This window comes from Strongylocentrotus purpuratus, unplaced genomic scaffold, assembly GCF_000002235.5.
Source record: "Strongylocentrotus purpuratus isolate Spur 01 unplaced genomic scaffold, Spur_5.0 spur5_scaffold_13, whole genome shotgun sequence".
In the NCBI taxonomy this organism is placed as follows: domain Eukaryota; kingdom Metazoa; phylum Echinodermata; class Echinoidea; order Camarodonta; family Strongylocentrotidae; genus Strongylocentrotus; species Strongylocentrotus purpuratus.
In genome coordinates, this window is record NW_022145598.1 from 34,159,443 (window position 1) to 34,227,636 (window position 68,194).

The 68,194-nt window shown below is 38.1% G+C and overlaps 3 protein-coding genes and 1 long non-coding RNA gene across 4 annotated transcripts; 1 reads left to right on the top strand and 3 right to left on the bottom strand.

Annotated features, from left to right (window-relative positions):
* The first annotated feature begins 1,859 nt into the window (after window positions 1–1,859).
* On the top strand, window positions 1,860–4,574 carry LOC115923289. Its single transcript, XM_030983722.1, has one exon. The coding sequence runs from the start codon at window positions 1,860–1,862 to the stop codon at window positions 4,572–4,574; it is 2,715 nt and encodes a 904-aa protein (XP_030839582.1).
* Window positions 4,575–7,497: 2,923 nt separating this feature from the next.
* LOC105443522 lies at window positions 7,498–15,562 on the bottom strand. The gene is made up of 7 exons (XM_030983724.1): window positions 15,070–15,562; window positions 12,571–12,906; window positions 11,476–11,715; window positions 10,710–10,787; window positions 9,284–9,505; window positions 8,483–8,686; window positions 7,498–7,523 (listed from the first exon to the last, which is right to left on the bottom strand). Exons 1-7 carry the CDS (start codon window positions 15,533–15,535, stop codon window positions 7,498–7,500), a joined length of 1,572 nt encoding a protein of 523 aa, XP_030839584.1. The 5' UTR covers window positions 15,536–15,562.
* Window positions 15,563–28,792: 13,230 nt separating this feature from the next.
* Window positions 28,793–51,838, bottom strand: LOC105443521. Its single transcript, XM_030983418.1, has 11 exons — window positions 51,643–51,838; window positions 49,429–49,560; window positions 43,515–43,646; window positions 41,878–42,009; window positions 39,793–39,924; window positions 38,801–39,142; window positions 37,677–38,012; window positions 36,726–36,929; window positions 35,378–35,481; window positions 30,189–30,251; window positions 28,793–28,826 (listed from the first exon to the last, which is right to left on the bottom strand). The coding sequence occupies exons 1-10, from the start codon at window positions 51,722–51,724 to the stop codon at window positions 30,237–30,239; spliced, it is 1,611 nt and encodes a 536-aa protein (XP_030839278.1). The 5' UTR covers window positions 51,725–51,838; the 3' UTR covers window positions 28,793–28,826; window positions 30,189–30,236.
* Window positions 46,231–48,955, bottom strand: LOC115923145. The gene is made up of 2 exons (XR_004063814.1): window positions 48,724–48,955; window positions 46,231–47,836 (listed from the first exon to the last, which is right to left on the bottom strand). It is a non-coding gene; the product is annotated as an uncharacterized LOC115923145 (long non-coding RNA).
* Window positions 51,839–68,194: the final 16,356 nt, after the last annotated feature.

The window sequence follows — 68,194 nt, forward strand, 5'->3', positions numbered from 1 at the left end:
TTGGAGATATGGAAATGAAATGAAACGTAAGACGTGGAAATGCCCGGGTGCATTATAATACCACATATATCCCTCCATTATATATCATACAATCAATTCAGTTACCGACATCTTTTTTTCTCCATATGACATGATTTCAAACAAATTTCATATCAAGTTCAAGTTCACCTTATTTCACATCCGATAAAAAATGTACAACAATATAACATTAAAATACAATAATATAAAATGCAATATATATAACATATGAAATGAGATAATAAGAAATACAAAACAACATAACACTAAAAATAATTAGTAGGGATGCGAGGGACCAGAAAAGGCTATTGACCTATCTAAGCTGGTCCCCCTTTTTTACAAACCCGTTAAGTAAAATCTTCAGTATAATCTTCATAATAAGAATAATGGAATATGTGTGATAAGCCAATTCATAATTAATACTTTGGTTTCACTTCATGTCATGTACTAGAGGTGTACTAGTATAGCAAACAATTAATTTTCGTATGATGCCACCATATAAAGCTTTAGAAAGTTGATTCAAGAATCATCTCCACCCTAACTGTAACGAAATATACCGTCTAAGTTTGAGCACTTATTATTTCACAGGAGTAAGGAGGATATACACAAACAAAAACAAAAATGTTGGGATCATGTACTGAACTGTATTCGGATGGTTGTACGATGAAAACTGTTATAGGCTGTATAAAAGAAAGGAATTAACTTTATCTGAAAATACCTACTCTCAAAGTGTTATGAACATGTCAAAGAATCTCAAGAAAAATTATTGAAGAAATGGTTCCAGTTCAGGAAATGTTTAGTGTTTAGGTAGTGTTAGCAGCCGGCAACACGAAAATATCACATATTTACCATGTATTGCTTACATCGCATGTATTAAAAATGCCATTTTCATTTTTTGTTTTTCTCTGCTCTACAGTTTGGCCCGTGATTGGCCGGAGTTTATTCGTATTTCTAATCCCAATTGTGGGTGATTATGGCAGATTTTTTTAACTCTTTATATGCCACCTAAGCACTCTGTCCTCCATTGTACGTGTGTATGTATCATTGGGTCGGTGAATGGCTTTTAGATGCGCAACTTCGGTTAGCTTGCTTTGCTATCATTTCACCCTTCCATGTCTCCCCTGCATGCCCTTACCTTCCTTCTGCATGTAAGCTATCATCTTTCCTCTTCTATATCCTACCTTTCATTCTACCTCTCTGCTGCCGTTTGTACTCTGGCAACTAACATCTAAGCCCATGAGTCCATAATCGCCTCTCTACTAGCAACTCAAACTCCCACCTCCACGCTGGTGCCGGCTGGATAACTCGGGTCCGCTTTGTGGCCTGGGGAAACCGACGGGGGATGAGTCTGGGAAGGAAAACCCTAGCGTGAAACCAGTAAGAGTTCTCCTCTTGCTTTATCAGTGAATTCATTCACAATGTCAATAGAGAAGGAAAACTCATGACAGCTTTTAGAACTAAACCATACTGTAGGAGTTGCAACCACAGATATTATAAGCAAATGAAAAACTATGATGGCACAACCTAACAACACTAGGGTTAAAGTCCCTAACACAACATGTCCTGGATCAGGCATCGATTCCTTAGAATCTCATGACGGCTTGCCCTCAAAGCCTTATGGAAGGGGTAAATCTGATGATGGTGTCTGTAAAGGACGACCATTTTTAAGATGTAGAAAGACAGTAATTGTATCAACTATGAATGTGAGAACTATTAGGGAGCAAAGAAATAGAGAAGAGCTATCAACCAATTTAACAGCGCAGAACATTGATATTTTGGGAGTACAAGAACATCGAATAGTACATAATGAGCCTATCAGATATGAGAAAGTTCTAAACAACATGCTTATAACATCATCTGCAAACAGAAGTTCAGCCGGAGCTGCAATAGGAGGTGTGGGATTACTACTAAGTCCCAGTGCATATGACTCCCTAGCTAGCATGAGATCACATTCTGACCGAATACTCGTCGCAAACTTTCAAGGAAACCCTGCAACTACAGTCATTACAACTTATTGCCCAACCAACGTAGTGAACGAGGATATCATTGAAGGACACTACAACAATTTAAGAAGAGCAATTGACTCCATACCAGCACACAATGTTCTTCTTGTGGTTGGAGACTTCAATGCCAGAATTGGACCTGAGGATGCTAAATATACTTACCATGAAACAACCAACAGAAATGGAAAGTACTTAGTGGACATGGCAGTTGAAAAGAACCTAGTTATAGCAAGTGGTCAGTACTGTAAGAAGAAAGGGAAATTGTGGACCTATATTAGCCCAGGTGGAAGTAAATGCCAACTGGATTATATACTAATAAGGAAAAAGTGGAGGAACAGCTTGAATAATGTTGAGGCGTATAGTATTTTTGCCAGTGTAGGATCCGACCATAGAATAGTATCTGCAAGAGTCCGTCTGAGCCTTCGAAAGAGCAAAACCTTGGCAAAAGGAAAACAGCACGATTGGAAACTTCTCAGCACTGACAACCACCTTCAGAAGCTATACAGCATTGAAGTCCGCAACAGGTTCCAGCCCCTAGAGAAGGAGGAAGAATCAGCTACCGAGAGGTATGAGCGATTCATAACAGCACATAAGGAGGCTACTGAGAAAGTTATCCCAGTGAAAAAGAAGACAAGAAAGTTGCATTTTCCCAACGATACACGTGTAATCAGTGCTAGAAATAAGATCAATAAAGCCTACATGGAGTACCAGAAAGATACAAGTGATGAAAATCGGCAGATCTACAAGCAAGCCAAGCACAACCTTGAGGAAGCATACAGTGTAGTTATAGAAGAAGATCTTGATAGTAAACTAAAAGATGTGGAGAGAGCGCATGCCAACAGTAAACATGGGCAGAGCTGGAGACTCATAAATGACATAACCGGAAGGAAAGCATCCCCGAAAGGGCAGTTAAAAGGAGACACACAGAAAGACAGGGTCATAAACTGGTTCAACCAATTCAAGAATCTTCTTGGAAGCCCTCCAGATATAGATGATGAGGATGAAGAAATTCTGCCTATACTAGAGAGTCTGAACATCAAGACAGGGCCATTTGATCTTAAAGAATATTCAAAGGCAATAAAGTCACTAGTAGAAGGGAAGAGCTTTGGGGAAGATGGCATACCACCAGAGGTTCTAAAAAGATGTGACCTGGATGAAATCATTCTGAGTTTCTGCAACAACGCTCTGATCAATGAAGAAAAGCCCCACCAATGGTCCATACTGAATATTGTACCAATACCAAAGTCTGGAGACCTGAGCCAAGGAGGAAACTATCGAGGAATCAGTCTAAGCTCCATCGTGGCCAAAACTTTCAATAGATTGATTTTGAACAGGATCAGACCTGTACTTGATAGTCACCTGAGAACCAACCAAAATGGATTCAGAGTTGGAAGGACCACAGTGGGACATATTTTGGCACTTCGCAGGCTTATAGAAGGAGTAAAAGAAAATCAGCTCCCGGCTATTATCACATTTATTGACTTTCGCAAAGCCTTCGATACCATCCACAGAGGCAAGATGTTGAAGATCCTTACTGCATATGGCATACCGGAACAACTGGTGAATGCTATTGGCAAGATGTATGAAGACACCAAAGCAAAAGTAATATCACCTGATGGAGAGACTGACCTCTTTGAAATCATGGCTGGTGTGCTTCAAGGTGACACGCTTGCACCTTACCTATTTGTAATAGTCCTCGATTATGCCTTGCGAGCAGCTATAGACGGCCATGAAGAAGAACTTGGATTCCAACTAGAAAGAAGGAGAAGTAGGAGAGTTGGTCCGGAAATCATAACAGACCTAGATTTCGCCGATGACATAGCCCTGCTATCTGAGGAATTAGAGCAAGCCCAAAAACTCCTGAGCAGGGTGGAGACATCGGTAGGCAAGGTCGGGCTCCGGATGAATTCAGGCAAAACCAAGTTCATGTCATTCAATCACAGGGGGATCATCACTATAAAAACAAACGATGAAACTCAGTTGGAGAATGTACCTGATTTCAAGTACCTGGGAGCACTGATGGTGAGCACAGAAAAAGATGTGAAAGCTCGTAAGTCAGCAGCATGGAGAGCGTGTAGCAAGCTTGGAAGAATCTGGAAATCTTCTCTTCCTAGGCAGTTCAAACAACGTTTGTTTGTTGCTACAGTTGAATCTGTGCTTCTATACGGCTGCGAAGCATGGGCAGTTACAACAAAGCTGGCAAAAGAATTAGATGGTTGCTACACCAGACTTCTTAGGACAGCATTTAACGTGCACTGGAGCCAGCATATAACCAATAAGGAGCTGTACGGGAATCTACCAAAAGTATCAGAAAAGATCAGGGAAAGAAGACTACGTTTTGCAGGCCACAGCTGTAGGAACATCAATGAACCAATATCTCAGCTTTTACTCTGGAAGCCTAAACACGGGAAGAAGAAACCTGGAAGACCTCATCTTACTTATACAGACCTACTCAAGAAGGATACGGGACTTGAACTGTCAGAGATAAAAGCAGCCATGCTGGACAGGAATGTGTGGATGGCCATCACAGCTCGGGCAGTTGACCCGACTTAAGCAAGTAAGCAAGCATGTATCATTGGAAAGATATACCAAAGGCTTGAAGATGACTAACTGTTTCCAGTGGAACATTAATCTATGTCGGTGTTAAAAGGCTTGTGTAATGAAGACCGGAATATGTTACACAAAGTAATCCACCCTAGCCTTCAGTTGGTGCTTAATTGTTTTGTGCAAAACTGCACTTGCGGCAAACGCATAATCGTGTAGAGAAGAGAAGAAAACAATCGTATTGATGGGGAAAAGTGTTGCATTTTTTTTAATTAAAAAAAAAAAAAAATATATATATATATATATATATATTTTTTTTTTTTTTTTTTTTTTTGGGGGGGGGGGGGGAGGGGGCATGGATTCTTGTACCTGTGAGTCGGGTTTCTTTGAAGAGAGGTGCCGTCTGACTTGAGTTGTGATCCAGTATATTAATATGATGAGAATGATAGCTGCCAGTCCATACGTAGATCCCATGAGCACGGACTTCAAGATGGTAGATTTCATGCTGGCTTCACACTCTTTATGATTTCAAAGATATAAAAAACCAGAAAATATAGATATATATTGATCCGTTCTATTATTCATTAATTGTTTTTCTAAAGGACTTTCATAATTTCTGTCAAGTACACGTCCAGACCAACTAAACTCTAAACTGACATATTATTGGCCATGTTGTGTAATGTATGTTTTAATTCGGTCTGTTAATGGTCTGGTTTCGGTTATGTCGGTTTGAATGGGATACTAAGGTGTCGCATGTCTGGATTATTGATCAATGTTATATAGATATTATGGACACATGAATCAATATATTGTCCCTTCTCTTGCTAAAAATTAATCATTTTGATAGAGCAGATATGATAGGCCTACAACAAAAGTCTTTTGTCAATTTCACAATAAGTCTTAATTAAAAAAAATTAAAATTCAGGTTGAGTATTAACTATCGGAAATGAATATCGAAGTTTTCCCCAACGCCCACTTTCTGAAATTAATTACCACAATGCGAGGAAAAAATAAGTTTTTTCTTCATGCAATTATATTTCGGTTTCATAGTTTAAGAAGATGATGTCAAGATATAAATTGCACTAACCTTGAAATGTTGAATGATTGGCTTCATTAAAGGAGAAATTTATGTCTACAAGTAGTGTATGAAAGAATGCATAACAAAAAAAATATTACAGTTTTAACCCCAATCGCTCCTTTCCAGTACGATATATTGAAGAAAATTATCAAGTAGCATTATCATATAATACTTAATTTGATATTTCAATATAAAATTCCCATACCCTACATTAAAATAACCTTTTCTGCAAAAAACCGCATGCGCTCATAATAATAAGATAGAAATGAGGCAGAGTTTAAAGCAGTTCATCATAAGTATTGAAGACGGTATGCATAATGAACAAGTTTTAATAATACAGGGCACGTACATTACCGTCTTATTGTATAATATTTAGTTGAAGAAGAATAAAATGTAGATTTAAATATATATCCGAATGTATTTTGATATTGCTTTAGGGGTATAGCTTTGAAACTAGAAACATACATAAATAGTATATTTCGCGTCCTTGGTGGTTTACAATCACTCAAATTTTGAAAAGGATATATAGAGTAACTGGGAAATACATTTCACTTCGAAGTTTCACAATCGAGTCTTGATTATGAGAAAGATAAGGTTCCGAAGTTGCGCAACTTAAGTGCAATTTATAAGGGGCAACCTTGTCTGTCTATTTAATGATACATAATCAAAACTTTCATTATCGTTTGATGAGCTTTGAAAAGTGAATGAGTAACACAGATGGCAAACTCTTTTACTGTTTCTCCAGTATATTTTGTTTAAACTATGCTTTAGGAATTCAGAACGTATTTTTATGTATCTATTTACGTATTAAGTTATTCATTACTTCAGGTTTATTTCTCATTTTTTATTCCTCTTTCTTTGGGGATATAGGGAACAGTAAATGAGAGAACATTGAAATATATCAATTAAATATCAATTACATTCCACTCAATCAGCGTCGAACCTTTTTCCCCACATTATCCTGAGCTTCAATGTTTTGGGTGTCCATGATAACGAAATGTAAGCATGATAAATATAAAATAATTTTACCTGATAGTGCCGTTGTATATAGGCCTTGTGTTGTCACTGAATGGCAAAGAAAGATTTTTTAAAAGAGTGATCTTTTTGCGCCCAAATTTGAAAAAGTCGTCATATCAAATTATTGAGATAAAGTATAATTATAATAATATCTTACTAATGCCTTCACTGTTGAGTATTATTTTGCATACCTTTTGGGTCTTCCATTTTTTTTTTTTTTCTCCCGATTCTCATTCTTTTTCTTTCTTATTTTGATCCCTTTTCTTTGACGTTTTTTTTTTAAGGGGGGACTTTCTAGCGCTGACTGGAGCACGTGCCCCTCATACATGATTCCTCTCTACGTAGACTCGTACTTTTCTTTTCGGGGATTCCTGAACTAATATCAAACATACTGTATCCATCATCACACGTGAAAAGAACAACCGAACACAATGTGATCCATTTATGTTGGATCATGTGAATGACGTAGCCGATATCATGTCAATCTCAGTCCCATTGAATTAATCAAAGGAATAATCAACTAGGAATTTTAGAATTTATTAAAAAATCTGGTTGAGAAAATCACACCAAAATTGGGCAAGTGATATAAAAGTTTTAATTTCTTGAAAGTTGAGGTCATTAATACTGATGTATAATATGTGGATTTCCTATTGACACATAGGTATACGTGCAAATGTATAGTAAAAACAGTGCGTCCAAGAAAAATGAAACCCTAACAGAAATGGATATTGTGAGCATACTATGATGACAATTGAAAATGGCATGTCAATATCCATTTGCGCCTGATTTAAGTGAAACAGTGAACATGGTCATGATGATCGAAAACGTTTAATAGTATTACACGCGGTCATGACCGAACATGACTGGAAGGAAACCAAAACATAAAAACCGATTTAGAAGATTGTTTTCATGTGCTTCTTTCTATAATGAGGATAAGATTATTGCCATCATCATAAAATAAAGGAGAGTGGATATTTTGTCGATGGCGAAAGTAAAAACGTCATATGTCGAGATTCAAATTTATTTTCAAATTTCTCATATCACATACACATATATAATAAAATATAAACAAAACAAAGCAGTGCATTACCCAAATCGGTCCAATAATAATGATGCAATTTTCAAATGATGTACATACTTCTTTAATGAACATACTAAACATTGCATCATTATAAAAGAATTGTAAACAATAATCGTTCTTCATCACATCACTATGATTTGAGAAAAAGTGAAGGAACTATATAAAAAAGCTGAGCTTTTAAAGCTATATGTCCCCTGTTTAGGAGAAAGTCAAACTTGTGATTAAAAGTGAAAGAAAAAAAAATGAAAAAAGTGGGAAAATAATAAGCTTGGTGCTAGGGCAGAGAGGGTAAAGTGAAGGGAGTAGAGTAGACAAGAACGTAGGGAGTAGGAGAAAAAGAGAAAAAGTGAAAGAACAGAAAGAAGGAGACGGGATAGACAGCTTGATAGAGGGGAACTCGGAGAGAATAGGATTTACAAGGAAGAAGAAGGGAGAACAAAATGGAAAAAAAAACAGGAGGGGGGGGGGGACAGAAAGTACATTTTAACAAAAGGATAGTACGCAGCCTATTGAAATTTGAAGTTTACAAATTTGACATTAACATTTACTAACTTGATATATTGTACTAAATTGATCTGCAATTCGTATGAATAGTGAGCTAAGCATTTTTTTGAGCAACTTTTCCAAAGAGCAGATATTTTGGCCGTTGACTTCTGGTATGACAGTTAAGTCAACTTGCTTGAGAATTTGCATTTTGTTTTCCCATTCAATTTTTTCCCTATATAGGTTTTAGCTACTTACTTTTAATCATTTCACATGTTGGAATCGTACCGTTCCAGACATGAATGTATGAAGACACCCCTGTTACACACTGCAGTGTTCCATTTCCATTCAGACTGTATCCATCATTACACGTGAGATGAACAATGGAGCCAAACCACGTGATGCTTGAATCCCAAGATCCATTCATGACGTCATCCGTCTGATTACAGAAGCCAAAAGAAGCTAAAAAGAAGTAGTAAAATGAAGAATATTTCAGACATGATGTAAATGTGTACCTCATGCCGTCGTGCCAGGTATTTTTTATTATCTTAATCTTATTTTTCTTGCACAATAATTCTAATCCCATTTATACATTCAATACGAAGGTCCCTGGTCCGGTACTTTGGACCTAAGAGTTTGGTCCCATTCTTTTGAAATCTCCAGCGTTGGGATTCAATATCTTAGGTTAAGAAGAGTGGTAAAACAATACAAATAGACAAGGGATAATTGCCATAAAGAAGGGAGAGCAGTCGATTTAAAACTAATTGAAGGCTGATTATCACGTGAACAATGTATATATTTTCTCGTAAAATGTTTTATTAACAATCGACCTAAGATTGTACAGGTGGGTTGTGAAACTAAATTCTCTGGCGCGAATTCACAAAGGAGGTTTGTCGACAAACCTTGGTTTTCGTGCGTCATATGACGCGTTTCGACGCGTTTTTACAAACCAGGTTTGTAAAAAAAAACGCGTCATATGACGTACATAAACCTCGGTTTGTCGACAAACTTCCTTTGTGAATTCGGGCCCCAGTGTATGACCAAGCCTACTTTGTTTACCATTATAAACTAATTGATGTAGAGCACATGACTGGTCTTTTATGGGGTAGAGAAGTACGATGTCATCGGTTGTGGAGCAAAAGCATTCACTTCCATTGATAATGGCTATAGCCTGGGATGTGTCCGCTCTGCACGTTGTGATACACTCGGAGGTTGACTCGAATGAGAATCCGTTCTGGAGTCGAGTGTTTCCTAAGTTAGAACAACCTTTAAATCCAGGCTCTGTCGATGAATATAGATTTATAGAAGACAAGTCACTTCAAAGAACAAAACTGCCACTTTTCAATATTCTACTCTTAGCTCTAACAAGTATTCTACAATACAAATACGTACAAGCACATTTGTTTCTCTGCACATTCAACGACATATTAAGATACGTGTAGTTTGAATTATGTATGACAAGGGAAGTTGGGTCATAACCTATCCCGGTGATTCTTAATTTTGGCAGATTCCGATTCCGATAATTTTTTTCGAATTGAAAAACATTAATGTATATCGATCGGATTATTATTCTTTTTTTAAAATAAATTTCTCAGGTTTTCTTACATTAAGATATTTTTGTTTTGCTTCACAGTCCTATTTAAGGTCATACATAATGAGCAGTATACATTTTCACCAGTATATATTCCTGGCTAATTTCTATGGGTAATGACCATAGTATATGACATTCTGACCTTCAGTACATTTTTAAAACAGATGTAAGAGACATTTATAAACACAAACAAACTTGTTCTTTCCTAATAGTCTTTGACAAGTTGTTCCAGGCCAACCCCAATTGACTATTGAAACAGCTCCCCCTCTCCTACAAAATGTCCCACGTATATGTTCTAAGAGTCTAATGCCCCTCTGACACTTGGACGATTTTGGTTCGCGCATGGTTTGCGCATTGCTTCGTGCCACGATCTTGCCACAGCGGGAAGCGTTCGCGGAACATGCGGGAGGATGAGGGCCAATGCGGGACAAGGCTTGAATTCGTGGCAGAATTTTCAAAATGTTCAAAATTCTGGCACGACAAATTTGGTGGACGGTTTTCGTGAACAATTCCCATGCCCGAGTGGCACGCATGTTTACGATCAGCCAACGACGGTTTTACGAATAAATTGATCACAATTTGCGCATCAGCTACGCTTACTTCCCGCATCAGCTGAGCATACTTCCCGCTTCCGCATGGTCTACGCATGCGCAATACGTGATACGAGTATGTCGTGACAATGCGTGAATAATAGCGTGAACAATACGTAATTATGGCGTAAGGTATGGCGTTAGTATGTCGTAAACGTGACGGGACTTTGCATGTCGTGTTGTTACGCATTGCACGAACGATACACGGTCTTCGTGCAACTAAATGTCACGCACTGGCACGCCTCGATGCGGGGCAATGCGGGAACACAAATTCGTGCAAGTGTCAAAGGGGGATAAGACTCACCAAAGCACTTGACTTTGACCGCCAGCGACGATGCACATTTTTCAGATGATGCAGAGCAATCCTGTGAAAGGTATGCGTCTGTCAAGATATATCATAAAGGAGAAATAATTGCCTAACATTCTGTACACATTGATTTTACACTACGTACGTTAAGCAAAATGTGTACTGACTCTGTGTAATATGCCCCTACTCTGTTTTACAAATCGATTTGTTTTGTTCACATTAGGGTATGAAAATCCCGTGCCGCTCTAATGGGTAATTCTTTCACAAAAAGCCCTAAAAATGGGTCCCATTTTAAACAAATTCTCCCTAAACATGGGTCCGTTTTTTCAAAATGTCCAGAATTTACATCGCAAACATCCGAAAAATGGGTTTTACTTCGAGAAAAATCCCCCAAAACGACCCCTTAGATGAATTGGGGGTTTCGAGGCTCCAGCGGCACACCCCGTCAAAATCAAATCTGAATACCCCCTCCCCCGGGCAAAATACAAACAGTGCAATAATATCGAGTCCAATTGGTGTACATTCTATTGAATAAAAGTTAAATACAACCACTAATTTCGAAGGAATTGCGGCATGCACGAAATCTCTATTCTGTGGGGTAAAAAAAAAGAGGCATATTGAAGTACACACACACACACACGCACGCACACACACACGCAAAGACACACAAAGACAGTCGTATTAAAAAAACGTTCTGTAAAAAATGTTACCAAGAAAACCTTCTCCCCCAAAACACCAACTACTTGCAAGCCTAGTTACTCACTTTTCCCACAACTAGGGGCCCGAATACAGTCCGGGTCAGCTCCTTCTAAGGAACATCCTCCTTGCTTATAGGCCATTTCTTTAACGCCAGGGAAACCAAGTTCCCCACAGACAACCTCCGCTACCCGTTCAGCTGAATGTTCTGCACACACTCTCATCCATTCACCTCCTGACTCGGCTTGTAGTTCAAGGAAGCCCTCTGCTGGTGTATTGCCCCCCTCGAGGCGCCCCACTCGTGTTCCTTAGAATTATTTTAACGACACAGATGGCAATAAGTGTAAATTTGCAAAAAAGGGAGCAATTTTCGGGGATGTTTGCGGATTAAACAGGTTATACAATTTTAATGGGAAACTGCGACTCAAAAGAAAAGTAGGCAAATTTTGCGTTGGCCGAGTTCATCGATATAATTTATTTACTTTCCTTTAGGGGGGATGTTGAATTCTGGGAAAGGTCATGAAATTGTTCAATTTATATTTCAACCATTTGTAATTGCCCAAAGATTAATCAATTTGAAAATTTGACATTTTTTTTCGTTGGTGGGGGGGGGGGGGGTAAGGTCACTTTACGTTAGCCGTGGGCATAATTTTTTGTTTTGTTTTAATAAAAAAACAAAAACAAACAAACAAACAAACAAAGGGGGGGTTTTAGTTTTTTTTAGGGGGGTTTACACACATAAAAATACCAAAGGGGGGGTTTGAACCCCCAACCCCCCCCCCCCCCCCCCCCCCCTGCGTATGCCCCTGTATGTAACTATGTATGAAAGTAAGTGCACTTTCGTACCCATGAGGGTAAAAATGCATGTTTCCCCGATGGAACACTCGAGGTAACCAAAGCATTTAGAATATTGAAAAAAGCAACTAATAAAGATAGACATTGGAATTTAATCTTTGTTGAAGTAAAATGTTTCCAGAAACAAAAATTATTCCTATTTTCATTAGCTGTTTTACTCAATATTTTTTTCATATATATTCAAAATTTGTGCCCGCTTATCTTTTAACACATCTTCCGTTGAGCGTTCGTGAAAGTGTATTGCTAGTCCTTTTATGCTTACAAGATGTAGCTAGTTATTCGATAAGTATTGTTCTAGAATCCATACCTGACAATTCGAAGCATGAGGCAGAAATGTTGAATCCATACCCTGTGGGGTTTCCATTTGATGTAAATCTCAAAAGTAAGCTGTTTCTCTTGGACAAAAATGGAGGGATAGTGCTTTGCTCTCCATTGTAGCGCTGCCTTTTTCGATCGTTAACGATGTCTATGACCACGACGTCATCTGAAGACCCTAGACTGAAGTTAGTAAAGGTCAGAAGGATCATTCTTCCTTTGGGTGCTGTGAGAAACCAATCCATTAACTTAAATTGCGGGTATGTAGATGGATAATTTGGAGATGTAATCACGGCTACACTCGTGCAACGGACAGGTACTTGAACATCTAGAAATAAAGATAAAACAAATGTCTTTAGCTTAATCTGACGATGTTATTTTTAAGGGAAGGACAATGGTGGGATAATAATAATAATATTAAATTATATTTCTATAACGCATTATACAAGTCATTTTGCGCTTTACATTTAGATGCAACGAAACATAAACGTGTGTAAACCAAACTGCAAACAAATTAAGCTACAGTCCCAAATACGACCAAGAGAATATTCAACGAGTGGACAATTGCAGGCAAGTCCGGTAATTCAAACAGAGACTCCGAAAATAGCACTTCTAACCCTACCACCTGTAAATTTGTCAAAAACAAGGTACTACAGACACGCCCTCCATCGAGTACAGACTAAACACCAAGCCAGTCGAAGCAACAAAAAATGTAGAAACCTCCCAGGAAACCTCAAAGGTGACCGTTGTTAACTGTAGGAGCATCAAAGGCAAAGCCGCTATGATTACAACGTTCATCAACATCGAATTTTGATTGGTACCGAATCTTGGCTATAGAAAGACACCGTCACATCAAAAATTATTCCTGACCACCTCAAGTATTCAGGGAAGGATAGCAATACCCATGGAGGAGGTGTATTTATTGTCAAAAACAAAACCATCCCATATTTCTTGATTAGAAAGACCCAGGGATCATCGTATCAAGCGGAAACCTCCAGTACTTGCTTTCCAGGTTATTAATGACAACCACCTTACGCAAACTGAGACTTCAAAAACCAGAAGAGACCTAAGTGGAACACAAAATACACTAGACCTGCTCTTAACTACGCACCCATCAATTTGACCAACGTTAGACCTAGTGCAGGAATTAGTGATCACTGCATCATCTTAGCTGATATGTCCAACAAAGTAAGAGTTTCTTCGAAACCAACTCGTAATGTACCACTCTGGCGGAAAATTGACAGCGAAAAATTGAATAAAAGACTGCTGGCATGAAAGACAACTTCTTTACTGAAAAATCTGATGAGAATAGTGTGGAAGAAAATAGGTCATGCTTTAGAGATGCAATAAATAAATTTGTTGCTGATAATGTAAACCATAAGCACCTGAAAGGATGTTCAGCTACTCCTTGGTTTACCCAAAAGCTAAAACGACTCTGCAGCAAGAAGAAAAAACTGTACATTCGAGCCAAAATAAGAGGCAGGAAAGACGAGTGGAAGATGTTTGTCAGTGTAAGGGAACAAATTGACAAGACACTGCGCAAGTAAACCGTTCAGAACCAGTATGTTGAATCCATTGTTAACTTGTAACAACCAAAATATTTCTGGCGCTAAGTTAGATCTAGACGAAATCTAGGGAAAACATTGATCCTGCGTCAATGCCAACTCTGCCACCAAGTGAAGTTCCCAGCATGCCTGACTTTAACATCTCCACTGAAGGTATTGAGAAGCTTCTGTTAAACATCAACACACCCAAAGTTCAGACCAAACACTAAACCAAATATTGCCATCTTTGCAAGAAAGGCGCAAAGAACATCGTCACTGCTGTCTCCACAAAAAGACCAACAGACAGCTGGACATAGATTATCAAGACTATACTCAACCTAAACCGACAAGAGCTAAAAGAGGACCTAACAGCCAATTTCAACAAACTCACTGAAGAACAGAGACATTTGCGAACTCCTTCTTTATGAGAACAGTGCGTGATTGCACCAAGTTTAAACTGGAGACTGTTACCCACACGTATCGACCCTGTCAAATAAAAAAAAAAATCTATCTACAAATTAGTCCGTCCTATCCGCACCTCCAGCTAAAACTCAGACGATTTTTTTGGAGGACCAACCGAGGTAATCGGAAACGTGTTATCACCATAATTTATGATGGTAACATATTTTCAAAGTAAATGAATAATAAATAAATTTTCTTTTAATTTCATCGTCCTATCTCCTATCGGCAAATCAGAAAAGGGTTTGTCCTACATCTCAGGTTAAAAGTGTCCCATCGATGTTTCCAGGTTTGAATATCTATTTCATTTCAGTTCCGAAGAAAAACAACATGGGAAAAAGGCTTACAAAATTATCCCCCAGGTAATCACACGTATGAATATCAAGAAAGATACATTAAACATACATTTACATTTATTGATAAAGCGCTGCTTTAATTTTCACATAACCTTTTTAGACTGTTTACAAATTTCAATTTTAAAAGTTTACTTGCACAGGTTGCCCGGGTCAGGAAAACCATGAAAATAAAAACATGACGATATTTCAGAACGATTTTCATTAACATCGAAATTTGGAGAATGAGTGCCTTGAGACCCTTCTGGAGGACATGATTGATTCCTCGTCTTTCCTCAAAGGGGTGATGGGTCGAGTCACTGAAACTATGAGAGTAGAGCTCGTCTGGTGTCTGCAGATTCTCAGAATTGAAAGTCTTGGGTCTCTTTGAATCTTCGTTCTGCAAAGTCTTTGATCTGTGCAGACATTTCGTCATGTAGCAGTGGGAATTGTCTGAGTTCGGCTGACCCGTAGAGTTTAAAGTCTTTGATCTGTGCAGAGCTTCGGACTGGTAGGAGTGTGATTTCTCAGATGTATGACCCGCAGAGTGTACAATCTCCGATTTCTGCAGACCTTCGATGTGGAAATCCCTGTCCTTTGTGATGTAGAAGAGGATTTCCATGGTTTCCAACTTATAGTAATCTGGTGTATACACTGAAATTAACAATATTTGTTCAAAGATAAATGCTAATATGAAAAAAAGGGGAAAAAGGTTTCTAAAAATGGTAGTTGGACCGCCAATGCGCAATATAGTATTGTGTTTTTAAAAGATATTGAGATGACCAAACACAACTTCCTTATACATCGGTTGTGTGCGTTTATGTGTATGCGTATATGTGGTTCCCTACTTCAGAACCACACACACACACGCACACTTACACACAAACAATACTGGTTAATCACCTAAATCAGGTTTCATGAAACCAGCTAATTATGATGCGATACACATAATATTATCATGGACACTGACTATGTGGCTTTAAGCTACCAGTGTAAAATGTATCCAAAAACAGTAGGTTCCTGTTTCATTTCAAAAATTTGAACTTACTTTGTAAACTATGTTCTTTATTGTGCAAACAATTGTTATCTTAAATGAAATAAAATCGATCAATCAATCAATTTGCACACGATGGTGGAATATATATAATTATGTATTATCATAATGAATTCCCGTTCATACAAACTCATTCTGCTTTTGTTTACTTTTAGTCTTTATAATCCTTTTAAAATGCTACTGTTCTGTCCATTTGGGGCCATATAATATAGACTCATATCGAAATTCAAGTTGCATTTAATTCGGAAAGATGGATACAGAAACATGATACATCATCTTTATCTTATTTATGTTCATTTATCGTTTGTATTGTTTATTTGAATTGTACTTAACGTATTTACATGCACTATGCATCATAAAACATACATAAAACCTTTCAAATTCAATAAAATCATGCATGACAATATCATATTTGGTTTCATATGAAATCATATGAGACAGAACGAAATAAAATTAGTCATGGATAACAAGAATCTGGCAGGGCATAAAATCATTTCTCTTTTTAACGGATGTACTCACCATGGTTTTATATTGTTTAAACTATATCAAAAGAGTTCTTTGAGCCATACACGTGTGGATATCCAGATTGGAATGTTTCATATTGAAAGAAATGATGAAATACTTTTATGACGCGGTTATAGCTTTTGGTTACTCCGTTTACCCGCTGAACTTTCAATGTATTTCATGATGACAGTGAAAGACAAAACGATGGATTGAATAGTTAAAAGGAATTGCATATTTGTAAATATATGAAGTTAGTCATTTCGATCCAGAGTATTAACTTTATTTGTCTTAGAATCCTGACGAAGATCATGAAAGTCTGGCAAATAAAAAGAAGAACCAAAAGCAACGACATTGTCATATCTTGTCATTTCTTTAAATGTCATTCATATTTTATTGCGTGTAAGAAATTACCATTAAACAATCGAATTTATGTTAAATACTGCTCATTTTTACACTGGTATTGTTTGAAATATTGTTATTTAATTATTTAGAAGGAGGTGCCAAACATATATCTATGCCGATTTAAAGGGAGACTGTTACTGCTAGTTTCCTCTGTCGAGATAAGTGCGTGGCAGGAAGTCGAAATCAAGCCAATCATCAGAAATTGTACGTGTGCATGCTCAACCAACTTCATGTTTAATTCTCTCTCAATTAAGTCGTTCTTCAACGAAGTTCCTCTACAACATCAAACATCGGCCTCGTCACGCACCTTAATTTCATTAAAGAACATACTTCGGAGTTTAACGACAAAGTATATACAACCCTACATGTACAGGAATGTCTAGGTTTAAACACTACGTACACAACCAATACATCTCTTTGTTTATCAAATACAGCCGTTAATAGGAATATAATGTACAAAACATACTACAAAACAACATTGAAACAACTGAACAGTGACAACATTTTATACTGAAGAGTATCGGCTTCTCACCAAGGCTCATTATACATGCAGAAATTGTGTGTCAAACCTGGTTTAACAATTTTCCTGTATTTACACTAATAATGCAATAACATGCACATTTGCTAGAAGATATTGTTATTATCATTTTTTATTATTATTACTGAAACCGCGCTTTTCCCATACTGACTCCCTGACAGCTCTAGAGAAAAGCAACATAAGAACGTATTCGTTTCATGCTTGATAGCAATGTCTTCAGTATATTCTTGAGGGTTTGATGACATCTCTGTAGTACCTTGAGTGAGAATCAGGGTGATACGCGCCAGAAGTCACGTGCTTAACTCACTAACAGTGCAAACACCTATCCGAACACCCTAAATTGACATCAAGTTTGATCCCTGATCAGATTGTACAGTCTTCGGTAGTCATACAGTTGTGAACAAATTCACTAATGCCTTTGTCACATTTTTTTTTGTGTGTGTATTAAATAAAAGATAGAAATAATTTTTCGCACGGGAGAAATTTCAAGAAAATTGCTTAAAAGGTCACTTACCCTTAATGACGGCCTATAGCGATGAAATCTCATAAGTTTATCAACACGATCAAGGAAATGATCTATGTGTGAGTGAACATGCAACCTCCAGATGTGATTCGTCTTGCTTTCATCTCTCCGCCTACTGTACATATTTGTAAACTTGCATGTATATATATACATGTATATACAACTAATTGATTCACTGTAATGACTATGAATATCATATCGAAAGCAAAACCAGATTTCCATGCTTGAGTCGTATAATAGCGAGTGGAGTGGGAATATTACAATGTTATTTTAAAGAGGAAGAGGATGATGAGAGATAATCGTAATAGAAATTTTCCCTAACTTTATATACTTAGGGTAGGTGTAGGGAATTGGAGACTGTAGGGAATTGGAGACCACCAAGCTTGAACCCATCACTGTCTGTCCGTGTTGACTCCAATATTGCTATAGCGCCATGTGTGGCCTTTAACATCGAAGACTACAATGCGCTCTTTCTCCGAGAAAATTGGCCAAATTGACCAAGGTAACCAATTTTGATCCTAAAATTTGGCTCTGATATAGAAACTCAATTTTCACTGAATGTTGTGGCATATGCAGATATTTAGGGGTGGCTCTTAAAAAGTAGTTTTAAAATGAAGTTTATGAAGTGTGCGAACCATCACAGAAAACTTAGGGCCATTGTATGTCGTGAACGGGTGTTGCACAGCACATTATGAATGGTGTCTGATCAGAAATGTGTGTAGGCAATGAGGGACACCAGGTCCAAGATTTATTATTATTGTCATTATTATTATTCATTTATTGGTATATAATGATCGAAAAGCAGCACAAGGCTAAAAGGGTCAATTTACAAAGGTACAGTGATGTAAATGATATACATGTACAATAGTATTACGAAACATGGTAAATACATCTGTAACATAATGACATTACAGCAGAATTATATTGCGTTCGTTTGTGTACATTAAGTGAAAGGATGTACTAGCAGAAGATATACAAGAGCAGGAGAAGGTATATGGCTCATGAAAGTGAGTGATAAAGCGAATAGAGTAGAGAGAGAGAGAGAGGATGGGAGAAAGGGGGAGGTACAAAGAGAGAAAGGAAGAGAGAGATAGAGAGATAGAGAGCAGGGAATGGAATGATCATAATTAAAAATAAACATATTATTCCTCATTACATGTAATACATTAATGAAAATTAAGAGAGTCAGATTTCGGCGATACAACAATAATCACCATACAAGTACATGCTAAAAGAGAAAAAAGGGAAGGTTAAAAGAAAAAGGGAGAGAAGTTTGAATGGGGAGAGAGTTGGGGGGTCTCGTTTGTTGTGAATGTTGATTATGCCGAGGACAGTCAATGACCCGATGCTGGTTGGTTAATTGTCCATGTACAGAAATATTTTGGGCCACATTGTTTTAAAATCGTTTAAAAATTACAGTGAGTTCATTGGCTGCATATATCTCTTTCAAAAAGTGTTTGAACTAACCATAACAATCCCATTTTCATTCAAATTGTATTTAAAATGTCTTGATTTGTAACTGTCCCTTATTACCTTTACATGTAGGTAATGAGAGACCTTTGGTGATGTAGTCATTAATCATTGTTATTTTATTAATCAATTACATCATGACCACAATTTTGTTACCAAAATAAAGAGAAGAAGTTACTGAAGAGAATACAAAATGTTCTATATGTGTTATATTTTTCATGTTTATGTAAATTAAGCAAATGTGCTTAAGGGTCTCCGATTCCCTACACCTACCCTATTTTGAAAAATGTGCATGAGTCTATTTTGAACAAACCAAACAAATTAAACTGACAAAAGCGTGACTTAAAAACTCACAAGTTATAAGATTCTTTGAAAACATGAAGTGGACTGATAAATCTAACATCCAGACATATTGCTAGACCAGGCAGGGAGGTGATAGAGAAGGGGTGTAAACTCTTGTATTTTATTGAAAGACATGTATGAGTTCTAAAGCGTAACAATGGGATGCGTAACATTCCACTTGGCTTCCACTTCGGGGAATTTCGGAGTGCAGGTGCCAGTTTCACGTTTATTAAATTACCGGCAAAATATCAGTGTAAATAATAAATGTGCCAGAGTTGGTAAAAGAATTATAATATCCTGACAAAAACTCAGTATTTTAGGATAATCCGATTATTTTCGCATGTTTTAATGTCCCGATATTTAATCCATGATTTACAATCTTCGATAACTTTAAGTTTGTAAATGCGTGCTTCGCGTGCTTTTTGGATTTTTGCAGTTGGAAACAAGTATGAAATAGTTTGTGTACGCTTGTTCAACTTATTACACATTCAACAATTGATGAGGAATCATTGAAAGGGACATCGAACATTTGCTGAGATACCACTTTCTGATGTAGGAATTCTTAATCCTGATATTTCATGCGCTCTTTTATCTCACCACCTGGTCAACAGTTGCAGATTAGCGCGTAACTTTTTGCCGGCTTGGAGCATTATGGTCAAAGGAGAGCGGCTTAATTCCACTCCTTCTCTCAGCGTGTCCACACACCGTAAAACAATTTATCCCGAAACTCTATAACGAAACGTCGTATAAAGAATCATCGTGCAAATTTCTATCGCGAAACGGTATAGCTAATCACGCCTAATCACGGAAAATGTTGTGTGTGCATGACAGGGGGATAATTATAGAATGGGTAGAATAATCCCTGCAATCTGATTGGTCAATTACCGTGTAGATAATTTTACTGGATGCACGCTATATCTTGTTTGTTTTGTAGTATTCTTATTTTATTCATTCAATACATGTACATCATAAAATTTACTTATTTCAAATTGCAATACATAACATATTATTAAACCTTTCGTAATAACCCCCTTCCAAAAACTAAAACACAAAACAACGACGAAGCCTACCCCCAAATCCCCCCCCCCCCCCAAAAAAAAAAAAAAAAAAAAAAATGATATAAGCCCTATGCGATATCGGGAATCGATATATTAGAAATACCAGTTTAACTGGGACCACGAGTAAAATACCAGTTCAATTGGGAACAGTATATATTACTGGTCTGAACTCCCTCCCTTGGCTTGTACGCCAAGGCCATGAATCACAGAGTACATCTTTCAAGCCTCAACAAACAAATACAATCTTCACTTCTGATCTGTTGCTCCATCTTGTATTGCCCTATTTTTATGAACCAAATATACTACCATAATCATTGTTGTATAGCTCATCCGAGCCGGATCGAGGCTCAAGGTGAGCCATTGTATGACGACCGTCCCCATTCGTCCTCCGTAAACCTTCTACATTTTTTACCTTGAAAACGCATGGTCAGATTTTAACCAAACTTTGCAGGAATCATCCTTAGGGTTAGGGAATCAAAAGCTGTTCAAATTATGTTAAACGTGGCCCCCATGGGGAGATCCCAAAAGTGCCTAAACTATGTAAATCCAAACTTCTCCTCAAGATTCAGCAGTATATGTGAAGAATAAAAGGTGTTGTTGGTGGTGGTTATATTTCAACCTGACTGCTAAGAAAGCATAAATGCTTGTAAGTAAGCAATATATATGATGACAATTCCCAGGGTGGCCCATTGGGCCACTGAGGTGGGGGGGGGGGGTAATGTTAAAAGTAATTTTTCATCTGCTTCAAATCGCAGATTTGGATTATAATCGAACTTGGCAGAATTCATCCTTAAAGGTAGGGGATCCAAAGAACGTGGCCCCCATGAGGCCAAGGGGGAGGGCCACCTAAAGGCCCATACTGTGTACTTTTCAAACAACTTCTCCAGATCCAAAAGTGGAACAGTCGAGTAATAATAGATACCTTCTCATGTGAAGATTATAAATTATCCAATAGAGTTCCCGCGGTGGCCCAATTCGGTCCCTGAGAGGTTAAGAGGTATAAGACATACGTGTTGCATCTATTTCTTCAAAAACCTCTGACATGTTCGCCTCTGACGTTATTACCAAGTTCTGCATTATTCACCTCCAGGGGCGGATCTAGCTTTTTGCTAAGGGGGGGGGGGGGTTTGACCAAAATAATGACGATGCAGAGCATCGTCCACGAGCCGCGTAGCGGCGATCCGATTTTTTTTGGGGTGTTTATTTGAACCCCGTAAGTGATGTTTTCCTGGCATCTATTAACACAATGGAGACCATAAAAAGCAGTGCATGATAACGTCTTTTTAAATCAAGTAACAGCTTAATACACAGTTATATCCAGCCTTTTTATCATGTGTTTGGTTAAGTTACCAGATGAGTTGAATATCTTCTCACAATATTTGCACTTGAAAGGGTTTCTCTCCAGCGTGCGTTCTTTTTTCTTTCTTTTTTTCTTTCTTTTTTTTTTTTTTTTTTTTTTTTTTTTTTGGGCCGCCCAAGGGGGGGGGGGGGGGGGGGGGGGGGGTTTGAACCCCCTAACCCCCCCCCCCCCGTAGATCCGCGCCTGACCTCTGACATTTTTAACCTTGGACCTCAGAAGGAACTTCCGGTGATGTGTAAGCCTAAACTATAATATAAATAGCTATGCATGTGTCTACAGTGAACTGCAAAGTTATCCAGTAGTTCGTAGACAAAAATATTGCAGTAATTGCCTGGCGTACGAGTCTAGCCGCAAACGAACGGTATATAACGTAGCACCTAGTGCTATTGGTTGTAGCCATGATTATGTATTATAAAAGCGTGTTAAGCACATTGATACAATTTTTCCAAAGTCGATCAATGAGCATTAAAGCTGCACTTTGTATCGGGTGCATCGATTTCCACACCTTCTCACGCCAACACATCTCCACACCTCTGCAGCCTTATCCCCTCGCACCTTCTCACCCCGCACCCTGATCGCATCTTCACACCTTCAAATATCTACACCTTCACTCCCACATCCTCTCCCCTTGCACTATCACATATCCACACCTTCACGTCCTCACATCTTCACGCGCCTTCAACCGTTACTTTCACATCTCCACACTCTCACATCTTACACTCACGCCTTCTCATCCCAAATCCTCACACTCACGCCTTCTCACCCCACATCCTCACATCTTACACTCCTTCTCACCCCACATCACGCCTTCTCACCTCACATCTTACACTCACGCATTCTCACCCCACATCTTACACTCACGCCTTCTCACCCCACATCCTCACATCTTACACTCCTTCTCACCCCACATCACGCCCTCTCACCCCACATCCTCACATCTTACACTCCTTCTCACCCCACATCACGCCTTCTCACCCCACACCTTACACTCACGCATTCTCACCCCAAATCTTACACTCACGCCTTCTCACCCCACATCCTCACATCTTACACTCCCTCTCACCCCACATCCCCACATCTTACACTCCTTCTCACCCCACATCACGCCTTCTCACCCCACATCCTCACATCTTACACCCACGCTTTATCATCCCACATCTTACACTCAGGCCTTCTCACCCCACGCTCACATCTCCAAACCTTGTAACTTAGTCCTGTTCTGTATTTCTGCTTTTGTTCACGTTTGCCATTTATTTCACGATTACACCAATGATAAGCAGATAGTTAAAGTTGAAATAAACAAGAGTTTGTTTTTACTCTTGCCATTTATTTCACATATACACCAATGATAAGCGAATAATAAAAGTTAAAACAAACACGAGTTACGATATGAAAACATATAGGATGCGACATGACATGTTTTGCTATCCACACATAAGTACTAATATTAGTACTAATAAATTATGGAAAACTAAAAGTGACATGCAAATGTTTGGCAAGTATTACTGAAGGACTTGAACTAATAATGCAGTTAGCGGAAGAGAAGAATAAAAGCTATTTAAAAAAGCATATGGCTCTGTTTTTTTTTAAACATATACCAAATGTCCCCCTAGAGGGTAAAAAATGAAATTAACTTCAAGCAGCATGATATGAAAGACAGTTCATGCTATGGTTTGTTTCAGATGTTACATGATGTTAATATGTCCATCAGATAATCAGTTTCCTCAAACTACATTATAGATGTTCAATCAGTTTGCTTTGCTCTAAATTAGAGTATCTTTCTATGATATCACTTAACCCTTACTGTACTGGGCTATTTCGAGCACTCTCTGACTGGGGGGGGGGGGGCCTGGGAGGCCCCCCCCCCATGATCTCGGCCGTCGCTTGTCCGATGAACGCGAAAATTTGCATGTTTGTAGATATTTACGTAAGGAACAAGATGGTATAATTAGTTTTTTCCTAATATGCAAATTTTTGTCGTTATAGCCTAATTAATTATGCGAAATGCTAATTTTATGCATTTTACAGAAAACTCTACATATTTGTCCGTAGACTTGTGAAGAATCTTGAAAATGTATTGAATAAATGTTTCCTTCATCTCAAATTCATGAGGTTTCATTATTTTTATGATATTTGAAAATGCATAGGTTAATTTGCATAAATTATGAATACGCAAATTACGCATTCATGAATTTAAAATCTGGAAATATATAGGGAACTAGAATCATTACAAAAATTGTCAGACTCCACTTTTGTAATGTTGAAACTCATTATTCATATGAAACTTCTTTTCTAACACAAAATAGTTATTAGATGTAATTAATAATGATAATTTATGCAAATTTGATGCAATTTTCAACTATTTATTTTTTTGTGTATTTCATTGTTTTTTATTTCTTATTATATCTATTGTTTTATTTCTAATGTATTCTTTTGTTCTGAAATACACCAAGTTACTTTGAGAAACATATAAAAGCAATTTGATATCAATTCATATCTTCACATTTCTGCTTGTACATGAATATATGCAATTATAGCACTTTTTTTATGACATGCGCATACTAATTGTTAAGTAATACCTTACAGGTATATCCGATTTCGACGAAAATGGTATCAAAATGTGCGTAAGACTTGAGGGAAAAAAGTCATGAAACGACAATTCAAAATTCCGAGCGGTTGCGGCGCGATCTCCGAAAATGTCGAGGGGGGGCCTCCCAGGCCCCCCCCCCCCCCCCAGTACAGTAAGGGTTAAATACTGTACATGTAAGCTAAACGCAATAAATCTAATTACAAACGTAGGTGTTAAAACTAGAAACAATTATCCTCTACTGCAATAGGAGACTGTTTAAAAAGACGACAGTTTATGATGCAAGTTTCTTTTACAAGTTACACAACAGTACTAAATGCTCTTAATTAAATATCAATTAATTAATGATTAATCTTCACTCTTGATGTGCTAATATCACAGGTGACTAAAAAAACATTCAGAGCATAAATCAAGCTCTCTCTTTTATTTGTGTAACATTATAGATTCATAGTACATCATTGTCTACATGATATTTTCTCTGATCGACAATAAACGATGGTATATATATTAAAGCAAGAGATTGAAGGACAACCAGTAAGCCCATTCATATTGCACACCTGCTTATAAATACATGTATATGCCTAAGTTTGAGGAAGATTCAATAAATATAATTAATTCAATTCAATTCAATTCCTTCTATTCATCCACAGAAATACATGGACATTTGTTTTGGTCACACATTGTAAAAATAAGTAAGATATATATATGAACAACTATATCGTTTGGTTTATAATCACAGAAGAACCATCAAAATAAAAGATAAGACAACATAGCAATATTCTTATTATTACACATTGAAAATGATGAAAAGGATAGAACATCAGAAAGGGTGTTCATTCGATGCCTTTTCTTTTTTAGGTAAATTTTGGTGGGAGGGTCAAGCATTTGAAAAGTATTTGTACATACATGTTAGTACATGTGAGGGTAACTCATCAAATGAAAGAAAAACAAATAAATTAATACATTTTGGAGAGGCTTCACATTATTCACATTTTCATGTTTTATTGCCCCCCAAAATTGGTATTCTCTTTTCTAGTAATTTACAGATTTACAGACATTTGAACACGTTTTACAAGTTTTCCTTTTAGGAAGCTGACAAAATAAAAACATAATTGCATCCCTCGTGTTCATAAATTGTCAACCAATATTAAAGACAAAGACAGGTTCTGGTCATGCGATTGCGTTGTGAAAGAAAAGTTGTGGAATGGCTTAGAAAAGGTTGATCATCTAGCATATAAGTATTGGTGTGCACGGCAAGGTTCTGGAATCATCAAAATGATAAGAAATTTGGCCCAGTCTTGGTAAAGTTACAAGCACATATGGGACTACACGAACATGTGGCATAAATATCTGTCCCGATTTTGATGATGTAACATGCCATATTTAGATATTAACGCATTTGAAGAGCCATGCTTTTCAAGGAACATTTTTTTATCTGATGTTCTTCCACATTTGCATAATACAATCTTTAAAGCCTATTTCATAAAATAGTGTTGAATAATGGCAGGAGTAGTCCTTTCTACACAGATCAATTATCTTCATGTAGTCCTCTATTTTGAGATAAAAATCCATATTTCACATAGGTTTTGAACAAATAGTTTACTTTGCTTGATTTTATCATGGACCTATTTCGGATGGACATTCAACGTGATTCTTTCTTTGATCCTATGATAGTCGCCGCCTTCTGATTATGTGCATCTTAATGACAGCGTTCAGCTGTTTCAACAATAACGACTGTGTAAGCATCTTTGGTCATTGACAAAGGAGCAGTTTCCCTCTCTTTGGTTTTGTTTGGATGGTGTGCTCTGTAAGAGTGTGTCTTAAATAAAAACATCCCCAATGGGGAGCAGCAAAGTTGAAAGCAGACGATTTGGGTGATATTAAATGTATTATTACTGATTCGCAAACTTTCGCACACACCCATGACCTTATAAACAATTAGAAAGCCATGATCTTTATAAGCCCTGTGCGTTGTAACTCTGGAATATTATGAGGAAATAGGGGGAAACGGGATTTTAAATCACAACCCCAAAATCCAAAAATAACCTCTATCTGGTAATATCAACATGTTTCTCAAAATAAAATACATGTACAGTACACGGAACAACAATTTCCGATTATAAGCCAGAACTGCACATCGATTTTCCATGATTTAGGCAAGTAATTATCTTCTGCGCATGTAGATTAACATGTGTAAAATCACTATCTTGATTCTGTCCCGGCTTTTTGGCGGTGACCATGATGAGATCAAAGTGAATAAACATGAACGGAATGTTATTGAGACAACATTGACGGAGACAATCACAATGAATTTGTTAATAAACTGATGAATGTCCATCCGTAATAGGTTCATGATTTTATCAACTTGAAATACCTGTGCCATATCCTTTAACATGTACAAGTAGACTGGGTATTGTTGAAGTGGGTTATTTTTAGTTTAATCTTCAAATAGCTTAAACGACCATATAACCTTTTAGTCATATGGCATCATTTTGAATGAAAAATGAAAACCTGATGAAGGGCACAACACATAACAAGGTAAATTACAAGAGAAGAGGTTGAAAAATTGAAATCCGCTTTTCTCACATCAACCTTTGCCCCTTATTTGAAATAGTAAGAGTATAAAAATGTCAGTTAACAGTATAATTTGAAGGTACCTTGTGCACACAATTCCTACTGACGCACTCAAACCTGTGCATCATTTGTATACTAAAGCAGCCAGCAATGTCTTTGATGTGGCCTCAAAATTGTACGTTTAATAATTCTATTTGGCAGAAAATAGTTTTAACACGAGTGTGTATTGTGAAATCGTTACTTGCAGATATAATGAACAATTAATAGAAATTTGCAAACTATGTGTCAACAATAACATTGTGTAACGTCCGAAAGACCCTCCTTGCGATTACAACAATTTATTGAAAGTGAAAGACCTACTTATAAATTTGTGTTTAAGCCTATCTGCACTAGTTTGACCAGGAGGGATTAGACCTCCCTGCGTGGTCACTGGCAGGTGGTTATCTCATCAAATCAGCTCTCAATTAACATAAGAAAAAGGGGATCATTGGGAACCAACGGGAACCACTAAGGCATTGTTTGCTATATAGAGGGCGCAAATAGCTACAAGTAAAGCAGTCCCACTTTAGTACATGCATGAGGTTATGTATATGTTGATCACATCACTTTCATTATTACCAATGATGTACAGGTTCCCAATCCTGAATTATTATTATAGCTCATTGAATATTCTTCATATTTATTAAAATATACATACATGGATGAAAATCTTTAATTATCAATAATCTTAAACTAGATTCTTTTCTGCAGATGACAACAGTTTACGTACTCTTTATAAGGTATCATTTTGACAGCGACAGCTTGGCTTTTGTATTCTGAATCAGTAGATATTGTACAGTGATGGTACACGTATCGTATCTACATGTTCCTATTTATTTATTAGTCTGTTTGTTAAATGGCAAAGACCAGCAGTTGAGGCTGAGAAGCCTGAAGGTCACTGTATACGCTGATAATCTTATTTACAAACTCATTATACATTCTATAGCAGAATCAATAATGTCTGAGGAAAAATTATACATGATAAATACATACATGATAAAATAAGCCTATTTATTATGAATATAGTTGTGGTAAATATACTTGATACTACGTTATACATTTGCACAAACATAGTTTCTGAAAGTTTGAAGGGCTCTGGACGGATAAGATAATATTTACAGTGAAAAATGTATGTACATATCCAGTAATTTCCGTTATGCACTTCGTCATGTTTAAAGTCATCTGCAGAATATTATCCATGGTGTGCCTCTCTCCTTAGAAGTTGTACGTATAAAGGGGTATACTTCAGTAACATCTTGAGTATCAGAACCAAGTTGTGGTATTTGGTCTTTCTGTGGGTATAACGAATCATTATGAAGTCCTGCGTGACTTGAAGATGACTGTAAAACCTTGTGATCTCCGCTTGTTAGCAAGTTGTGTAGGTCAGTGAACATGTCCCCAGGTGTGAATTGTCAGAACTTTTTTTTTATCCGGCCAGTAGAAAAGTGCAGCAGATGCAATACTATAGATTGAATGATAAGTTGATGATCGTGCATGATATACAAAATCTGTCTACCCACCATAAGGCTTGTGTAATAATAATAATCTGTTCTTGTATAGCATATAACACATGATATATAGCGTCCCTACACACTTCCCTAGAGCTTTGGAAATTATAGCTCCGGTAGCCATTATCAGCGCACAGTGCATTTCACTTAATAATCCTACCACAACACCTCTACGTGTACGATTAGAGTCTGGTTAAAGAGTACTATTATTTTCTAATTCAATCTTCTTCAATTATCTTGGTCTATTATGCACGCATTATTAACCTGATTCCAGATTATCTTTCGCTGCATTATAGTTTATTTATCTTGTCTACATATTTCAACCTTGAAGAGCTAGGTCCAAATTCCTTTTGAAATGTCTTAACCTCATCACAATATTTAATTTGATAAAAATCTTTAGATGATTAGTCTTTTTTTACATGACTTGCAAATTAAGACTGATCATACCAAGTTGTGATTGAGGAAATTCCTTGTGCATAACATTCTACATGCCATTTCATATTCAACAATCTTTGGCTTATAACATGTGCATTAAGACTTGAGTTAGTGGAATATGTTTGAGTCACAAGCAGTGGAAGGCATACCGGTAGTCGATCAATCGTTCAAGTTATCATTTCAAATATTCTTATTTTGACACACATGAAGAGTAATAACTGTTAAGCGCCAGGAGTGTCAAGTCTCTCAAGTCTGACAGGTCTACATGAGTGCTATACAAGAACCCACTATTATTATTGATATTACAATCATATTTTTAAAATCATATTCCAGAACATAAAATTAGATTTATCAAAAAATTTCCCACAATAATAATGACAGTGTTTTGCTACTAGAGGTTTGTAGAGAAAGAAAAGCCTTTACCTTACAACTCTAAAAAAAAGCTTTAACCACTTTACAAATGTTCATTTCAATATCGCTCTGTGCTCCTTTACATCCCATTTCTGGTAATTTAGCGAATAGGTGTTAGGCGTCAGGGCTAAGTTTAATACTAGAGCCCATGGTACTTCCAAACTCGAAACTGAATAATAAATTAGTTGTAACATGATTATTTTTTACCTATGCCTACAAAATTCTTCTGGGGCAGTATGCCTGATATATCTCTATATTTATTTATATCATTATGGATACATGTGTGTTACACTTTGGTGTTTTTAAGATAAATTAAAAGAATATTGGCTATATTTTGTTGTCATGTCGCTCCTTTACAAAGCATATTGAAGGGTAATAAATGCATGCAATAAAGTATTGCATATATTGAAGATAGCCATGCATAGATTGTACAAACACATTCTCCAAAGCCCAAAATTTACAAATCTTACCTTCAGGTAGTATTATTCCATCCCAGTCACTGGTGGTTCCATCACCAGTCACTGAAGCTGCATCTGTAAGTATGGTAATATGCAGATATTGATTTATGCTTATTTTTTCCCCAACAAATCCATCTTAATTTCCTACTGAAATGGAACGCAAAACACTCATCAAAATTACACCACAAGGTCTATTATTACTGTTCTTGTTATGCCCATGTAATTCAACATCATTCCTTATAACCGTCTCCTACCCCTCCATTGCAGAATACCAAGTCTTCCACAACATATCCTCTTTTTTTAAAAGTGAATAAAGTGAATACCTTAGGCGAGGCGTCAAAAAAAAATATACCAGCCGGCGGCAGCTAACTGCACTTATGCGTCTTGGCTGCATTTTTTTAATTAGCTCAGCCGGCTACTGCTGGCGGTAGGAAATGGCATCCAAAAGCATGCGCCGGCTGCCGCCTATCGAATGGAAACTGAGCCTCGGAAAAAAGCTAGAAAACATGAGCTCAGCCTGGCTGCCGCTGGCGGGAGGACAGTGATATGCCGCCAAACTCCAGCCTCTCGCATGGAAGCCGAGCCTCTTCTTAATGAGGTCGTCTGGGCCCCCGCCGGCCTTATTGAAACAGCCGCCCGCCGCCTGGTTCACCGCCACATCCTGCCAAACGATATCTTTATAAAGCAGAATCTAATTTGTCAGAGCAAAAGAAACAGCGCCATCTTATCATCACTGATAAATAACACGAAAAAACAGTATAGCCTTGCGAAAATATCTTTTCAGATTGGACAGCCTTATAAACCCCAAAACAACAATAACAACTTGTTACTAGAGACAAATATGTGGTCATTCTTTTCTGATATGCCTTTTTCAATAAAGAGACCAGTCATACCGTGGATATATGTGGGCTCACTTCATGTAGATGCATCCTGCCTGTAAATGGATTAGATGCCTTGTATTTTCATATTCAAAAAAATAATTTTGGTAACAACATAAGATTTGCTATTTTAAATTACTGGCTCGCCCATTGTTTATAATACCCAAATCATATATTTGTGTTTATTTTTGTTATGCTTCAATAATATAAATCCTATTATATACCTTACTTTAAGAATCTTTCCTAATCCTGCCATCTGATTGGTTGAAAGTGAAGTCGTGATTTTAACTATGCCCGCCAAAATGATCTGTTTTTAAATATGCCTGCCAAAATGTAAATCTTTGTCAAGTCGAGGTGAGGGAGATAATATTATCTTTGTCAAGTCGAGGCGAGACAGATAATATTTATATTATATTATAATATGCCGCCGTCATGTTTTCAAGTTCTGATGAGTTGCGTTTGAAAGATAGAGTTCAGTCTAGAAATCAGGGGTACTTTGTTTTTCGAAGAATTTAGAAAATACAAATCTAACGTACATCTCTATCAGTTATTTGGGGACTGAATAGATAATAAAAACAAACATTTCAACGTCAAGCAAGGCAATGAAGCATATATTGTCATATAGCTTTTTACTAAATTAATTTTCTGTAAATATATTGAGTAAATAGGTCGATAATAGAAAAGGGTAGAAGGTATAAACAGTTTTTCTTCGAGTGTATTTTTTTCGTTTTAAATAGAAATTCTATAACTCTATTAAAAAGAAAAAGAAAACAGAAGCTATGTCGAGAATACAAGTGCGTGATTTAGAAGGAAAGATAGAAATATCAATAATCATCACTATAAAAACAAATGATGAAATTCAGTTGGAGAATGTCCCTGATTTCAAGTACCTGGGAGCACATATGGTGAGCACAGAAAAAGATGTGAAAGCTCGTAAGGCAGCAGCATGGAGAGCGTGTAGTAAGCTTGGAAGAATCTGTAAATCTTATCTTCACAGGCAGTTCAAACAACATTTGTTTGTTGCTACAGTTGAATCTGTGCTGCTATACGGCTGCGAAGTATGGACAGTTACAACAAAGTTGGCAAAGGAATTAGATGGTTGCAACACCAGACTTCTTAGAACAGCATTCAACGTGCACAGGAGTCAGCATATGACAAATAAGGAGCTGTACGGGAAACTACCAAAAGTATCAGAAAAGATCAGGGAAAGAAGACTACGTTTTGCAGGCCACAGCTGTAGGAAAATCAATGAACCAATATCTCAGCTTCTACTCTGGAAAACCAAAACACGGGAAGAGGAAACCTGGAAGACCTCATCTTACCTATACAGACCTAGTCAAGAAGGACACGGGACTTGAACTGTCAGAGGTAAAAGCAGCCATGCTGGACAGGAATGTGTGGAAGGCCATCACAGCTCGGGCAGTTGACCCGACTTAAGCATCAATAATTGTCCGGCCAGCGCATGTCTTAATTATCTGTCTTTAAAAAGCGGCCAAATTCAAAGCTCCCTCTATATAGAAAACTTCCCCAATCGGTGCCCGTTGGTCCCCCATGATCCTCTTTTTCTTATGTTAAATGAGAGCTGAGTTAATGAGATGGCCACCTGTCACAGTGACCTCGCTGGCTCGCAGGGCGGTCTAATCACTTCTGGCTGAAGTAGTAAAGCCTGCCTTTAAAGAAAGAGAAGATGAACTCTATCACGTTTACAAAATGTGTCTTAAGGAAGTGAGAAAAACTATCAATAATAAATAGCCCGGTCTATTTTGTTTTCTAAATTATGGACCTTAAAAATCATGAACTTTTACATTTTGATTCGATCATAATTATGAACCCTTTCTTAATTTCGCAATTTAGAATCCATTTCCAATTTCATAATGGGCTTTTTTCTCATTCATTCATTAAAAATGGTTTACTCTAATACTTTCCTCGCGGCCACGAAGGTTCACAAGATGGACATTTCAAGAGGGACATTGGCAATAAAAATGCATTATTGAAGTATCATGAATAAAGCAACCGCATAGAAAGAACAAAAAAAGGCATTAAATCAATGAGACATGTTGAACGAAATAAGGTAAAATATGACGATAAGAGGGAAAAGTAAATATACAACAAGGATGAAGGGGAGAGGGAGAGCGAGGAGAAACAAACGGCGATGAAAAGAGATTTTTAAAAAAGAGACATGAAGAGAGAAGAAAAGACGCGAGTGTTGAGAAAGATTGAGAGGGATAGATAAGAGAGAGATATAGAGAAAGAGATAGTGAAAGAAGGACACATAGAGATAAAGAAAGAAAATAGAAAAAGAAAGAGAGAAGGATAAAATAGAGAAAAAGAGTTACAAAGGAGTGACAGGAATATACAGGGGATAGTAAGAAATAACTGAATCCTCGATGTATTAACCATATAAACCCGGGGCCGAAGGCTAAATTGTTTTTCCTACGGACTATCTTTAGTACTTGCGTATGCGCAAATGGTCATTTTCCTCGACGACATAAATATAAAAATTATTTCGTCAACTTAGTCAGCATCATAGCTATATATTTTAATGCAGGCGCGGAGCTAGGATCTTATTTTAGGGAGGGGCGGTAGTGAGCAAGCGAATCACTTAAAAAGCGCGCAAAGCACGCTCATAAGGGGGTGTGGGCATTAGGCCTCCCGAGCGAAGCGCGGAAGCTTAGACGTTCCTTCAATAATTAGGAAAAGAAGACGATTTAATGTACCGTTTTCGAATGTTAATCCTTGTCTGTTTCCCTTTTCTCTTTTTTCTTCTTTTGTCTTTTTCTTTCTTTTCTTTCATTTCATTTCTTTCCTTTCCTCCCACTTTTTCTTTTTTCTCTTTCTTTCTTCTTTTTCCTTTCTTTTCCTTTTTTTCTTTTCTTTTTTCTTTTCTTTCCCTTTCCCTCTCTTTTTTTTCCCTCCCCCTCTCTTTTTTTTCCTGACGGCAGCGCAATTTTACCGACAATATCCTGACAGGTGGGGGGGGGGGGGTGTCGCACCCCCCCCCCCCCTTTGGAGACGCCCCTGAGTGGACACCAAGTTTAAATGGTGTAAGATAGTGGATATCAAGACATAAAATGACATGAAATATTTGAAGTTATACACTTAAATTGTCAATAATAATTATGATAATAGCTAGTTCTTATATTATTATAATAGCGCTTTTCAGGACGTAAGGCCTTCTCGAAGCGCTTCACAATTATATATATTATTACCCCGGTCATCGAATTCAGGCTTTGCCGCACACATACTCCTTGGGGGAGCATTCCAGCCAAGCGCCGTTTTTACAAGCGCACACTTGCTAATCCAAGCAATTAAAAAACAGGTGCATTTCGCTGTGAACAGGTGCGATAACAATCGCCCTCAAAGCTACGTCTAAACTATGTTCCCAGCATCACGGCAGCCACGTTTGCCTGAAACATTCTGTATTCAAGATTTGTTGGGTGTTGCTAAGTTTTTGTCAAGGTCTATCACGGTATCCTTCCCCTCGTTGCTTCACGTCCATCCCTTTTTGTACGCAAAGGCCGGCGTGAATAGAAATGTAAACATAGCTTGAAATGACGTCACAATCGGAAAATGAGCGCCATTTTTTAGGGAAAGCTCAGTACGATTCAACAAGTTGCAACTTCAAGCATCTTAGTCCAGAATCCAGAACCTGGCCTATCTAATTTTGATCTCCACCACACCAACGCTACCTATCCCTACTTACTTGCTACCAGCCGATGATGGCGTGATCATTAAATTAAGACGCCCGGCGAAACTCATGCTGGGCTGGTGAGCATAATTATGAGTCTGTTGATAACACCATCTTCGACGGCTTCGATCAAGTGTGGGGAAATTATAAAGGACTGTGCAGATTCTGGACTACAAGCATCTCCGCCTGGCTGCCGCCACTACAACTTTAAGCATCTCCGTACGGCGGCCGCCAGCTGGAAACTTTAAAGTTGCAACTTTAACAACCTATTTTTGGCGGCAGCCGGCTGAGCCAATGATAGACGTGCCACCAGGCGGGGGGTGGATGGGCTGATTGAAGATTCCGGGGTAAAACTCAGATCCCAGCCTGGCGCAAGCCGGCTGGGCTAATTAGTGAAAATTAATTGCCCCAGCCAGGCTTCGGGCGGAATTGCAGCCTTGATCCGCCAATACGTGAGGCGGCAGCCAGCTGGTATCGATATTTTTGACGCCTCGCCTTAGGCAGTACGTGGACTTCAAAGGAAGATGCTTACTTTAGTTCATTGCACCAATCTGTCAACTCTAAATTATGGAATATGATATAGACTACAGTCTACAGAAACTGCTTATGGAATTCAAAAGGAAAGAAATACGTACCAGATGAACAACAGCAGCACATATGATGCACATGTAGAGAGCGGTCATAGATGATGAAATGGCTATACCAGCATTATCCGGTCCACTAGTCACTGGGAGAGTGTCTACACATTGTTTTTATTAAAACGAACAAGACAAGAAGTGAAAACATCGATAATCAGTTGGTAGTCATGTTACAAAGTGTGAACTATCACAATAAGTACTTTTTTGCCGACTCCTGAACCATGTTCACTGTGAGACTAGTATATTAAAGGGGCTGTAGCATGGGAAATGCTGATTGACGCTATCTACGTCTTCTTTTCGACAACTGCACATAAACGAATGGACTTGATTAACTGGGTCAGCGCACGCTAGCATTCGCGAAACAGACCGAAGGTCTCCACACGCTTCGGTTTTGCATATATTGTACCCACGTGAATAGGTAGGCCTACTGCGGTCGTGTCGTCCGTAGTCGAATTGTACCCGATAGGCCCCGAGTCCGGCAAAGGGGAAGACATGTAGTCTTGTCATGCTACAGCCCCTTTAATAAATCAAATTTGGGACTCGCAGAAAATGGAACATTTCATACATATTATAGATTAATGCATATATGTATAATATAGTGGAAACAATGCTTTCATTTACTTTATCTACCACACTGATAACATGTAGGGCCATGCATCTCAGATTTAACATTGTTAAACGATGCCTTTAAACAAGAACTCAACTGTCCTTATAAAAAACAAAAAACATAAAGACCTAGAAATGTTAACCTTGAAAATTGAGGAAAATTCTGTAAAGGATGCCAAATATTATTAAGTTCTGCATGATTTTGCGCTTGGTCGAGACAAATGGTGAATCTGTTATTTAACTGTAGTGTAAAGCACTTCAAACATTTTTTTGTATTAAAATCTCAGGATTATCTGTTTTCTATGACGAAAGCGATCATTGGTAAGTGTCCTCTTGATAATATTTGTAGACAATTGTGTTTCCACAGATATTTTTATAAGAAATAGATCTACTACTTCACCAACAACCAGGATAATTGGACAAATATTGAATTTTAATAATGAAACAGATGAGAGACTAGCGCGAAAGGTCAGTCCCATAGTTGCTAGTTGGTTGAGTACAAATTTAATATTTCAACTGTGGGATTTTCCTTGAGCATCTATCTATCTGTTTCTATTATTTGACTTCTGTAAACCCAATTTTGAATATCAGGGAGGAATTACTTTTTAAAACTTTATACAAATATTTTGAATATTGTACACTTCAATTAAACTTTTTGGATGACAGGTTCCCTTGCTTGAAAATGTGCATTTTTTGTTGTTGATTTTTTCTCCTATAGGTGTAGGTTATAGCTACCTACCTGTAATCATTTCACATGTTGGAGTTGAACCGTTCCAGACAGGAAGGTTTGGAGACACCCCTGTTGCGCACTGCAGTGTTCCACTACCATTAAGCCTGTATCCATCATCACATGTGAGATGAACAATGGAACCAACCCACGTGATGTTAGAATCCCATGATCCATTCATGACGTCATCCGTCTGATTACAGAAGCCAAAAGACGCTAAAAAGAAGTAGTAGAATGAAGAAGAAAGATAGAGCAAAATGACTAATACTTTAGACATGATAAAGGAACTCTATTTGCCATCATCATTGCAAGTGTTTTGGTAATTTTAAAGGCTAAGTCCACTCCAAAAAAAAAATTGCTTTTAATAAATGCAGAAAAACATGAGAAACAGAGCAACAAAAATTTGAGTAAAATTGGATAACTAATAAGGAAGTTATGAATTTTTTTTCGAGTATGAAAAAGTATGGAACTTAGAAAATCACTACACAAATTGCCAATTTGGTTATCAATTTGTGACGTCATTGCCTCACTATTTATTAATTCCTTTATATTTTTTTAAACCATTAATTTCCCTTTTTATCCAAAAAGACTTGATTTCCCCATGCCTTTTCCCAGGTTAGATGATTTGTGTTATAGTGCATGCATAATTTTCAAAGTTTTTCATGTCATTAAAATTCATAACATTTTTATTAGTTATCTGATTTTGCTCAAACTTTTTTTGATTGGTTTGTCTGATTTTTCTGCCTGTATAGAAAGTAAGTAATTTTTGGAGTGGACTTGCTCTTTGAGGCTGTTTAACAAAACATTATTTGTAAATATCCCAAATTTTCCCTGATTCTCTTTACCGGTAAATACATCTTCCTCTGAACATTTGTGATGGTGATTTGCTCGCCATCTATGATACCTACAAGATGTAGCTTGATAAATCTAGTTATTTGATAACAACTGTTAGAAAATCCATACCTGGCAGTTTGTAGCATGAGGCAGAAATGTTGAATCCATTCCCTGTTGGGTTTCCATTTGATGTTAATCTCAAAATCAAGCTGTTGTTCCTAGACATAAATGGAGGGATGGTGATTTCCTCTCCACTGTAGCACTGTCTATTTTGATCATCAGCAGGGTCTATGACCTCGACTTTATCTGAAGCCCCTAGACTGAAGTGATTGAAGGTCAGAAGGATCCTTCTTCCTTCCAGTGCATTGACATTCCATTCTTTGCGCTCATATAGCTGGTACATGGTTGGATAATTTGGAGATGTAATCACGGCTCCACTCGTGCAATTGATATGCACTTGAACTGCTACAAAGAAAGATAAAACAAATCATTTTAGCTACATCTGAAGATGTAATTTCAAAATGAAGGACGTAGGGGGAGAATTCACTCATCCCTTCATCCCATTCCTTGGCAATACAAAATTTGCAAGGCGAGCTTCATTATATTCCCCCAATGCCCATTTATTTATTGACAATATTTTGTTGTTCATACATGTACTTATAGTTGTATGCAATCATGGATCATACAGGAGGATAATTACATTTTATTCGTTTTGTACATGACTTATCAACTTGTGTGAATTATAACTATGTTTCCAATGTTAATTGATAGCAAATAAACCTCAAACTTTAAACTTTTGTGAACTTCCATTTAATAGTGGAAATGAAAAGTCATCTTTACACCATGGTCTGTACAATTCCATATGGTATTTCTGAAATCTTGTTATGCATTTTATCTTTCACCATATCATGGTAAAATATTCTCAGAATAAAGTTATTACCTATTTACATTGTTCTTCAAATTTAATCCTTTACCCTCCCATCGCCAAATCTGAAGATTTTTTGTTGTTGGCTCTAGATGTCAGGTTAAAATTCCCATCGAAATTATATATTTCAAATTCAGTTCCGAAGAAATACAACGCAAGAAAAAGGCCAAGAAAGGTAATCCCCTCAATATTCATATAAATGAACACTAAACAAGAAAATAGATTGACATCTGCTTGGGTTCCATATAATTGATATGCATTCATATTTTGTGTTAATTTTACATTACTTTTTTAAAAGTGTTTACAAATGTAATTTTTGAGAGCTTACCTGCACATGCGACCGGGATTAGGGTAAGGATAGCCATGGAAATTACAGCATGAGGAAATTTCCCAGCGATTTTCATGAACATCAAAATTTGAAGAATGATTGCCTGGAGACCCTTCTGGAGGACAGGATTGATTCCTTGTGTGCCCTCAAAGGCATGATGGGTCAAGTCACTGAAATACTGATAGTAGAGCTCGTTTGGTGTCTGGAGACCCTCAGAATTGAAAGTCTTGGATCTTTTCAAACCTTTATCCTGTCTCTGCAAATCTTCAGACCCTCCAGACCTCTGCAGATTCCCAGGGAAGACATTTTTTGATCTCTTTCGATCCTCCAATTGGTCGTGAACTGCATCAAGGAGAACAATATAGTGAAAAAAAAGTTATATTCAAATGTCAGTTAATTGCAGACATTGCGCTACTCAAATACCCTGATAAAGATGATGTTGACAAAATATATTCATATTGCAACTGAGAAGGAAAAAAGAGGGGGGGGGGGGTCCGATCTCCTCAAAGCAATAAAACCGTTTTAAAAGATATTGTTCACCACTTGGTCTCTTTTCAAGATCATAAACAAATTGATAAGTCTGGTAAAAAGGTTAACATGTGAAGGTCGTGGTATAGTTGTTAATATTACAGCACTCTCTATTCAAATTTGGGGATTCAAATCCTAACCCGGCACTAATGTCCTTGGGTAAGATGTTAATCCACATTTGGGACCCACATGAAAAGCATTATTAATACTGAGGTGGCTACTCTGGGAAAAAATCAATAGGAGACCATTCTATCTTATTTTTTCTAAAGATTGTTTCTTCACTTTTAGTCTTCGGAAATTACGAAACGGTGACTGTGAAATACTATTCTTAAATTATTAAACAATTGAAGGGAAAAAAAATGGTTATCAATGACACTTTGTCAATTGGAAATGATGATGAAATTCAATGGGTAAAATGATTACATGTACATGGTAGAGTGTGTATAGTGTAAGTCTGACTTTACCTTTGTTTGGGGAATTGCGAGAATGTGGGAGTGGCTCATCATCATGTTGACAGCAGCCTGACGTACCCACCGTACAAGTGTCCTCAGTGATGTTTGGAAGCAGGTTTTTCAAGGTCTCTGGTTTGCTGTAATCTGACATACATGTGTAAAGTGAAAGAAACAATACTTTTTCAAAGTTCAATCTTGATATTCAAAAATAGACACAAGGTACGTAAACAGTAGTAGTTTGAAACCATTGATGCTTATTATGGTACTGATTTTTTTGAAGACATTTAAAGTGCAAATACAGCTTCCTTTACGTACGGCTTGTATGTGTTTGTGTCATTTGTGTGTATGTGTTTGCACTCTTGTATAGAGGTTTGAAACAGGGATATATATTTATATATTAGTAATATATATATATATATATATGCACAAACCTTCCAAGAGGGGATACACCTCGAACCAGGGATATCCCGTTAACAAACGAGCGATATTTTTACAGAAAAAATTAATTTAACCTTGGAGAAGTCTACCATCTTTGTCTCGAAGGGAGTGAAAATCATCCACTTTCTACTGGTATAAGCCATACCCAGGCGTTTGAATTGTGTAAGATTTTGAGGGGGTAGGACGAACAAAGAGTAAACAGCGCCCACATGTGCATACACTCTGCCTATTTTTATCCACACTTGCCTGTATCACTAAATGCACAGGTCTTTGGGCACTGTACATGTTTACTAGGGATGTGATTTTCTCATTGAAACTTTGGACACAAAAATATCAAAGGGCTCCTGAATTTCCTGTTTTAAGGGGAGGTTGAGTTCTGGGAAGAGGTGAAAAAATAATGTGTGAGTGTTATTATTGTATTATGCAAGTGTGGAATAACATCAGATAAAAAAATGTTCCTTGAAAAGCATGACTCTTCAAATGCCTTAAAATATTAAATATGGCATGTAACATCATAAAAATTGGGACAGATTTTTATGCCACGTGTGCGTGTAGTCCCTATTTAGTTCTTGTTTTTTGTTTTGTTTTCAAATATGCAATGTACATGTAGGTACATGTATATGAATCCCTAATCAAAAGCACTCAATGTCTTTGGGTAAGATGTTAATCAACATTTGCCACTCTCTACATCTGTAAAGAGGTTCCAGGCAATGGCTGGGATAATAAGAATTGCAGGACCCACATGAACGGCATTATTAATACTGAGGTGGCTACCTAGGGACACTGATTTTCCGCGATCATGGAAAACGACTAGAATTTACGGAAATGACCATTTGAAACGGAAAGTCGCGGAAAACCCCTTTCACCTCAAAACTTTTCATTTTTCAAGAGGCGAAAAAATATCGGGCCTAAAATCATGGTTAATAACTCAGAATATTTAGCAATATTTGTCAGATTCTTAGGAGACAGGGCGCTGCCATTTTGTTTCACTGGACTAATAGAGATTGTGACACAAAACACGGTACAAATAGCAGCAAATCGATCCTATTATGCCAGCTAGGCGCCTAGTATTACGTAGACGTAATACTAGGCACACACATGCCAGCAGTGGGCGCTAAGTGCGGCGAGATTGTACACACACTGTTGTAAAGTTTGAAAAAGGGGCTGGCATGTGCGTTCCATCAGGAATATGTCGTGTTCTGACACATTCCGCTAACTTTAGTCTGCTTGTCTAATTAGAATTTGAAGTTGGTAAATCTAAACATTTGATAATTTTTCGTATATTTTCACTAGTATTTTTCATCAAGTTTATCCAGTCCCGTCAGTATGTTTTTGAGTGGTTATCAGTGGCAAAGGGGAATTTCGCGGAATTCCAGATTTTCTGAAATGGAGAATCAGTGTCCCTATCTACCCTGGGAAAGAATCAATAGGAGACCTATCCATTTTATTTCATTTAAAGATTGTTTCTTCCCTTTTAGTCTAGGGAAATTACTAAACGGTGACTGTGAAATACTGTTATTAGATTCATAGATAATACTTTATTTTTTAAATGGTATCAATGACACTTTGTCAATTGGAAATGATGATGAAATTCAATGGGTAAAATAATTACATGTACATGGTAGAGTGTGTACCGGTATGGTGTAAGTCTGACTTTACCTTGGTTTGGGGAATTGCGAGAATGTGGGAGTGGCTCATCATTATGTTGACAGCAGCCTCTCGTACCCACCGTACAAGTGTCCTCGGTGATGTTTGGAAGCAGGTTTTCCAAGGTCTCTGGTTTGCTGTAATCTGGCATACATGTATAAAGTGAAAGAACCAATGCTTTTTTAAAGTACAATCTTGATATTCAAAAATAGACACAAGGTACGTAAACAGTAGTAGTTTGAAACCATTGATGCGTATTATGGTACTGATTTTTTTAAAGACATTTAAAGTGCAAATACAGCTTCCTTTAGGTATGGCTTGTATGTGTTTGTGTCAATTGTATGTATGTGTTTGCACTCTTGTAAAGAGGTTTGTAACAGGGATATATATTTATATATTAGTAATATATATATATATATACACAAACCTTCGAAGAGGGGATACACCTCGAACCAAGGATATCCTGTTAACAAACGAGCGATATTTTTACAGAAAAAATTGATTTAACCTTGGAGGAGTCTACCATCTTTGTCTCGAAGGGAGTGAAAATCATCCACTTTCTATTGGTATAAGCCATACCCAGGCGTTTGAATTGTGTAAGATTTTGAGGGGGTAGGACGAACAAAGAGTAAACAGCGCCCTCATGTGCATACACTCTGCCTATTTTTATCCACACTTGCCTGTATCACTAAATGCACTGGTCTTTGGGCACTGTACATGTACATGTTTACTGGGGATGTGATTTTCTCACTGAAATTTGGACACAAATATATCAAAGGGCTCCTGTATTTCCTGTTTAAAGGGGAGGTTGAGTTCTGGGAAGAGGTGAAAAAATAATGTGTTAGTGTTATTATTGTATTATGCAAGTGTGGAACAACATCAGATAAAAAATGTTCCCTGAAAAGCAAAGCTCTTCAAATGCCTTAAAATTTTAAATATGGCATGTAACATCATAAAAATTGGGACAGATTTTTATGCCACATATGTGTGTAGTCCCCATTTCGTTCTTGTTTTTTATTTTGTTTTCAAATATTCAATGTAGGTATATGAATTCCTAATCAAAAGCACTCAATCTCTTTGGGTAAGATGTTAATCCACTTTTGCCAGTCTCTACATTGCTGTAAAGAGGTACCAGGCAATGGCTGAGATAATAATAATTGCAGGACCCACATGAAAAGCATTATTAATACTGAGGTGGCTACCCTGGGAAAGAATCAATAGCAGACCTTTCCATTTTATTTTATTTAAAGATTGTTTCTTCACTTTTAGTCTTGGGAAATTACTAAACAGCAGGGCTTAAATTAATCCAAGGCCACCAAGGCCATGGTCATGGATGCCCTTTCGATTGGCCTCAATGCCCCTGTGATTGGCCTTGGAGGTTTGTTGTACCCTTTCCAATTCTTCCTACTAGTGCTGTAATATAAGAATGTGCCCTACAGAAAAGTGCCCTTGCCCTAAAAATATTGAAATTTAAGGACTGAAACAGTGACTGTGAAATACTGTTCTTAGATTCTTAGATAATAATTTTTTTTTTGAATGGTATCAATGACACTTTGTCAATTGGAAATAATGATAAAATTCAATGGGTAAAATGATTACATGATGTACGTGGTAAATTTTGTACCGATATAGTGTCAGTCTGATTTTACCTTGGTTTGGAGAATTGCGAGAATGTGGGAGTGGCTCATCATCATGTTGACAGAAGCCTGTCGTACCCACCGTACAAGTGTCCTTAGTGATGTTTGGAAGGAGGTTTTTCAAGGTTTCTGGTTTGCTGTAATCTGGTATATAAAGTGAAAGAAACAATACTTTTTCAAAGTTCAATATTGATATTCAAAAACAGACATAACGTACGTAAACAGTAGTAGTTTGAAACCACTGATGCATATTATGGTACTGATTTTTTTAAAGACATTTAAAGTGCAAACACAGCTTCCTTTACTTACGGCTTGTATGTGTTTGTGTCATTTGTGTGTATGAGTTTGCACTCTTGTATAAGAGGTTTGAAACAGGGATATTATATATTCATAATATATACACACAAACCTTCCAAGAGGGGATACACCTCGAACCAGGGATATCCCCTGTTAACAAACGAGCAATTTTTTTTACAGAAAAAATTAATTTAACCTTGAAGGAGTCTACCATCTTTGTCTCGAAGGGAGTGAAAATCATCCACTTTCTACTGGGATAAGCCATACCCAGGCGTTTGAATTGTGTAAGATTTTGAGGAATAGAACGAACAAAGAGTAAACAGCGCCCACATGGGCATACACTCTGCCTATTTTTATCCACACTTGCCTGTATCACTAAATGCACAGGTCTTTGGGCACTGTACATTTTTACTGGGGGTTCGATTTTCTCACTGAAATTTTGGACACAAAAATATCAAAGGGCTCCTGTATTTCCTGTTTAAAGATGACGTTGGGTTCTGGTCATGCGATTGCATTGTGAAATAAATGGTGTGGAATTGACCAGAAAAGGTTGATCATCTAGCGTATAAGAATTTGTGTGTCTTGCAAAGTTCTGGAATCATCAAAATGATGAGAAATTTGGCCCAGTCTTGGTAAGTTACAAACACTGTACACAGAAAGATGTATATGGGACTACACGAACACGTGGCGTAAAAATCCTACCCCCCCCCCCCCCCCCCCGAGTTTTACATGTTACATGACATATTTTGAATATGAAGGCATTTGAAGAGCCATGCTTTTCAGGGAACATGTCTTATCTGATGCTCTTCCACACTTGCATAATAAGAATGATAACGCTCACAAATTATTTTTCACCTCTTCCCAGAACTCAACCTTCTCTTTAAAGGGGAGGTGGAGTTCTGGGAAGAGGTGAACAATAATGTGTTAGTGTTATTATTGTATCATACAAATGTGGAACAACATCTCTTCAAATGCCTTAAAATTTTAAATATGGCATGTAACATCATAAAAATTGGGACAGACTTTTATGCCACATGTGCGTGTAGTCCATAGAGATATATACTTAATAAGGCTAGAGTGCGGACTCGTCATACGCGCCCGTTCAAAGCTCTGTGCGCGCATGGAGCGCGGTCCGCCATTACTAAGGAGGGCACAACTTCGAGAAATACCCGGATGTTCCCTTCGAAACTGTGCTACTGATATGGAATGTGAAGCTTCATTTTTCGGGTTGATTGATCGGTTTTCGAGTATGAAACGTTATAATTGTGGTATTTTGCATAATGCATGAACCCTACTCATGCCTCAGTCATGGTATCTGGTGTAGGTCAAGATTAATTACGGATGTTATGGTGAGGTAAAAGGGACACAAAAAGCTATTTATATTTCAGTATATCTTCAATTTTTCTTCCTCTTTGTCAATATAAAACTGCGATATTATGACATTAAATATTACTTGGCTTTCAACCAATCAGAATCAAGCATTTGGGACTTGTATTTGATATTTATGTCATGATATTAAACAAAGTTTTATGCTACAGGGCCAATGCCGGGGGCCAATGTCTCTCTAATTCAGTTATTATGAGAGCCAGGGTTTATTGATTTAAAATGCTTTAAAGGTAATATATTCATTTTATGTTTACGACTATTATAAACAGATTGATACTTATAGATTTGGGATAGAGATGGGTATGTAGATAGCTAGACACATAAATAGATGGATAGATAGATATAACATAGAAGGATAGGTAGATAATGGAAATGCAGATAAAGGACGATACTGAAGATAGGAAGAGGGGGAAGGAAAGAATTTATTTTAAAAAATTATGTTATTTACTCATCCAATCATTCATCCATCCATCCAAACATTCTTTTTCTTCTTCTCTCACTCATTTTATATCAAATTCACACCTTATGTCTTTCACCCATTCTCTATAAAATCTCTATTTTTGTCTGAAAGAGTAATTCAATTTTTTACAGTTCACTATAAATATGAATATTCTTTAAAAACAGCTGATCATTGATGTAATAATTATTTATTCACACCACTTTTTTTCTCCATAAATAATATTCTCCTTGATACAGTGTATTTCTTATTTTCTTCATCAACCAGTTTTAGAGAATAAACTTATAATTAAATTTGAAGAAAAAATGAATAAATGAACCTTTTATTACCAAACGGCACACGTGTGTTGATATTCTACAGCATAGGCATTTAAGTTTTGACATTTTATCGGACATATATACTGCAATAATACATCACAATTGAAAAGACAGACATTGCAAAAACAACACCTCAGATTTTAGCCCCAAATTTACTGTCACGGATCATAGGCAACACAACCACAACAAATTGATTCGCCACCAAAGACAAGCATTACACATCCCAAAACCGCCACAATAACTCCCAAACATAAATGTCAGGAGGCCAATGTCTATGTGTCAAGATGTCAGCGATAACGAACACTTTATTAACTAGTCTTGGCTCCAAGCGCACGCAGGCGCGTCACATTTACAAATAATACATCGAGTAATAAATACAAACCAGAAATAGTAATTGAGCATAAATATTCCAAGTCACCTGTATTGCTATGAAGAACTATAATTGAAGAGACTTACATCTCAGGATACTGCACTACACTATTCAGTGAAACCTCATAGTAACATGGTCTTTTGACATCATTATTCATCAGGTGTAATAATAAATTTGAAACTGATTACCCTCAAATGTACACAGTAGATACAACAAGCCAAAGAGTGCACAATCTTATGGGTTTACATCTAGTGACATTATTCCATATAATTTTTCTGTTATCAAATCTCTTCAAAAGCAGTTTTCCATTTTGGAACAAAATTCAAACCTATGTACAAAACGATCTATGGGTGTGTATATGGTGTGCATTACACAGGCTTTTCAATTGCCACACATCTGTGAATTCTTCTCGTTTATTAAAAATGGGCTCACTTGATGTGAATTTCTTGCTTTTCATCTTTAATGATGTAAATCACTTGGTTGAGAGCAATCCAGACAATGTTATAAAAAAGGTCTACATGTTTATCTCAGGTTATCCATACTGTACCTGCAGAATCAAAGCGCATGTAGAGTGCAAATAATTTGCGAAAATTCGTCGCTGTTTTCACGAAGTGACGGTAGTGAAAAAAAAATGCATTCACTTTGCGTTACGATTTTCCTCACTACCGTCACTTCCTGAAAATAGGGACGAATTATAGCAACTGAATCAGATACAGCAGGTACAATCATGAAGCTTATAGAGTAAATATTCAAATACAGTGTACCTCACAACAACTCAAAATTCAAGTACATTTTGTTTAACTCCTAATGTAATCAATTCTCCTAAGTTCCACTTTAGTTTGCCTTCGTGTAAAGTTAACAAACAGAAAATTATGGTTAGGTTGTGCAACTGTCACAATGTGTCCCCAAAATTTTATTTCATTACACAGAACAAAAGTCTCAGATTGTTCTGTTTTTTTAAAAAGATTATTGAAAGCTCTCTCCAGTTTTAAACGGCTTCACAGTCAATCATCCAGTGGATAAGCTATGCAGACAAGAGGCAAAATATAAAAGACCGATCTGTCTTTGTAGTTTGTACGAATGAAGTTCTATGTTTTGTTTTGTTTTTCCTGAAAATGCGTTCTCTCCAAAGTTGTGTTGAAGTAGGTCAAGCTGATCCTGGCTAATGAGCTTGCTTTCGTGGACTTCCTGCAAGAGAGTCCTGGTTTTTCCATCTCTCCTGTTTACCTTGTTTCACCACTTTAAGCTGTTTCTTGGCATCCTGCACTTGCTGTCTGGTTATATTCAGTTTCTATTCAACTCAGACAGAAAAAGAATAGTCATGTTCTTTTGTAATGTCATAGGGTTTCTTTGGAGGCACGGGAACACTTTCGGATGTTGTACATGGTTTTGATGGGAGTCTTGAGCCATGGGTCTGTTTATAGGGAGGATGTCCAGGAAAGACAGTAGGCACAGCTCTAAGAATGTGATGTGGTGTGTAACATCCTTTCCTCTCTTGAGTGTATTCCTACATTACAATAAAAGCAAATGGAAACAATAATGAGTTTTTTCTCATAACATGACAATTGTTCTACTATTCATGCTATTTCATGTGATTTTTAAGACTGAAACTGAAAGCAGCTTCCAGCCAAATAAATAAAATAATAATGATGTCAGCAAGTCATAAGCAAATTTGATAGAAATAGTGTAGTGTGCGGTGGGATTTTTAGGATAGCCTAGCCTAGTTGGATAACTCCTAGTCTCCTGTGATGTGAAATTTGGCAGGCTAGCCTGGCTTAGACCAAAAGCTTCAGTCTCTCTATATCGTCGGTTGTTCTACTGAGACTGCGTCTGGCTCCACTAGACCTCTGATTATATTATGGGGAATGTCAACAAATGTCAGTTTTATTAAAGAAATGACCCATATATCAGACGGTTATTTCTGTCTAACCTGGCTTTGCCTTTCGGGCTTTAGAAATTAGAGAGTAGAGTTTAGAGCTAGAGTCTAGATCTAGATCTAGAGTCTAGTCTAGACCTATAGTTAAAATATAGATCTAAAGAAGTTGACATTTGATTTTTATCTTGAAATTAGATAAGATAAAATTAATTGTATCGTTTTATTCTAGACTTTTCTTTAATAGAATCAAGCACATGGAGTTATATTTCCGAGTTGGACTCTCTGGCTCTTGGAGTTGCGAGCGACTCCAGCGCAGCAGAATTTTCCCATCACCATCCCCAGAACCTTAACCCATGCCTGCCCCAGCCCGGCGGGCGTGGACTGGCGCGCTCCGCTGCTGCAGGAGCTGCGGTGGCTTGTCATGAGACAACCCGGGTACAGACTACAGTCACTGCATAAACTACATTTTTAGCTCTAAAATCTCCTTATTAATCAACATAACATTAAGAAGAACTTACTTGTGAAATATCATGCGGTTCCCTTTCTTTCTTCGGTTCGAACATCCAAATGCAACGCACGAACCTGGCTTCTCCAATTTTTTCCACGTATGTTGTGCACAGAATCTTGTTGGGTCGTTCGTTTTTCTGCCCTCCTTAGTAATGGCGGCCACAGCTCCAGGTCTACACAGCAATTTGAGCGAGTACGCCCTCTAGTGTTATTAAGTATATATCTCTATGGTGTAGTCCCTATTTCGTTCTTGTTTTTTGTTTTGTTTTCAAATATACAATGTACATGTAGGTACATGTATATGAATCCCTAATCAATAGCACTCAATCTCTTTGGGTAAGATGTTAAAATGTTAATCCACATTTGCCACTCTCTACATTGCTGTAAAGTGGTACCAGGCAATGGCCGAGATAATAAGAATTGCAGGACCCACATGAAAAGCATTATTAATACTGAGGTGGCTACCCTGGGAAAGAATCAATAGGAGACCTTTCCATTTTATTTTATTTATAGATTGTTTCTTCACTTTTAGTCTTGGGAAATTACTAAACAGTGACTGTGAAATACTGTTCTTAGATTCTTAGATAATAATTTTTTTTTTGAATGGTATTAATGACACTTTGTCAATTGGAAATGATGATAAAATTCAAAGGGTAAAATGATTACATGATGTACGTGGTAGATTGTGTACTGGTATAGTGTCAGTCTGACTTTACCTTGGTTTGGAGAATTGCGAGAATGTGGGAGTGGCTCATCATTATGTTGACAGCAGCCTCTCGTACCCACCGTACAAGTGTCCTCAATGATGTTGGGATAGAGGATTTCCATCGTTTCCAACTTGCTGAAATCTGGTATATATAAAGGAAAATAAACAATAATTTTGCAAAGTTCAATATTCTTGATATTAAAAAAGGGACACGAGGTAGACCCTACCTAACTTTGTTAGATCTAGTTTGAAACCATTGTCTTGATGCCATTTTGCCATTATGCCCCACTCCGCAATTTTTCTGATTGTTCTGGAACAGTAGAACGCATACGGATGGCGCCCTGCCTCTCGATAACTTTTTTCTTTCGAGTTTTGCGCATCTTATTCTTAGTTTAGATAGGGAGGCCAATGCCCGGGCGTAAGGCTTCTACACCTACGATTTGTGCGCTCGTCGCCCACTTCAAAAAATTAGCAAAGGGAAAAAAATGATGTAAAAATAAAAATTGAAGAAAATATGAAAAGAAAATACAATTATACATTTCACAACATACCTATAATCACGGATCTGTAACAGTCTTTCACCATTTGTTGACAATCTTGCAGATTTTGACGTTTTTTAATCCAATAATTGTGGTTGCAGACGACCTTGACGCACTCGCACCACCGACTAAGAAAATCCTAGAGGGCGTAGAGGTTTGCTCACTAAAAACCTTCTCATTGGCAGAAGGTAGACCCTAAAAATATGGGATCCGTTTTGAGTAAAGAACTTTTGATAGAGATCAACATTTCAGATGTTCACAATTGCCACTTCTAACAACTAGAAAATATAAAGAAAAAAGATTATATCTTTTTAAATACAGATTTTTACAAACTGAACATTCGAAAGTAGATAGAGTACGATGTTTCTGTCAATCTTGCGTTGGTTTGAGCCCTATAGCTACATCCATCTCAAAATGAGAAGGAAAACAGTGAACAGTGACGTCATTGTTCGCGCCAAAAATAAAGGGTATTGCGACATAATCTGAGCTCCGGTCAGATCGTGCCCAAAGCGTAGTCTTATTTATAGACCCTAGTACCTTATTCTCACAGCACTAGATACGAGTGTCGTGCAGTAATGTATGAGAAGTGTTAAAAAAGATATTTCAGTAAAAAAAAAAGTCTACGTGAGCAGTCTATACTCCAATTGAGAATTGAAATGAAAGCCATGATTTGAAGGTGTGTGTTGTATGATACATGGTTAGTGAGTGTGTATGTTACGTATAGCGAAAGGGAGAGAGAGAGAGAGAGAGTGAGAGAAATATTAGTACACGTACGTTGCATGCATGGATGTGCGCTATGATTGTGTTCGCTGCAAGATGGATTTTAATTGGACCTCGTAACTTCTCGATCGTTGATAATAAGGAATACTCATGAGGAAATCAAATTATTGGAATACACATCTAAGGTAAATATCAATGAATTATATATATTTCTTTCCTTTTTTGAACCATCGTCTTCGGCTCGTAGTAGTAGAAGATGTAATCGTTCGCACATTGATGGCTGGACTTCAGCCTGCATCGGGGCTTGCCTGTGTCGGTGGAGGGATCAACTAAGAAGAAGAAGGTGTGTACGTGTGCGACCGATTCAAGGCTAGCCGCTGTTGAGTGATTGCACTTTCGCGCAAAGTTTTAAACTTCATCATGAACTTTGTCCCTCGGGCCTGTCTAATTATGAACGTAACTTTGCGACATGAAATATAATTGTTTCAAGGCTCTTACGTACGGAAAGGCGTAGAAGGAAATGGCTACAAACCAGCTGGATATCTCCTATTTGATGGAACCTATGGAGTCGGCAGATGGGTGGATTTTCTTAGTGAAAGTAAATGCTTTCTTTTAATCTTAGTTTTAGTATAAACAAATTAGTAATTAAAAAGTTAGATTTGGGCATTGGCCTCCCTAGTTTAGAAACTAATTTTTCGAAAATCAGACCTAGTAGATCTACCATTACATTTACAAAGTCACGTGACCTTTTTACTTTGCATGTCAGCCCGAAAATTTCTCATTTTCGTGATTTGTGTACAAAACATTTCTATGGAAATCTCATTTTTCCAAAAAAAGAGATAAAACATTGGTTAGATCTATTTGGTCTTGTTTATTATAGATCTAAGGGCTCTACTTCGTAGCAGTAGACTACATCACATCGTACGAATGGGACCGAGTTAGACAAACTAAATTACAATACGCACCCGACTTGGTCTTGGGCGGAAATCTATCAGCAATTTCCACTCGTTGGACATTCGAATTTTGCTTGCTCTTCATACTACCCATTTTGATGAACACTGTTTCGAGACAATTAGCAATCAGATCAGATGTGTTGAAAGATCGTGTGCTCGGCTAGCTAGTTTTTGTTAACGTAGTAGATTCTAGGCCTAGATCTAGGTCTATTTTACAGTTTAAACTTCTGGGGTGAAGCTTTTCTTCGGGTGAAGCTTTTCTTCACACACCTAATCGGAGATGAAGGTAGCCCATCCAATGTGTAAAAAATGCCAATTTGATAAGTGTAAGGATCGCATTGTACACATACAACCGCTATACTACACACACGCAATATATTCTTTGTGTATTGTATCCGCCAGGCATGATCAGTGCAATGATGGCTGGCTACCAATTAAAATAGGCATGGTGATCGGATATAATGAGAGTAGATGATGGAGGGGGGGGGGGGGGGGGGGGTAAAGCGCAGTACTTAGGGGCAAATCAAAGAATTATACTAAGACCTCACCTCATTTATGTTAGAAATTAAAACGTTATTATCTTCTTTCGAATTGCAATATATCCCCGCACCATAATTATAAGCATGTCATGCATATATATGCCTTTTCTCTGGGAAAGGGGGCATTGACTCTATAAATACCAAATCACATAAACTATTCACCATTATGTCACCGTCATGTACATATTTTCTATGGATATAATTTTTCACGATCTCAACTTTTCACCACCCTAGCATCATGTAAATTGTCAATTATGGATAAAGTGGAATATTAACTCTTCACCACCCTATACGCTAACTTTTCACCACCCTTCCGTCATGTACATTATCTATGGATAAGCTGGAATATTAACTCTTCACCACCCTACGCTAACTTTTCACCACCCTACCGTCATGTGCATTGTCTATGGATAAGCTGGAATATTAACTCTTCACCACCCTACGCTAACTTTTCACCACCCTAGCGCCATGTACATTGTCTATGGATAGGCTGGAATATTAACTCTTCACCACCCTACGCTAACTTTTCACCACCCTGCCGTCATGTACATTGTGGATTATTAACTCTTCACCACCCTACGCTAACTTTTCACCACCCTTCCGTTATGTACATTGTCTATGGATAAGCTGGCATATTAACTCTTCACCACCCCACGCTAACTTTTCACCACCCTAGCGTCATGTACATTGTCTATGGACAAATGGTAATATTAACTCTTCACCACCCTACGCTAACTTTTCACCACCCTAGCGTCATGTACATTGTCTATGGATAAGCTGGAATAATAACTCTTCACCACCCTACGCTAACTTTTCACCACCCTAGCGTCATGTACATTGTCTATGGATAAAGTGGAATATTAACTCTTCACCACCCTACGCTAACTTTTCACCACCCTAGCGCCATGTACAGTGTCTATGGATTATTAACTCTTCACCACCCTACGCTTACTTTTCACCACCCTTCCGTTATGTACATTGTCTATGGATAAGCTGGCATATTAACTCTTCACCACCCTACGCTAACTTTTCACCACCCTTCCGTTATGTACATTGTCTATGGATAAGCTGGCATATTAACTCTTCACCACCCTACGCTAACTTTTCACCACCCTAGCGCCATGTACAGTGTCTATGGATAAAGTGGAATATTAATTTTTCACCACCCTACACAAACTTTTCACCACCCTATAGCGCCATGTGCATTGTCTATGGATACACTAGAATATTAACTTTTCACCACCCTACGCTAACTTTTCACCACCCTAGCGCCATGTACAGTGTCTATGGATAAACTGGAATAGTTAATTTTAGATTTAAATTTAGTACATGTAGAGAGGCGCGGATCCAGGGGGGGCGAGCGGGCCTTGCCCCCCCCCCCCCCCCCCGAAAAAAAAAGGAGAGAAAGAAAAGGAAAAGAAGGGAAAGGGAAAGAGGAGAAAAAGGGAAAAAAAGAGGAAGAAGAAGAAAAAAAGAGGGAAGAAGGAGATCGGGGGGGGGGGGGGGCAAAAGGAATTGCCTCCCAGGCTGCTGCCCCCTTCCCCAATCAAAAAATAAAAGAGAAGGAAGGAAAGGGAAAGAAAAAAGGAAAAGATGAGATAAAGGGAAGGAAAAAAGAGAAGAAGAAAAGAAAAGAAGGGGGATATCAGTTGCAATTTTCCCGATCGGGGGGGGGGGTGGAGGCAAAAGGCCCTTGCCTCCCCCCCCCCCCCCCCCCCCCGTCCCCGCGTTAAAAAAAAAGAGAAGGAAGGAAAAGGAAAAGAGGAGAGCTAAAAGGGAACAAAAAAGAGGAAGAAGAAAAGAAAAGGGAGAAAAGAAGGAGAGATCAGTCGACAATGTGTGGAGCGGAGTGGGGGCCAAAATGACCTTGCCCCGCCCCCCCCCCCCCAGGCAAACTTAAAAGAGAGAGAAGGGAAGGGAAAGGGAAAGAGGAGAGAAAGGGAAAGAGCAAATAGAGAATGAAGAAAGGTAAGGGATATCAGTTGTAATTTTCTCGTCAACAAGGTGTAAATCGGGGGGGGGGGGGAGAACTGGCGTACTGATAGGGGAGGGGGGGGGGGGGGCTTTGGGGAAATAAAATTCAAACGTGGTTTATTTCTAATTCCATAACGGTGGTTTACAAATAATGCTGAAATGACATAATTTTCCGAGATTTTTCATCACTTTTAAGTAAATTGTACTTTTGTATGCGTTTGTTGGAAAATGACAAATTCCTAAATTTACAGCCAGGCAAGAAAATGCTACTTGAGATGCCTACATGTCAGGGCCCGCGGAACGGCGGGATCCTCGAGCCCCCCCCCCCCCCCCCCCACTTTTTTTGAAAAAGTATATTAAAGAGAAATAGAAAGAAAGAGAGCAAGAAAGAAAAAATAGTTAACTGCCAGTGTCACATTATAATGATGTATCAAAATATGCTCATCTGACCATGATTAAATTAAAGGCCTGAAACCACGAGGGCTCAGCCCCCCGGATTCCACCTGGGGCCCTAAGGCGGGCCCCTTGATACTCATCTGACCATAATTGAGTGCCTAAAACCCTTGAGTTCCCCTGAACCCCACGCCAATTAGTGACCTGCAAATGTCACAATTAGGTATCAAAATAATGCTCATCTGACCGTAATTAAATGCCTAAAACCCCTGAACTTCCGGGGGAAGACAAGGTATCAACATAAGTTCATCTGACTGCAGGCGCGTAGCCAGGGCGGGGGGGGGGGGGCGGTGGGGTGGTCCCCCAAAAAACGCGTAGCGAGGGAGCGCGGGAGGGGGAAACTGAAATCAGACGAAGAATATTTTCGAGAGCGGTACAACGAATCGTCTTCTTTCTCTAAAAATTGAATGAAACGTCGAAACTTCCGCGCTTCGCACGGGAGGGGGGAACTGAATTTAGACAAGGATTAAGAGTCGAGAACGGTACAACGAATCGTCTTCTTTCTCTAATGATTTAATGAAACGTAAAAGCTTCCGCGCTTCGCGCAGGAGGAAGAAAATAAATTCAGACGAGGATTATCTTCGAGAGCGGTACAACGAATCGTCTTCTTTCTCTAATAATTTAATGAAACGTCGAAGCTTCCGCGCTTCGCGCGGGAGGAGGGGGAGGGGGACTGAATTTAGACAAGGATTAAGAGTCGAGAACGGTACAACGAATCGTCTTCTTTCTCTAATGATTTAATAAAACGTAAAAGCTTCCGCGCTTCGCACGGGGGGGGGGGGGGGGGGAACTGAAGTTAGACGAAGATTAAGAGTCGATAACGGTACAACGAATCGTCTTCTTTCTCTAATAATTTTTTGAAACGTAAAAGCTTCCGCGCTTCGCACGGGGGGGGGGGGAACTGAAGTTAGACGAAGATTAAGAGTCGATAACGGTACAACGAATCGTCTTCTTTCTCTAATAATTTTTTGAAATGTCAAAGCTTCCGCGCTTCGCGGAGGGGGGAGGGGTAAACTCGCCCCTACTTGCACCCACCCCCTCCCAATTACGCCACTGCTGGTCACCATAACGTACCAATATTTGGCTCGCATGATTTCAAATTGCCCCCCCCCCTAAGAAATCCTGGATCCGTGCCTGCATGTAATGCTCATGTACCCCTTACAGCTCTATTTATTACCAAAGCAAGTCAATCATTCATTCAATAGCGTCTGACGGTCAAGTCTTAAAAGTAAACAGGTTTCCTTGCATAATTTGAATTCTATAGGACACTGCTGACAGATAGGACATACGTGACATATTCACAATTCCTGCAAAGTTCTTCAGACTTTCATGTTGGCTGAAAAAGAGATCATGGGGTTCAAATAAAACCTTTAAGAGATTTATTATTTCCGATCGGTGGGTTTATGTATAAGCAATTGCTTCACGAGGATGAACTGAAATAAACAGTTGCGATCCCCTTCTGTCGCCTATATAAATTTAAAAAAAAATATATAGTGCTTGATATGTAGACGGGTGAGATACTTTAAAGGTACTATGTCCCTTTTGCAGCCAACCTCAAATGCTGTAGAACTTTACAGGAATTATGAATATGTCATGTATGTCCTATCTGTGAAATTTAAACGTTAGCAGTGTCCTCATATTCAAATTATGCAAGGAAAACCATTTACTTGCTAGACTTCACTGTCAGACACTATTGAGTGACTGACTGGCTTTTTTTCTTCTTTGGTAATAACATACATGAAAAGAGTTGTAAAGGGTACATGAGCATTTGTCTACATCAATAACCCACTTCTTGTGATGGTCAAGATTAAACTGATTGAATCTTTGCGCAGCATAAAACGTTTGACCATTCGGTACAATGTCTGAAAATCAAGACTATTACTTTAGGGCTCTATAGCCCTATTGTCGATTTGAACTAATAGTCATTATTTTCCCACTTGAAGACATTTTCAAGCCCCACCTTTTTTAGGGAAGTTCTAAATTAATATTATCTTTCAAATGCAGTTGGAATTTAACTTTTTCATTTTTTTGGCCTGCAAATGGGACATAGTCCCTTAAACAATGAAACAGTCCTCTTTATTTAACAGACTATCAAACAAATTATAAAACTTGCACTCTCCAAAATATTATCGTCAAGAATTTAAAATTCTATTGTACTAGCCTGTATATCTTTTTCTAATACAACTGTAGAGAAAACATATATTGTAACATTCTGTAATATGTGGAATATATTTTACAAATGAACCTCAATATACCTGGCAAATGCGCAATTACACCTTGTTCCCGAAATATTTTGCGGTACCGCAAGACCTTATGCAGGTACATGCAACTGGGAAACTGTTGATTCGTCGGAAGTTTGCAACTTGAATGGATCTTATTTCAGTCGTTATGAATTCAAGAGAATCGGAAATGAACGGCGAAATTGTTGTGCTGTTTATGTAGGACCTCCACACAATTCCACATTGATTCCAAAGGGATGACAACATAATGGAGCACGAAGGCAAAGCTGGTCTCGTAAATGTTTTTAATAATATGTGGTTTTCATTGTGACTTGGTTGCCATGTCTAATGTTTTAAATATGTTGCATAGCTGCATTTGAGATGTAAACTGACTGTACAACATTGAACTTATCTCCCATATAATTATACTAGAGAGAATGTGAATAACAACGAATTTGTTAACAAGTTTGTGTTGTCTTGATCTACAGAACACTATATTAAATGTCTGCAAGGGCGGTGGTAAAACATGAGATGGAGAGGGAGGAGTTAATTGTGATAAATCGTTATTGAACGAATTAATTAACATTTTGAATATACTAGTAAGAAAAATAAACTCGTATGAGAGTTTAAAAGCGTACATGCATGATTGTGTATATAAACGTAAACAGACATACAATAAAATGGGCAAATACCATTAATCCCTTTTCCATAACCAACAGGCACATTTGACACATGCTATAGCATGTAAGGAAGCTCCTTCTGTTGATGTTGTTTGTTTGAAACATTGTTTTATCTTATTTGTGTCGTGTATAATTATGGGAAAAGTGTTTGTACTTTAACATGTTAATACGTTTCCTGATCATGTACTTGATAGTACGTCATATATGCAGGCCGATTTGCAATGGTAAAAAGGCTGTTTGTGTCGGCTAACAATCATCATTATGATCTCTTTAAAATTGAAATTAATGTACAATCTTGTACAGTATCTGAATGTAATACTTTCCCAGTTGCTAACTATGAATGTCATAGTCACAAGGGAGACTGGTAAATGAGCAAAGAGACGCACTTTCGCACTGTCGCAACTTTCTTATCTAATAGATAAGTTTGATATTACCATCTATATCATAGGCGCCGGAAATGGGGGCAGGGGGGGGGGGGGACAAAACGCATTTTTGCCCCCCCCCCCCTCCAAAAAAACAAAAACAGTAAAGGAGTAAACATGGTTTGTATTTTTAACCCAAAAGAACATAACAATAATAAAATCCTGAATTAAATCACATATACAATTCCATTTAAAGAAAAGAAACGTTCACAGGAATTAAATTTCATAAACATTGCGCATGCCACCTATACGGTATTTATCAACGGAGGTCTTTATAATAGCGCATATCATGGACATATTGTGCGAGAATGGGAAAGCGTGTCTGTTTTTGTTTTTTGTTATAGGGGTGAGAAGACATGAGCCCCCGAACGCTGGCGTACTGATGGGGGGTGTATTTCTTATTCGATACCAGTGATTTACAAATGTTGTTGTTATGACATGATTTTCCGGTATTTTTTCTCCATTTTTTTTTGTAAGTCTTACCTTTTTATACGTTTGTTGGACGATAAGAAATTCACAAATTACAGTCGAGCGAAAAATACGCTTATTTAGAAGCCTTTATGTCATGGTCTGCAAAGTGGCTGGGCTCGAGCCTCTCCCCCCCCCCCCCCCACCTCACTTTTTGAAAAAGTATGTTAAGAGAAAAAGAAAGAAAGACGGAGAGAAAAAATAAGTGACCTGCCAATGTCACAAATAAGGTATAAAAAAAATGCTCATCTGACCGTAATTAAATGCCTTAACCCCAGAGCTTAAGGGGGCTCCGCCCCGAACCCCACCAAGGGCCTTAAGGCGGCCCCCTTGATGCTCATCTGACCGTAATATACCTAAAACCCCTGAGCTTCCGGGGGCTCTGTCCTTTGGATGCTCATCTGACCGTAATTAAATACCTAAAAACCCCGAGCTTTCGGGGTTATGCCCCCTAGACCCCACCAATGTCCCTAAGGCGGGCTCCTGGATGCTCATCTGACCGTAATTAAATACCTAAGCCCCTGAACTTCCGGGGGCTCTGCCCCCTGGACCCACTATAGGGCGGGCCCCTGGATGCTCATCTGACTGTAGTTAAATATTAAAACCTCTGGGCTTCTGGGGGCTCCCCACCTGGAACACGTCAATGGCCTTAAAGAGGGCCCCTGGATGCTCATCTAACCGTAATTTAATACCTAAAACCCCTGAGCTTCCGGGGGCTCAGCCCCTTGACCCCCCTACCGAGACTCATGCCCTGGACCCTACGCCAATTTACGCTCTACCTGATCGTTAATACTCCACTTTGAAAAACGTTCCGCGGGAGCTGCATGTAACATGTAAGACTGGTGGTGATGCAGATTTTTTCGTCTGCCCCCCCCCCCTTCCGAACGTTTTTTTACTCATTACGTCACTGCCCCTGGAAAGCGAGCCCCCTGGAATGTTTGCCACCCCAACCCCCCAACCCCCCATCCCAAACTGTTTCCGGCGCGCCTGATCTATATAGTACTAGTACTGATTCTTTATTCTAATGTTGCCATGTATTACCGTAGAGGCTATGTCTACGAGAACGAAGAAGAGAAAATAGAATTGAAAGGGAAAAAAAGTCATGTATGCATTGGCATTTCCTGTAATTTCTCAATAAATGTTTATTAGTTTTCGAAATATTCTGGTGTCCGCAGTCTTAATATTGTTTTCAAACTTCAGATGTGTATCATTGTGAGATTTCCATGAGAGCTTGTCCCCGTCTTATAGAGTTACGATTGATCCAAATCAATCGTAAGTCCTCCAATCAATCGCAAGTTTGTAGTCTCCACTCACTGGGGAAAAGGGGCGGCCGAGCGACTTCGAAAGTGGGGGGGGGGGGGCGGGGCACCAAGAAAAAAGGACACTTTCTGAAGAAAAAAAGGCACCTAGGCTACAAAGGGAAATCTCAAAGAGAAAATAGACACTGTTTAGACTTCGGTATATAACCCTACATTGTGTTTACATTATCAGGGATGATTTCAATATTTGTTTCACTTTATACACCATACAAGATATTGCATAATGCATCATGCTTTGCAGTTGGGTGTGATGGTCTGAACATTTATTTGCGAGCGAGGAAAAGTGTTAAGATTTGTGAGGTCGCAGTGCGAAAAATTACATCTTATAAAGAGGAAAAAACCCAATCCTGATAGGGTTATAAGTACATTTTCATAACGGAAGACTGAAAAGACCTTAGATAATTAACATAAGTATATTTTGATTTGATTATATTTTCTTCTGCATTCGTGTAATCATTCAGTTTTTCGATAACAATAATAATATAAAGTACAATAAGTATTTTTCTGACAATGAATCATAAATTAGCAAATACACACACACACATATATATATATATATATATATAAAAATGTCATAAATACTAACTTAGTATTTGTTTTATAATGTTTGAGGAAACTTAAAGTTTCCTCAAACAGTATAAAACATTAAACAATTATTTGCGGAAGAAGGACTGTCATTGTAAGCAGATTGCTTGATAAAACGACAACCCCAGACAAAAACTCATGAATATATTAACACATATTAAGCAGATACGGATAGGTAATTGAAAATACAAATTTCGATGATGGTGATATTGATAATGCAGATGAGGATGATGATGATGATGAAGATGATGATGATGATGAAGATGATGATGATGATGAAGATGATAATGATTCGAATGAAAGAAGAGATGACATGATAAACAATAAAGAGTTGACACAGAAATTCTACCTTGAGTATTCTGATAATAACATCGTTTTAACTTTGGCCTTAAATGAGCAGAGTGAGCAGGCCCGTAGCCACGGGGGGGGGGGGGGGGGCACGTGCCCCCCCCCCAAATTGAAATTGTTTAGACCCCTCCCCAGAACGTCGATCAATTACATGTATGTGTCCCCCCCCCCCCCTAAACATCAAACTTTGGCTACGGCCCTGAGAGGGAGCAACATGATTTAATAGATTCTGGGAGAAAGTTCCATAGGTCAGGACCATGGTGTCTTATGGATTTATTTCGGGTATACTAGATGAAAATTTGAGGAATTACGAGTAGGGTAAGAGTGAATAGCTTTAATCATAGTGTAAAAGTTTTGAAATGAAAGAGGGAGCATATTTTTTAAATACTTAAACATGATCAGTAAACATTGTAGCGAAATTATGTCGAATACTGTAAGGGTTTTCAGTTTGTAAAATATTGGACTTGTGTGAGATAAATAATGGTGAACCAGTACATAATACGAAGGGCTTTCTTTTGCAATAAATAAATAGAGTTGATTTTGATTTTGGCGCTGGTTGCCCATACTAAATTGCAATATGTTATATACTGTAATATCAATGAATTATAAAGCATAACAAGCGGATAACATGGGATTAATTTCTTCTTTCAAAATCGTTTCAAAATTACAGTAAGTTCATTGGCTGCATGTATCTCTTTCAAAAAGTGTTTGAACTAACTATAACAATCCCATTTTTGTCTTGATGTCTTGATTTGTAATTGTTCCTTATTACCTACGCATGTTGGTAATGAGAGACCTTTGGTGATGACGTCATAAATTATTTTTATCTTATTAATCAGTTACATCATGACCACAATTTCGTTTCCCAATAAAGAGAAGAAGTTACTAAAGAGAAAACAAAACTTTCTGTATGTGTAACATTTTTCATGTTTATGTAAATTATGAAAATGTGCTTAAGGGTCTCCAATTCCCCACACCTACCCTAGTACTAGAGATTAAAGAGGGCACTTACGAGAATGGAAAATGGACACTTATTGTAATGGAAAATGGGAACTTGTCGAAGGAAAAGGGGCACGTGTCAAAATAAAAGGGGCACTTATCAGAGTAAAAGGAGCACTATTCCTATGTAAAAAGGGGCACTTTTCGGGTGCTTGAAAAAGTAGGGGGGGCACTGTGCCCCTACTCCCCCCCCCCCCCCCACAGGAGGGCGGCCTCTGCTGGGGAGTATTCCTACCATATGGTCACCGTGAAGGCATAGGCATAACTAACACAAACTAACACGGTAAAGAGTTAATATTCCAGTTTATAGACAATGTACATGGCGCTATAGGGTGGTGAAAAGTTAGCGTAGGGTGGTGAAAAATTAATAGTGCAGTTTATCCATAGACAATGTACATGGCGCTGTAGGGTGGTGAAAAGTTAGCGTAGGGTGGTGAAGAGTTAATTTATCCATAGACAATGTACATGACGCTAGGGTGGTGAAAAGTTAGCGTAGGGTGGTGAAGAATACTCCAGGTTATCCATAGATTATGTATATGACGCTAGGGTGGTGAAAAGTTAGCGTATAGGGTGGTGAAGAATAAATATTCCACTTTATCCATCATGACGCTGATGTGGTAAAGAGTTGAGATCGTGAAAAATTATATCCATAGAAAATATGTACATGACAGTGACATAATGGTGAATAGTTTCTGCGTGTACCACCTTTCAAATATATAACATATGACAAATAGCATTCATGCATGACTTATAATTATGGTGCGGGGATATATTGCAATTCAAAAGAAGATAATAACTTTTTAATTTCTAACATACATGAGGTGAGGTCTTAGTATAATTCTTTGATTTGCCCCTAAGTACTGCGCTTTACCCCCCCCCCCCCCCTCCATCATCTACTCTCATTATATCCGATCACCATGCCTATTTTAATTGGTAGCCAGCCATCGTTGCACTGATCATGCCTGGCGGATACAATACACAAAGAATATATTGCGTGTGTGTAGTATAGCGGTTGTATGTGTACAATGCGATCCTTACACTTATCAAATTGGCAATTTTTACACATTGGATGGGCTACCTTCATCTCCGATTAGGTGTGTGAAGAAAAGCTTCACCCCTTTTCTTCACATGCGTAGCACATACCTAATCGGAGATGAAGGTAGCCCATCTTATGTGGAAAAAATGCCAATTTGATAAGTGTAAGGATCGCATTGTACACGTACAACCGCTATACTACACACACGCAATATATTCTTTGTGTATTGTATCCATCAGGCATGATCAGTGCAACGATGGCTGGCTACCAATTAAAATAGGCATGGTGGTCGGATATAATGAGAGTAGATGATGGAGGGGGGGGGGGGGGAGGGGGTAAAGCGCAGTACTTAGGGGCAAATCAAAGAATTATAATAAGACCTCACCTCATTTATGTTAGAAATTAAAACGTTATTATCTTCTTTCGAATTGCAATATATCCCCGCACCGGAATTATAAGCATGTCATGCATATATATGCCTTTTCTCTGGGAAAGGGGGCATTGACTCTTTAAATACCAAATCACATAAACTATTCACCATTATGTTACCGTCATGTACATATTTTCTATGGATATAATTTTTCACGATCTCAACTTTTCACCACCCTAGCGTCATATGTACATTGTCAATTATGGATAAAAGTGGAATATTAACTCTTCACCACCCTACGCTAACTTTTCACCACCCTAGCGTCATGTACATTGTCTATGGATAAATGGTAATGTTAACTCTTCACCACCCTACGCTAACTTTTCACCACCCTTCCGTCATGTACATTATCTGGATAAGCTGGAATATCAACTCTTCACCACCCTACGCTAACTTTTCACCACCCTATAGCGTCATGTACATTGTCTATGGATAAATGGTAATATTAACTCTTCACCACCCTACGCTAACTTTTCACCACCCTACGCTAACTTTTCACCACCCTAGCGTCATGTACATTATCTATGGATAAGCTGGAATAATAACTCTTCACCACCCTACGCTAACTTTTCACCACCCTAGCGTCATGTACAATGTCTATGGATAAACTGGAATGTTAACTCTTCACCACCCTACGCTAACTTTTCACCACCCTAGCGCCATGTACATTGTCTATGGATAAACTGGAATATTAACTCTTCACCACCCTACGCTAACTTTTCACCACCCTAGCGCCATGTACATTGTCTATGGATAAGCTGGAATATTAACTCTTCACCACCCTACGCTAACTTTTCACCACCCTACCGTCTTGTACATTGTCTATGGATTCAGGCGCGTAGCCAGGGGGGCGGTGGGGGCGGTCGCCCCCCCCCCCCCAAAAAAAAAAAAAAACGCCGGCCAAAAAAAAAAAGAGAGAGAAAGAGAAGAAAAAAAAGAAAGAGGACGTAGGAAGAAAAAGGGAAAAGGAGTCGAGAACGGTACAATGAATCGTCAAAGCTTCCGCGCTTCGCGCGGGAAGGGGGAAACTGAGTTCAAATTAAGAAATATGATCCGGGAAAGGTACAACGAATCGTCTTCTTTCTCTAATAATTTAATGAAACGTCAAAGCTTCGCGTGAGAGAGGGGAGGGACTGAATACAGATAAGGATTAAGAGTCGAGAGAGGTACAACGAATCGTCTTCTTTCTCTAATAATTTAATGAAACGTCAAAGCTTCGCGCGAGAGAGGGGAGGGACTGAATTCAGACAAGGATTATGAGTTCTGTGCTTGAAATAAAAATGTTGACCACTTACAGTATTGTGTCGTCAAAGGTTGAAATTCGATGGGTAAGATAGAGAGAGAGAGAGAGAGAGAAAAAGAGAATATCGCTCATTCTCTTTAGAGATGCTTCTCGATAGAAAACTATTATATTTCAAAATGATATTATCAAGAAATGAGTAATACCTCTCTTTATCCTAACAATATTGGCATAATCGTGATAGAGTCCCCACTGCGCCAAATGGGGATTACTAGAATCACACCTACCAGCATACACTCTGCAATCGCAAATGAGTGACACACACGAACAAACGTTTCAAAGCAGAAATGCTCCGCCCCTTCCAACAAAATCCATATTTAATATTTGTCATTATATTTTTTTTATACTTGTTCTTGAACGTTGTGAAACAGACGAATGGTGGATTTTTATGGGGGTCGGGGCCATAGGGGAATGTGCCTCTTCCAATGCAAATGTTTGTTAGATTAAATGAGAATCTGTTTAATTTTGTTTACTTGTTCTAGAATGATGTAAAACAGACCAATAGTGGAGTTTGTGTGGGGGTGGGGTCACAGGGGAATGTGCCCCTTGTAATAAAATCCATGTTTAATTATTTTGAGAATTTGTTTATTATTGTAGTTGGTTTTAGAAAATGTAAGTGACAGGCATACTCAGTGTGAACATGTCGGGATGGGGTGAAAATAAAATCAGCGTTATGCTCAGATTAGTTTTGGATATAATTTTGAGGGGTGGGCATCAATTAGTGTTGTTTGCCGGCGCGGATCCACGGGGGGGGGGGGGGGGCGTCGGTTCTGGGCTTTCCGAAAGGGTGTTGGGAAAGAAAAAAGTGCTAACCCCCCCCCCCCCCCTGCTTGGGCAAAAACAAAAAAAATAGTGCTACCTCAATCGGGGTCGTTATTCATAAGGGTCCCTATTAATAATACTAGAAACTGGTCGCTATGCATATTACGAAAATAGGGCCGATATTCATAATACGAAATGAAAATTAAATAAGCAATAATGATAATAAAAACGCGAAACAATGGATAGGGGACACCCTCACGGTTGTGGCGTAGACGCGGGGGGCGCCACAAGTCCCTAAATATTTGTAGAAAACATTTATTGAAAACATACATTTCTGGACAAATAAAGGGAAAAGGCGTGTCCCAATAATGTACGCGACCCATCACCCCGGGCCCCATGCCCCCCTCCCCACAATCATTCTGACCATAGGCACCGGAAGCGGATGGGGGCGCATTTTCGCCCGCCCCCACCCCCGAAAATCGGCAGTAAAGGAGTAAAACTGGTTTGTATTTTTAACCAAAAAGAAAAAAAAATAATAACAACCTAAATCGTATTACATAAATATTATATTCCATTAAAAGAAAAGGAGAGTAAACAGGAATTTAATTTCCTAAACATTCCGCATGCCCCTTTATTGACCAATGGGGGATTGTTTAAAAGCGATACGCGCATATCGTGAAAATATTGTGAGTGGATGGGAAAGCGTTTTTTTAATATTATAGGTGTGAGAAGACATGAGCCCCTGACCACTTGCGTACTGATAATGGGGGCAATTGGTTTATTTCTTATTCGCTACCAGTGATTAACAAATGTTGCTGAAATGACATGATTTTTCGGTATTTTTTCTCATTTTGGGGGTAAATCGTACCTTTTTTATGCGCTTTTTGGAAAAATTACTAATTCCCAAATCCACAGTAGGGCAAAAAAATATGCTTATTCAGAAGCCTTCATGTCAGGGCCTGAACAACATCGGGGATGGGGGGATCGAGCCCCCCTCACTTTTTTGAAAAAGTATGTAAAGAGAAAAAGAAAGAAAGATAGAGAGAAAAAAATGAATGACCTGCCAATGTCACAATGAGGTATCACAATATGCTCATCTGGCCGTAATTAAATGCCATAAGAACCCTGAGCTTCCGGGGCTCTGCCCCCTGGACTCCATCAAGAGCCCAGTAAGGCGGGCCCCTGGATGCTCATCTGACCGTAATTGAATAGCTAAAACCTCTGAGCTTCCGGGGGCTTTGCCCCCTGGACCCCCCCGCCAATTAGTGACCTGCCAGTATCACGTATAAGGTATCTAAATATGCTTATCTAACCGTAATTTAAGACCTAAACAATCCTGAGCTTCCGGGGGCTCAGCCCCTTGAACCCCGCCGGGAAAAAAACGTTCCGCGGGGCCTGCATGTAGAGTGGCGGTAATGCAGATTTTTCTTCTCCCCTCCCCCCTCCCTCCCCCCCCCAAAAAAAAGCGCTTTTGCTCTTTACGCCACTGCCCCTGGAAGGTGAGCCCCCTGGAATGTTTGCCCCCCAATCCCAAACTGCTTCCGGCGCGGTTCAGTAAAATAACCCACACATATGTTTTGTGGAAAGATAAATTGAGAGTAATGATAGGAAACGTAAATTGTAAAACCCCTCTGTTTTGTTAAAGAACCGAAGGGGATGAACATTTTTTCCACCGTTGACCCACATTTGATTATTTACAACCAAATTTTATTTTGACAGGGTAGCCCTTTCAGTTATATAAAAATGCTCGACCAGTTATTGTGTAATCGAACCGGATAAAAAGAACAGAAGAGCTCAATACAATCAGACAAATTTTAAGTTAGCTCATCCAGGAAAACAATTGGTAACATTTATTAATAAAATCAATGAAGGAAAAATTAAATTATGAAGGAGAAAAAGAATTTGGAGGCAGTAAAAATTTACTCATATAAGATGAAAGATAAAAGTGAAAAATAAATTTTAAAAGAAAACGATGTAGACAAAAATCGTCATTGAAAATTATGAAAAGAACCTCCGAAATAACTCGTAAGATAATTGTATCAACGATCTAAAGTATATTCCAGAAATACTGATAAATATTTCCGATTCAGAATGATGTAACTTTTATCCCATTACGAGAAAATGGAGAGGGCTAACATCAACTTTGGCAAAGGTAAAGAAGTGTTGAACGGACATATATACCTTCTCTAACATTTTTAACTTCAACCTTGTTTACATATTGAAGAAAAATTGGTTTAAAAAAATGGGGGTGGGGGTGGGAGCTAGTGACTTATTTCAATTGACTGTGCACATTCTGCAATTTACAAGGTTATAATGTGAAAGCACAAACGACTTGGTGAAAACAAAAATATGTTTCATATCTTTTGTGAATTTAAAGGTAATACAAAGTTTTGGGAAATTTTGAAAATTGAGTGGATAGCATTTCTTTACAATTTTGATATATTTGGATGCCCATGTGGATGTTTTAAAGCACTATACAATTTAGCCCCTAAAACATTTCTGTTTTCGAGAAAAATTGAATATAAAAATGTACCGGTGCTCCTGGTAAATTTTGATAAATTTCAAATAGCGCCTATACGGCCGTCCAATGGTAGCTGCGACCATGAAAATTTCAGAACATGTAGTTGTGATATATAATTTCCAAACCGGAATAGCTAATCGGTCGATTTTAGTCAAGATACATTGTCTTATAGCTTAATTTATATATTGACCTTCAGAGGGAGCTATACAACATAAAGAGTTAATTATTTACAATTTCTTACCTTTAGACTCGATTTCAACCGTGACAACGATCACTGAATATTGTAGAAGAGTATGCTTCCAATATGTTCATTTGAACCCAAGTCGATCATGGCCCTATACCAAAACTTTGTTATACCTTTAATGTTCAAGTTTACCTTCACTTGCTACGAAGGATAAGACGTGTAGTAGAGTGAAGGCACGGATAAATATCTTTTTGAATGACCATCCAGTCATTATCAGAGGCGACGGTTTCGTGTAAATAGTTCGTAGCAACAACGTACATGTAAA

Coding starts and splice junctions, on each gene's coding strand:
- LOC105443521 (XM_030983418.1), bottom strand. CDS start 51,724: ATGGGTAGTATGAAGAGCAAGCAAAATTCGAATGTCCAACGAGTGGAA. Junction 39,925..41,877: donor TCGCAATTCCCCAAACCAAG/GTAAAGTCAGAC, acceptor CATGTATGTCAG/ATTACAGCAAACCAGAGACC. Junction 35,482..36,725: donor AACATGTGAAATGATTACAG/GTAGGTAGCTAT, acceptor AACAATGTGTAG/ACACTCTCCCAGTGACTAGT.
- LOC105443522 (XM_030983724.1), bottom strand. CDS start 15,535: ATGGAAATCCTCTTCTACATCACAAAGGACAGGGATTTCCACATCGAA. Junction 9,506..10,709: donor GGTCAAAGTCAAGTGCTTTG/GTGAGTCTTATC, acceptor ATTCATCGACAG/AGCCTGGATTTAAAGGTTGT. Junction 8,687..9,283: donor ACATCAATTAGTTTATAATG/GTAAACAAAGTA, acceptor ACTTCTTTTTAG/CTTCTTTTGGCTTCTGTAAT.
- LOC115923289 (XM_030983722.1), top strand. CDS start 1,860: ATGCTTATAACATCATCTGCAAACAGAAGTTCAGCCGGAGCTGCAATA.